Source organism: Rhinolophus ferrumequinum, chromosome 6 (assembly GCF_004115265.2).
Source record: "Rhinolophus ferrumequinum isolate MPI-CBG mRhiFer1 chromosome 6, mRhiFer1_v1.p, whole genome shotgun sequence".
In the NCBI taxonomy this organism is placed as follows: Eukaryota; Metazoa; Chordata; class Mammalia; order Chiroptera; family Rhinolophidae; genus Rhinolophus; species Rhinolophus ferrumequinum.
In genome coordinates, this window is record NC_046289.1 from 24,045,650 (window position 1) to 24,117,098 (window position 71,449).

Below are 71,449 nucleotides of genomic sequence, written 5' to 3' on the forward strand. Positions count from 1 at the left end.
GGGGGTGGGGAAGGCAGTCGATGGGGTCTGGGCGGAGGAAATAAATGTGTTTCTTATCTTTTTCCTCCAGGCGCTTCTCCTCTGACATTATTAAAAGCCTGGCAGGTACTTTGAATGTTTGCTTCCATCCAGTTTCCTAATCCGCAAATACTTCTGCACGGTTTCCTTTCCTGAGTGTTCTGTTTTGCCTGGCCACTGCATTTCCCAGCCTCACCTGCCCAGTGTGGGGCCATAAAAAAAAAAGAAAAAAATAACTTTCCTCCCGCCTTGTAAATTCTCCTAGCCAGGCTAATAACCAAATCAACAGAGAAAGATCAACCGGAGAAAATGTACACATTTTATGATGAATATACATGCCAAGGGTGTCATAAGTTATGAGATGCAAAACGCATGGGGCAGTTGAGGCTTATATGCCATTCTGGACAAAGGAGAAGGCGTCCTGGGGTCTGGGATTCCCGAGGGACAGTAGGTAATTCACAGGTAGGAGAAAAGAGCAAACATGGCAAACAAATTCTCGTTGGGGCATCCAGAAACAATGGGACATAGAGGAAAACAGACTTTGCTAACTTCCTGTCCGTCACATATGTGCTACCTCACTTGTGCTGAGGTGGTGCTAGGGTTCCCACCTTGAAGCAGGTTTTTCTATCTGAATTCCTTCGGCAGGAAGGGGGAGGGCTAAAATTTCTGAGTCTTGTTTCTTTTTTATCTTTTTTTCTTTTTTTAATTGGGGAATATTGAGGAACAGGGTGTTTTTTCAGGACCCATCTGCTTCAAGTCAAGTCATTGTCTTCAATCTAGTTGTGGAGGGCGCAGCTCACTGGCCCATGTGGGAATCGAACCCGCGACCTGGGTGTTATGAGCACTGCACCCTAACCAACTGAGGCAACCAGTCGCCGCAGAGTCTTTTGTTTCTTAACAACCCGTTTAAAATCAATATCCCAAAAGACACACGTTTGGTCTTGCAACTTGGTAACTAGGCAGAGACCTTGTCAGGAGCAGACAGGAGGTTTCCAATGGCCTCCTGCCAGCCCGTCACTCTAACGAAAGGGAGGTGAAGAAAGCCACAGGTTCCCACTATCGTTCATGCTGGGATTATCATTAGGTCCCTGAGGGGACAAAAGAGAGAGGGGAAGTGGTGAAGTGGTTTCCTTCACTGCTAAGTGAGGTCATATGCAGCCTCGATGAAAATAACTGGTGAACATAAAGTCACAGTATGTGATAGCTGCAAAGGATGTTAGAGTTTATACGCTGGAGGCAGTAGAAGCAGAACAGTTGCTTTTCTTTATTGAGCAGATCTCTATTAAGTGTCTACTTACGTCAGGCACAGGCTAGGTACCAGGGATGAAAAATACAGCCCCATCTTCCTCCCCGAAGTTCAGAGTCTGGTGGGAGAGAGAGGCAAGTAAGACTTGACAGTACAGAGTGCTGTTGGGAGGGGAATACAGGATGTTACAGAAAGCTCAGAGGAGGAGAATCCAGCCAAGGCTGAGGAGGAAACACCTGCGCTGGGATTTTAGGGACAGGTGGGGGGGTGTGGCAGGGGATTTCAAGGACGCCGAACAACACATGCAAAAGCAGGGCACTCTTAGAGAACGAAGACTTGTCTTCTCTTTGTGTGTATTAGGCTTTATTCCAAATCTAAAATAATCTTGTCTCTGATGACCATGAGCATGTCTTTTAGCTGTATTCTCAGCACCTACTCTGTTCCCTACATGACGTGCTTGATCAACAGTTATCAGTGATATGGGTTGAAGGCCTCACACATCAGAACCACAGCCATGCAGGTGATTTCACTGTAGAAACTTGGACATACTCACTCTCTGCCTCTAACACTTGATGGGCTGCCCCACACAGGAATTTTTTCCTGAGGGCTCCAGCAAACTGCAGAAAGTGAAGTTGCCCTGACTTCCCATGGCTGAAAGTTCCTCAGGAAAGTGTGTGGCCTCCCACTCATATTCTTGAGAAGATTTGGTGTGAGCCCAGCACTTTATTAATCAGGTCATTAATCCTGGGAGAATTCCATGATCTAAGCTGCTGCTTTTCTACCCACAGAAATAAAGCTTGTTCCTGGGTTACCTATCTCAGGGGCATATTGTGAGGATAAAAGCAGGGTAGTTAGATTCACAGCAACCCTTTGAAAACATGAAACATCACTCATATTATAAGCCATTGTTCTACTCAGTAAGGAATCAGAAAGCCCAGATTCCCCACCCACCAGCTGCTGGCCTTGGCCAACTAACTCCTCTCTCTCTCTGAGCCTCATTTCTTTCCCTGTGGCAGATTCTACAGATGACCCTTGCGGATCTCACATTGTTCCATGATTTCTTTTAGTGCCTCCGTTTATAAACTAGGAACCTTAGGCAGCCTTTGCAAACTGGGTTGTGGGACAGCTGGGTGTTCACCCAGGGTTTATGTCATGACTCGTAGCCCATTGGTCCCAAAGCTACCAGAATTGGTTGATGAATTGCAGCAGGAATAGGTCTAGCTGTCTGTTGTGCGGGGTGTCATGTGGGGTCTCAGCTCCTGCTCCCCACATAAGAATGCAGGATGTGGCTAGGCCAAAAAGGAACACCCACGGAGCCATAGATAGGGGAGTCACACCACTATAGTCTCACTGGCGGCTGGGTTGGAGACACAGGAAGCAGGAGCCACACGATCTGCAACCTGCCATCCACTTCTCTCTGCCAACCAACCTCACTTGCTAGCTGCAATCCACCGTGCTAACTGCAATCTGTGCTTGCTAGCTCAGCCACCATCTTCTTGCTAGCCCCCATTTTCTGCTAGCGTAGCCACGGCAGTTATATTAGTGGCCAGTGGCTCACTGGTTACAGCTGACGGCCAACTAGCCACAGCTGATGGCCATCCAATCACAGTTGATAGCCATTTACTACCTGAGCCAGCACCTTTCCTAGTGAGGCCGAGAGCCTGGAAACTGCACTCTGGGACTCTGTCCCCACACTGTCCCTGGCAAGTTGCAGTGGCTACAGTCCAGAGAGGTCCTTCCTAGCTGGAAGCCTTGAGGACTGGGGAGTGGCCAGGCAGCTGGGAGAGAGATTCAAGTGGCAAACCCAACGAAATGCAAGCCCCTAGATATAAGGGTCATTTTGACTGGGTTTCTGTAACACTGGGGTAGTCCACTGCAGCTTAGCAGGAAACTTGGTGGGTGAAAAGAATTAAATCTTTTACCAGGTTGCTGTGTTCATTCTCTCTCCTCTCTTCTCTCTTCTCTTTCTCCCTCTCTCCCTCTCTCTCTTCCCGACTCACTGATCCTTCCCTGTCGTTCCAGCTTTCCTACATTGCTTCCCCTTTCCTCCCCATGCTGTCTCCTCCACCTCCTCCTTCTCTCTTGCCATTATATCTCCTGCTCTCTGCATCTTCCCTGCTGCTTTCTTCCTTTTTCTATGAGGGTCACTAGGACCTCAGTCCTCCCAGCTGTAAGGAGAACACAGCCCTTTAAAAATGTGACCTCATTTACAATAATTCTCCCACTGGGGCAAGCCAGGGGTAGAGGTCACCCCCCAAACCCACCATTATTCCTGCTGGGAGTGATGAGATTGCGAGAGATGAGTCTCCAAAGTGCATCCAACATGCCAATTATCCATTCAGTAAACATTTATTTTTGTTTAAGTTTTAAACCAATTTTAAAGTAATGCATGTATATTTTCAATTTAGAAAATACAAAAAAGAAAAAAGAGGAACATTTAAATGAACCATGGCTGTCTCCATCCAGAGACAACATTTAATAACAGTTTGCTTTATTTTCTCCTAAGATTTTTTGCATACTTGTGGTTACAGCGTATGTACATATTGTAAACTGCTTTTTTTCCATTTCATGTTATAACATAAGCATTTCCCTCATGGTATTGTAAACTCTTTAAAAACATTTTTAAATTTGCTTACTCTTTGCCCCGTTTTTTGGACATCTATAATTAATTGGACATAAATAATTAACAGTGTGATGTGCTGTTTTATGTGCAAAACATATACGGTCAGTGTTGTGTAGGGTTGAAAAGTGAGCCCTTGGAGCCTGGATGCCTGGGTTGGAATCTGGGTCTGCCTTTACAAGCCATATGACCTTGGTGAATTATACGTCTCAGGTTTTACATCTGTACAGTAGGGATGATAAAAATACTTTCCTCACAGCATTGTCAAAATTAAATAAGATGATTTATCTAAAGAAGTTACAGTAATGCTTGGGACATAGTACTTACTCAATAAACATTACCTATTAGTGTTACCTTAGAATAGATTCCCAGTAGTGGATTTACTTTGGTCCTTGCTCTATATGCCAGATTGCTTTCCAAAAAAGAACAAACCTGTATTGACAAACCTACCATGACTTGCACTCGGGCCAGCCTGATACCAAAGCTCGTGTTCTTTCTCCTAGCCACTCCCCAGAGTACTTCCTCAGTCAAAGACTAGAATCTGCATTAATTGTTCTCTTCTGCACAAGAAATGGATGACTGTCAAGATTAAGTAAAAGCATCTAGCACAATGTGTGGCACCTGCTACATTATTTGAGAATAAATACTAATTATATTGTATAGTGAATGTCCACGTCATAAATGTAATAGATAATTCATTGAGCTAATGTATATAAAGCTCTTAGCCACTTCCTGGCACATGGAAGGCACTCAGATAGCCTATTATCTTTGTGTCCATCCATCTTTCTATGCACCTCTCTTTGTCATCTATTGCACTTCTCCCTCGCTAGCTCTCAGTACCCACCCTTACTACCCTCATCGTTAGCCTTCTCACTGACACAGCAGAGCCCTGCCATTATGGTATAGTCAGGGCCCAACGAATGTTCTGGAATAACAGGCTTAGGAGCCAGAAGGGAGAGAACTGAGTACCAGGATGGGGATGAGAGATGGGACACAGGCTGCAGTGGAACCAACTGTGTGCTCACTATAAGGCAGGGCCTTCTGGGAGTGTCCTGAATGCTACTGGGACGACAGGGAACCCAGGATCAAGAAATCGAGAAGCTGATAACTGCAAGTCGCTTGGCCTTAGAGAACTTATCCTTTGTCCCTTACACACACACACATACACACACACTCACACACACGTCCCTTCCAAGGCTAGAGAAGAGAGGAAGAGCTCTTGGGAGTGGGTGTTCTGGAAGACGCAAACAGCAGCCTGAGTGTTCCACCTTTCCCCTGGAATGTCATCTTTCTCTCTTCTGGCCCCCCTGCTAGTCCTCAGAGTTACATTACCACTCATTTCTGGATGCCCTTGGCCCAGCTGAGTCAGGCCAGGATCTTCAAAAGCAACATCAGGAAAATTAAGGAAAAACAAAAGGGAAATTAACATAGAAAGCACATGGAAACCCTCAGCCTTCGAGTTGGGCAAGTACATGTTCCTGACGCAGCAGAGAATGTGGGGCCTTGTGCCCTTCCAGTTCCTGCCGAGAGGGAATGTCCATCCAGAGAGGCTCTCTTTACATTTTTGAGGTTGTTTCCTCTTGCTTTTTCTTCTCCTTCATTATGTCCCAATCTTGGACAATGATGGAGGTGAGTAGGGTTGCTGCAGAAGAGCGTGCAAAAAAGACTTTGGTGTCTTTGCTTTGGCATCAGACAGACCTGGCTTGTTGATTGCCATTTGCTGAATGTATGAATCTGGCATATTAATTTAACCCCAAGGCAATTTTAAGCCTTCATTAAAAACAACCTAATTGGGCCGCCCGGTGGCTCAGGCGGTTAGAGCTCTATGCTCCTAACTCCTAAGGCTGCCGGTTCGATTCCCACATGGGCCAGTGGGCTCTCAACCACAAGGTTGCCAGTTCAACTCCTTGAGTCCCGCAAGGGATGGTGGGCTCCGCCCCCTGCAACTAGGATAGAACACGGCACCTTGAGCTGAGCTGCCTCCCCGATGGCTCAGTTGGTTGGAGTGCGGGCTCTCAACCACAAGGTTGCCAGTTCGATTCTCCGACTCCCGCAAGGGATGGTGGGCTGCGCCCCCTGCAACTAGCAACAGCAACTGGACCTGGAGCTGAGCTGCGCCCTCCGCAACTAAGACTGAAAGGACAACTTGACTTGGAAAAAAGTCCTGGAAGTACACACAGTTCCCCAATAAAGTCCTGTTCCCCTTCCTTAATAAAATCTTTAAAAAAACAAAACAAAAACACCTAATTGAATTGTTGTGAGGATTAAAAAAGTGTTTGACACAGAGTCAGCACCCAGAATGGTCCTCTCTTGATTATCCTGAGTTGAGGACCATAAAAAGTACTTCTGTAGGAACATTTCTTAGCCTCAATAGCCCTTTTGCCTTCCAGCTCCGTGCCTCCTCCCCAGGCCCTGATCTGGGGGAGTGAAGGGTCATCTCTCTCACATAGACACATGCAGCAGAGAAGCATAAAGGAAGTGTTTTCCTGCACACAGAGGGAGAAAAGTCTGTCCTCAGAAAGTTAACTCAGGTAAGCACGCGCTACCCTAACCACACACACACACACACACACACACACACACACACACACACACACACTCACACGGTGCAGTCTCAGGTCCTGGATCATAGCAGATCCCCCTGCAGCTCCCACCTGGCGGCTGTAGCTTCAAGGGCAGGAAAAGGCAGGATCATGCATTACTTTCATGACTTTTCCCTTTGACTTGGTATTGATCTCTGACTATTTTTTCCAAGTTGGAAGTTACTTACCTTCTCTGGGATGCATTTTCCTCACCTGTAAGCAGAGAATGATACATGTTTAGGAGAATCAAATGAGATAGTGGCTGAGCAGATACTTCAAAAACTGTAGAGTACAAAGCAGATAGAAAGCATTCTTATTCTTTCACTTATTTCCGTGTTCATTATTACATCCGGTGGAAGACCTGGTCAGTCTGTTTGCCACTGCTGATAATTCCCACCCCCACACCCCCCGACATATCCACTCACACAAACAACTCTGCTCAGAAAAGTGGGAAAATGCCAACAGTGCAGGTTCCCCTGCCAGTGAGCAAATGCTACCATGTCCCCAAGGCAGCCTATGGATGGCAGAGTTGATGCTGATGGAGTTCTGAGCCACGCAGTCTGAGGTGGCTGTGTTCCTCCCACTACGCTCTGGTTCTGCCTCTCAGAGGTGCAGTAACTCACCCATTCTCCTTCCCAGGCTTGCGAGAACCTGTGCATGGCAAGAGTGCAGGGAGTTGGGCAGGACTGGAGCTGAGAATTCTCCTCATTTTCTGTCCTGGTCTGAATTGGTGTGGTAATGTACTTCCAAAGCCCCCCAAAGAAGTTTAAGAGACAAACTACAGACCCATTCTTGGGTGGGGGTGTGGCGTAGGGGTGGGGGTCTGCCTCTAACCAAAGGACCTGACTCAGAAGCAATGAAAATCTCCAGGGTTCTCTCATGAGTCCAGAGTCAAGGATTGGTTCCCACTACCTTCTTATACTCAGAAATCCGTGTGGCCTCGACGACGAGCTTGACGTGGGGGTGCTGAGCTCACTGGGCTGGGGGTGGGGCCTGCCGTTCTCCTTGTGGGGAGCGTCTCTTCCAATGTGTGGCCTATTGATGTAGCTAGTGAAGCAGATCGCCCCACTGTTGGTGCTGATTGACATTCTGTAAGGAATGCTGTGGCAGATCAACCCCTTGTAGAAAGAGCTAAAAGTTTGTGCGTGAAAGAGCTTAAGAAGGGAAGTCCCAAGGGGGAAAGAAATTAGCAACCAGAGCTGACTCCAACAAAAATAGAGCCCACAACGTTGCATTCTGCTTGGGAAATATCAGAAAGGTGAGAGCACAAGAGGATATGGAGGCATCTCCTCCAAGTTCATCCAGTGCCTATTCTGTCCCTTCTTTTTCTGGTCCCAGATAAGACACCTGCTGTCTCCTCCAGGAAGCCTTTCAGGGTTACTCTGCCCCAACCGAACTCTCTTGGCCCAACCCTGGACCTTTCCTTTTCAACTAAGACCTTCGAAATAAGATGAGAGGGGTTTTTTGGCTCAAGAAAATTTCCTAGGAACTAAAGGTAGAATAAGATTGGAATAGACTGTGTGAAAGCCTAGAAACTGAGGGGTTTATGGCATTCAACAGCATTACCCAAGGTAAGCAGAGTTTGCTCCCCTCCCTATGTCATCTTATAGGTAGCACCAGCTTTGCAGAAGCAGAAGGCCCTAACATTACCCCCGATGCCTCGCCCCTTCCCCACAACCGGTCTCTCCTCTCTGTTCTCCCCCAGAAGTGTCTCAAGCCCATCTCCTGTTCCCCATCCTGCTGACTCTGCCTTGTTCACGGTGTCATCAGTCTGCTTCCTGGACACTACTGTAACTTCCTCACCAATCCTCCAGCCTTGTCTCTTCACTCCAGCCTTTCTACCCAGAATTTCCTCCTCTCCTGATCTTGGTGAAGAAGAAGGATGTCTCATCCTTTAGAAAAACTCAGCTCAAATGTCACCTCCTCCAGGAAGCCTCCTGAGACTTCTGAGGCAGAGATAATTGTTTCTCTTTCTGTGTAGTTTTCACTTACCCTATGATAGCATTTATCTCAATGTGTTGGAATTGTTGGTTAACATGTCTATCTACCCCACCACCCTTCGTGGCATCTCCATCAAGGACCTGGACTATAGGTTACACTGTGTATTTTCAGGACCTAGCAGCGGGTATGACCTTCCTTACATAGCAGTAAATGCTTGATGGAGAAAGGAAGGGAGTGGAAAACAAAATGGAAACTTTGCATAGTTAGAGATTCTTCTGTTCCTGAGTCCCCTATATCTTGTGAGGGATACAATGTAATTTTCCAGAAGGAAACTCTTACTGTGCATTAGCCCACCAATCTCTGTCACACATTTCACATGGTGCTGATTGCCCTACGGTTTCTTCAAAGCTGTAGAAGAGGCTTAGAATCCTAAGGAAGCAAAGACCCAGGGAGATTAAGCGACTGCCTCAGGTCACACAGCCAATTAATGACAAAGACCAGTCCAGAATTCGGGTCTTTGGTCCCCAGGCCTGGGCCCTTGACACAACACCAATGGCCTCTCTTCAAGTTTTCTCTCCAGGCAGCAGCATATAATTATCAACATTAGTATTTGAAATTTATATGCGGCTTTTGCTTCACTGGCTTTTTTATTATCCTTTTGATTAGTAATTCGGTATGCAGCCCAGACATGGAGCAAAGCCAGGACAGGGAGGGAAGAAGTAGAAGGAAGCCGAGGCCAAGTAGGGGGCCATAAACCCCTGTGAGAGGGAGGCTAGAGGGGACCAAAGGTGCAAGAGGGAGCATAGACTCAAGGGAATGTCTCATGTGTTGCTAGAAGAGGGACTGTCTGTACAGATGCTGTATGGGCCTCAGATGAGTGGTCCAAGAGCCTTCCTAGCCTAGGGCTTCTCTAATGGGGCAGAGGCAAGAAGAGCACGAATATATTTAACACCCAACAGGTTAAATACCAATACCAGCTCCAAGACCGACCACAAGGCTACCCAGCCCTGAAGAGGAGACCCAAGTTCCATGATGGGGTTTGGAGGGGTGGTGGGGTTCCTGGCTTCTACTGTGCATGCTGGGAGCTAAATGGAACCGGTCCAGATGCCCCATGTCATATAGGAATAAGGGGCCCTGGAGCCCACCGTTCAGTGTGTTATGGCCTCCTCGGATTGGGGGAGGGAGGACTCCTACTGCCAGAGCCCTGTCCCCAGAGCCTCCTTCCAGGCCCGGCCCCAGCTTCACTCTTCTAGGATTTACTTTGTAGTCCTCTATTTTCCTTCAGAAAATAAGAATACTCTCCCCTCCCAACCTCCTGGTATCAAGACCTCGTAGGGGGCTTGGAAAAAAAAAAGAGCAGCACAGTGAGGAAGACAAAGCAGCCTGGGCTCAGGGCTCAGGGCTCCTGAGGGGGAATGCTCACCTACTGAAGGGCCTATTTGGGGCCAGTGTCACAGATGTCCTCTCACTTTGTCCTCATATGACCCCTATGAGGTGGATACAGCTCCCCATTTTGCCAGTGAGAAATCGGAGGCTTTGAGAGATTAAGTAATTTGCTCAAGGTTCTGCAGTTAGTAACTGGGATATCAGGGCCAAAACAGGTCTTCAAAGCCTGTGCAGTTCCCAGCACAGCCAGCACTGTTAACTGCATATAAAGATTCAGTCTCTGTGAACCTAGGGTCTTCTTGAGTAAAATGGGGGGGAAAAATTGTATATATATATATATATATATATATATAGCCTCATAGAGTTGTTTTAAAAATTAAATGAGATTATATTGGTTAAAAACAAAAACCTGGCGTGGTGTCTGATAAATAGTAGGCGCTCAATAAATGTTTTTTGTTTGCTTGTTTTTCTCTTCAGTGCACACAGTATAATATTAAAACTCAGGGCTTGGGAGCCTCAGGAGCTCCAAAAATGCTTCAAGAAGCCCGAGGACCGCGCATCGCTTCTAGGGGAGAGCGGCAGCAGTGTGGGGAGAAGGGCTGGGAGAGGGGACTCAGCACCAGGAGCCAGAGAAGCCGGTTCCAGCCTCGCGCCCCTCGCGGCGCCGCCTCCTCTGGGCTCCCCAGGCTCCCCGCCCCGCCCCGCCCGGCCCGCCCCGCCCCGGAGCTGGGTCCGGAGCGCCTGGTGGGCTGATTTCGGAGCGTGGAAAGACGCACGGAGCACGGAGGCGAGAGGGAGGCGGCGGCGGCGGCGGCGGCGTCAGGAGGCGGGGAAGAGGGAGACCCTCCTCGCTGCTCTCCCAAGTCGGCGCGGTGCCGCCTCCGGCCGGGCTGAGGGCTGCGCGGCGGCGGCGGCGGGGCCGGGCCAGGATGCGGGGCTCCCCGGACAGAGCCGGGCGGAGCGGGCGGCTACCGGCTGAGGACGGGAGCTGTCCGCGGTGCTGAAGCAGTGGCGGGGGTGGCAGGGACCCGGGGCCCGGAGCTGAGGCGCCCTCCTGGGAGTTCCGCCGCGGCCACGAGGCGGAGGCGCCGTGGCTCGCCAGCCCATGCCGGGCCCCCAAGCCCCGCGGAGGAGGCGGGACCGTCCTCGGTGGGACAGGTAAGGGGCCGTCTGGGGACGCAGCGGGAGCGCAGAGCTAGGCGCAGAGTCTAGATTGACCTGGGGAGGGCAGTGGGATGCGGGCTCCACCAGAGATCGCTCCAAGTCCATCCCTAGCCCTCACCCTACAGGCTGTGGATGCTGGGAGGGGCCGGAGGGACTGGGGCGCATACAGGCACCGGGGCACCCTGACCCCACACCACCAGGCTTTGACCCAGACTTCAGGCTGTTCTGAGACACTGCCCACAAGCAACGCTGATGAGAGTCTCGTGGACTCCTGGTACCCCAGTCCCCCCCAGGGCTCTGTGATACTGGGGAAATCTGAACCAGCTCACAAAGCTTCCCTCTCCTCCCCCAAGCCTTCTCAGCAGGATGACTGGAGTAGCTATGGTGCCCCCCACCTGGAAATGGCCATTGGGCCAAAAGATGGGCCAGACCCCTTAGAACTTATTATTAACTCTTTTCTCCAGAGAAGGAAGGAGGTACCAGAAGATTCCTCAGTTTTTTTTTCCTGTGGCCCTCTTGACTCTCATGGAAGGAGGCTGGTTTTCCATCACTCTGCTTGGTTCCATGAGGGCAAAGAGTGGGGGAACCTGAGTCCTGTTTTCTATTATGTACCTGAATGCTGGTGACTCTAGACAGAGCCTCTATTTGGAGTCCTTCCTCTTTCTGGCAAGAGTGAACTGAATGAGCTCATTCAGCCCTGCAAAGTGCTTCCAGTTCTTCAGAGCAGAGTTCTCTGAGTGCCAGAATGTAGCAATCAAAATAAAACTGCGTAGACGAAGACTGGCGTATCACTGTGGCTGGCCACTGCTTTGTGACCATCCTCGCATCCCAACACAACTTCCCCACCCTCAGTGGTAGAAAGAGCACTAGACTAGGAGTTTCTGGCTAGGCCCTGGCATTTTTTGGCTTTAAGCCAGGTACCTGAGTTCTCCAAACCTCAGTTTCTTCATCCCTAAAGTAAGGATAACATAGCTGCTCACCTCAGAGAACTGCCTTGGGGGCTCAATGAAACACTGTACCTGATTGAAGGCTTGTCAACTATACATCACCATACTAGTGAAAGCTGCTGTCACGGCTGTCACTGTTCCCACCCGCCAGCCAGGCCGGCAGGCCGTGATCCCTGTCACTCCTACCCCCTTTTCTCCCAGCCCAGCCATGGCTCTCTTTGTCCTTCGCCTCCCTGGGGTCCTAGAATCAGTGAAGCCCAACTTATAAATCTAGAAGAGCCAAAAGGGTTCCCTCCCCTTTCTCCTCTTCCATCATCACCTATGGAAGACAATATAGGGTGAGACTCTGGCTCACAGATTTTATTTTTTTCCCAAGAATCACAGATCTAGGAAAACAGCTCATTGAAGGCAAGGATTATGTTGTTTTTATCTCTTTGCTTCCCTCCACACCTCCCTTCCCCCATAGCACCTGGAAGATAGTAAGGATTCAGTAATTGGGTGCAAAATAAAAGAACGGAGTGTTAAAATATCTCAGAATAAAAACATTTGACTGGAAGTCAGGAGCCCTGTGTCCTGGTCCCAGCTCTGCCAACTACTGTCTCAGGCAGTCCCTACCCCTCTATGAGCTTTAGTTTTCTCATCTGTGAAAGAGGGTCGTACTAGATGCGTTTTAGGATTACTTTGCTTGGCTGTTCTGTGGGGCGATCTGAGGGCTGTTCTGAGCCCACAAATCCCTCAGTTCTCCTTGAACACAGGATACCAGCTTCGTAAACCTGGTTTGAAAAGTAAGTTAATGTACTTTCAGTGACGAATTGGATTTTATGAATACAATGGAATGGAGCAATAAGAACCAGGAAAAGACATTTATAGTTCCAGTGTTTTCCTAAGATCCCCTACTCTTCCTTATTTTCCTGGGAAAGCCATGCCTGTCTACAGAGCTGCTGAGCTCGGAGGGCCCCTGCCTCCAAGCCAAGAGGCCAGGAAAGCACTCCCCCCTAATATTCCTTGTGAGTAGCCCTAGGTCAGGGACCCAGTCTTTGGCCATCTCCTCCCAGGCACCTTGCCTGACTGCGATTGTCCTCCTAAGATGACTGGAGGAGAGGACAGTCAGGAAAGATCCATCCCTGGGGAGAGCTTTTTTTATATATAAAAAGAAAATGAGCTTCTCTGACAATAATTTTCCTCAACGGTGGCAGAGCCGCCTGATGTTCAGACAAACCTTAGCTAATTGGACTTGGGTAGAGCTGAGTAAGCCTTACCAGTGACCTCCCTTACTTACCCACCACCACCCCTCCCCCCATGTCAGCACTTTCTGGCTCCCAGCTGTTGGTGCAGCACTGGCAAGAATCAGCTCTTCAGAGTTAATGGACAGTCACTAACCCTCATAACAAAGTGACAGCAGCAGCGGCGATAGCAAGAATAGAGAGGGGCTGTATTTTCTGCAAGACTAGTCTGTGGGAGCTGGCCTGCTGCTGGGGCTAGAACCATATACCGCCCCTCTTTCTGCAGCTATCTGAGTGGACACTCCAACCCCAGGGCTGTCAAGGTTCAGGGCGTCTCTGACCACGCAGATGCTCTCCCTCCCCAGGCAGACACACCTGGCTTCCCTCCCAACCAGAGAAAACTACCCACTGGCTATTTCTTATGTTCCCCTCTTGCCCCCTCCTTGCTGAGGCACCTATTCTGACCCCTTCTGCAAGCCCTCAAATAGAAAAAGGGAGCCAACCCGAACCCATGATGGGGTGATCTTGATTATCGGGGCCTGGGGGAAGGAGGATCTGAAGAAGAGGAAGAGATAAATGTCATTAAAAAATGATGTGTGTGGGGAAAATAAAAGGTGTGTGTGTGTGTGTGTGTTTAAGACAGAGATTGAAACATTGTAATATACATATGCAGGTCCCTTCCCCTTTGATGGCACACACAAAATGACAGAAGCAGAAATTAAGAAAATATAGGAGATACCTGCACATTATTAATTACCTTCAAGTTCAAAGGCCAATTCATCTGTGCATCCTAGAGGGACTTCCAGCCCCAAAGTGCACCACTCCAGGGAGAAAGAAACAGAAAGAACAGTCTTCACTTTGGGAAGAAGAAACATTCTAGTTCCTTAAACCTTTGGCATTTTTTCAACCCCCTTTCCTTCTCAGAGGCTTGGTGGGCATCCTGCCTTCTGCTATAAGCCAGGGGACAAAAAAGATCTCATCTCTGTGCTTTGTATCCAGGTCCTCTCTTCTCTTGCCTCCTCTCTTATTCTTTCTTCCTCCTCCCTGCAGCTGCCACCAACTCCACCCCCTCCCCAAGCAACCAAGCAAGGAGGGCCCGATTCTCTACCTCCCCATTAGGAGTGCTATCTTCTACCATCAGGTGTTCTGTTTGCTTCTAAATGGTTGGGAATGAGCTGCTTCCGAGGAGAAACAGGTTGTTTCGGAGAATGAAGATTTGATTTCTGCCTGAAAATGGACTAATTTGAATAGTGGTGCCATGATTCCAATCCTCCTAGCAATTTTCACTCTTGTCGGCCCCAATCCCATCCCCCAGGCAAGTGGATTACGCTCTGATTGGAGAGGCCAGTCCAGCCCATGGGAGCCCAGGGTGGCAGGGGATAGAAAACAGGGTCTTTTGTTCTCTGGAAGACAGTACCTTGGAAGCTTTCCATGGAAGCTGAGAAATGTTCCAGCTATTTTCTCTCTTTCCTGGGTTCCCTCCTCAGGCCTCTTCTCTCCTCTCCTTTGCTCTTCTCTTCTCTTCCTTTTCCATAGGTCCTTTAATAATTCTCAGATCTCTCTCCAGCTCTGACCATTACCCAGGATTTCAACTCTATACATTTAATTGCCAGATGGAGTTTCTACCCTAGGTATCCCAAAGACACTTGAAGACCAAATTCATCCACTTCTCTTTCCCATCCTCCTGTTCTGTGTGTGTACGCGTGTTTCATTTTTTCAGCTCTGTACTTGGTGGGCCTTTTCAGTCTAAATATTCTTTTTTTTTCTTTCATCTCAGGAAACACGTTCTGCTTTTGCTCCTTTCATTATTATTTTCCTCTAGTCTTTCTATTATGTCCTTCTGAAACTCCTATTAGATGAATGTTGGACCTCTGGGACTTTTTTTCGTATCTCTTAACTTTATTTTATATGCTCCATCTTTTTGTCTTTTTGCTCTATATCTTGGGGAAGTTTATTAACTTTTTTCTTTTACATTAAAATGTTAGTGTTTAACAGTGTCCATTCTATTATCCAGGCTCTCCATTAAATGTTTGAAAATTTAGACAATTATTTTCAATTTCCAAAATGCGTTCATGTTCTTTGCTCCTTTTTCATAGCAGCCTGTTCTTGTTTTATGGATGCAATGTCCTCTAATATGTCCTCAATCTCTGTAAGAATATGCATTCAAAATAATTTTAAAAATCTTTTCTATAACTTGGGTGATTTTGATCTTATTGGGCCAATTGTTCTATTTATTTAACCCTTCTCTTTTATTTTCATGTACTCATTTTTCTTCGTTGTACATTCAGACTTATGAATAAAGGGAGGTATTGACTGACATGGCAGCTTGTGTGGATTTCCTCGGAAATCGGGTATGTTAGTTTCCCTAACAGTCTTCTCCCTTGATATGGGATTGTTCTTACCTCTGGTGTTTGGAGCTGCAGATTTCTCAACACTGATTTCTTCACCAAAGAATTTCATCTGCTCTTTATCTCCCAGAAATTCCTCAATGTTTTTGGTCCACTGATATCACTCTTTTCTCTTTTCCAATTTTGTTATAATTTCATTCATTTAAAAATATATGCCCTGTCATTTTAATAGAGCCTTAAGAAGGAGAAGAGGTGGTCATTTGTGCTCAGACTGCCTTTTGAACCAGCAGCACCCCCCCACCCCCGCTAGATTTTCTGTCCCGACCTGGTGGCCTCACCTTCTATTTAACCGACAAATCCAGAAACCTGGGAGTCATTCTTGGCTCTTTCCCCTCCTTCACTTCTAATTAACCATCAAGTCCCATTTATTTAGTCCCCTAGCTACTCCTCAGGTAGGACTCTTCCTCTCCATCCATTTTGCCATAGACCAGGTTCCGGTCCTCATCCTTTCCTGCTTCCATTTTTACAACAGTCTCTTAACAGGACTTCTAGCCTCTATTCTCATTCACCTTAAATCCTTTCTATCCACTGCAGCCAACCAGAGTGCTCTAATACACAGGTATGACCATATCATTTTCTTGCTACAACTGTCATTGACTCCCTACTGCCCACAGCAAAAAGCTTCTCTGTATGTAGGAGAACTTCCTGCCATCTCCAGCCTCACTCTATCCATACCAAACCACCCTGGCCTTCCCTCCATACCACCACCCATGCTTCTGTGCTATTTCCTCTGCTGGAAATGCCCTTCCATGATTGTATCACCAAGATGACTTGTTTTCTTTCTTTAAGACTCAGTTCAGATGTTCCCTGCTCTGAAAGCCTTTTCTAGTTCCCACCATCGCCTCAACTCCCGTCCCAAGAGTCCCCACCTCGACTCCCATCCCAAGATAAGAGTCCCTTATCAGTGGCCATAGTGTAGCTGCTAACACAACTTACTCCATTGTATTGAAATTTTGTATTTGCTTGTCTGTATTCCCCACCCGTCCTCAAAGCAGGTACCATTTCTTGTTTACTTTTACATTCCAAGAACTGGTGTGCAGTAACTGCTCAAGAAATATTTGTTGTGCAGAGCTAAATGTGCCCCGGCCAGATGTGCTCCATCCATCCCAGACCCTGGAAAGTACTTTCTTATGGGGGAGCCTCAGCACACCGAGTTCACTCATTCATTCATTCATGAGACCAACTGTTATTGAGTGCCTACTATGTGCTGGGCAAGGGGCTGCAGGGATGAGGAAAACACAGTCCCCACCCTCTTGAGGCTCACAGTCTGGTGAGGGAAAAAGGCATGAATCAATAAATCACCCATATATAAGAAGAGACTGTGATAAGCTCTTTGAGAGGAAGAGCTGGAGCCCAGACAGCAGATAACCACGGAACTAAATCTAGACTGGGGAGGTAGGGGCGCCCTCCCTCAGAAAATGACTTTTGATCTGGGAGCTGAAGTATTCTGATATGAGTGGACACGATACTCCAAGAAACATGGCTATGAAGTGAAGGAGGGAGAGAGAGGACGGGAGCTGAAGGAGAGAAAGGGCACTGAGGAAAGATGTTCCAATTATCTGTTGCTGCCTAACTGCCCGGAACTTAGTGGCTAAAACAAAAGACACTTTATTATACTTCAGGACTTTGGGGTCAGAAATTCATGCAGGGTTGAGCTGTGTGATTATTCTACTCCGTGTGGCACAGACAGAGGTCACCCACTGGTATTCAGCTGACAGATGGGCTGGGTTAGAGTCCATGATAGCTTCATTCACATGTCTGGCATCTTAAATATAACTGGGCTCAGCCAGCTCCATCAACAGGAGCATATACACACATGGCCTCGGCAGCATGGTGGCCTCAGAGTAGTCCAACTACGTACAGGACAGCTCAAGGTACCAAGAGTGAGTGTTCCAGCAAACAAGGGAAAGGATGCATGGCCTTGTATCACCTGGGCTTTGAAGTCACATAGCGCCACGTTTGCTGTGCTCTGTGTTTGAAGCTGTCACAGACCCGCTCAGGTTAGAGAGGAGGGGTAGAGACCCCCACCTCTCAATGGGAGGAATGTCAAAGTATTTACAGCCAGGTTTTACAATCATCGCAATTGATTTATTTTCTAAGGAAGGAAGACTATAATACGTTTAAGTGCCATTAGGAAGGATCAGGAGTTAGGAGCTGTTGAAGACAGAGGAGAAAGAAAGGATAGTCAATTGTGTTAGCTTCCTGAGGAGGCAAATTGAAACAAAGAAAGCTAAGTTCCCCGTTTTTCCTTGACTCTGCCTCCGCCAGCCTTCCGGCCACCCAGCCATCTCTGCCCCTGACTTTCTCTCTTTACCGCCAGATGCAGCAAGTTATAGCTACGAGCCCGAGCTGACGTGGTTGGCTCTCTCGCTTACAGGCCAGAAAACAGCAAAGCCAGTCCCAAGCCATCTACACACAGCCACCTTAGTCACACTTCACGGTTGGCACAACAGTTTACATATTATCTGACTAGAGGTTAGTCTAGCGCCTATTGTTAAAGATTTTACCTTTTCCCTGGATTTTAATCATTTGTGTTTAATCTTCTGCTTTACTAGGAAGTTCTTGCTTTTATCTTTCAGTTTAGAGGCAATATCTCTTGTCACACTAAGAGATAGCAGTAAGGAGTTCAGCTTCTCACAGTGGCTCTGTATTTGTATGAATCCAGACCTTAAAGTTATCTAGGCAGCCACCCCTGGGCTGCTAAATCACTCCAAATCTCTTAATCTTTTCTTGAAGCTCCTTTTTCCCATTCCCTTTACTGAGGCCCCTGGTTTTAACTCATTCAAGACCAGATCCTCACCACTCTCACACGCCCACTATTTATCATGACCCTCTACACAAAGGTAGGCTCTGAAAGGCATAATAATGAGAACCCAGGCTTTGGACTCAATTAAATCCAGGTGCAAATCCAGTCTCTGTCACTATTTAATCTTGGGCAAGTTACTTAAGCATTCTGAGCATCAGTTTCTTCCTCTGAAATATGGGAAATGATAATATCCAGCTTCATGTAGCAATAGTAGGTGTTATAATTTTACAGGGTTCTGATAAGGGCTGGCCCCATCCCAAGGATATAACCCAACTCCTGGTCACACATCACGCTGTCCCTTTGGCCTCTTTTTTAGCAGTGTTCATGATGGCTCTTCCCAGGTACTTCAGAGCCTACCAGGTACTCTGTGCCAAACACGAACTCCAGGTCTCACCCCAGCAGCTAACCTGGAGGACTGGATGCTGTCCGGGCCAGCATGTGCTCTGGTCAGACAGACCTGGGTCAAATGGGCGCTGCCTCTCTCCAGCTGTGTGAGCTCAGAAATCCTGTGTAGCCTCTCTGAGCTGCAGTTCCCCCCGCCACCCCGTGTGAAAGAGGATGGATTAAATGAGATACTGCATTTGAAGCAGTTGACCTGGTTCAAACACGCAAAGCAAACACTCCATAAATGGTAGCTGACCCATAGTGGCGCTAGAGTGCAGGGACTCTGGAGTCATATTTCCAAGGGTCGTGTCCAGCCCAGCACTTCCCAGCAATGTGCATGTGGGCACTTTTAACTTTCTTATGTCCAGTGTCTTTATCTGTAAAATGAAGATAATGTAAGCATTAAATGAGATAATACATAGCACTTATGTGCCTGAGACACAGTAAGAACTTATTAAGTGTGAAGTGTTATTATTATTTCATTCTGTTCCTTTGAACTTCTTTGTATTTTTATATTTAAGGTGCATTGCTTACTCGTATAAGCAGCATATAGTGGGATTTTGTTATTTTAAAAATCTGGTCTTTGTCTTTATAAAAAATCGGTTTTAAAATAGCCATGGGGATGTAAAGTATAGGGAATACAGTCAACAATACTGTAATAACAATGTATGGTGCCAGATGGGTCCTAGAGCTACCAGGGGAAGTTATGTAAACGTCTAGTCATATGTCGTACACCTGAAACTAATGTAATATTGTATGTCAACTCTGAAAAATGAATTTTAAGAAATAAAAGGCAAAACAATCAGTTTTGACAGACAAGAAAAGTCATTAATTTTAAGTATAGAATTCAGTGAGTTCTGCGAAATACATAGTCATTTAACCACTACCACACTCAAGATGTAGAACAGTCCCATCATGCAAAAGGTCCTCAAGTGCCTTTGCAGTCAATCTCCTCCCCCGACTCCTGGCTCTTAGCAACCACTGATCTGCTTTCTGTCACTAGAGTTAAGCCTTTCTCGAATTTCGTGTAAACTGAATAATATACTATGTGACTAGCTTTGTCTTTTCATGGGCAATTTTATCATGTTCACATCCCGTGTAATTACTGATACTAACATCTTACTACTTGTTTTCTGTTTGTCTCACTTGTTCTATGTTCCTTTTTCTATCTTTTCTTGTCTCATTTTGGATTAGTCAGGTGTGTTTGTCATTTCATATTCCCCATCTCTTAGCTGCCTGGTTGTACTTTCTTTCCCGTTCTTTCAGTGATTATCAGAGCGGTGATTCTTAAAGCAGCATCCCGGCCCTGCGGCATCCACGTCACCAGGAACTTGTTAGCACTGGATATTCCCATCCTGGAACTGTAAGCTGTGCGGGTGGAAGCCAGCAGTCTGGCTTTAACGAGACCTTCAGGTGCACACTAGTGGATGCACACTAAAGTTTGAGAACCACTGCCCCGAGACAACTTTTGCTTCTGGCAGGCAGTCAGGCTGTGTGCAGATGACCTAATCCAATTAAGGAAGGAGCTGATTCAAAGCCTGGTTTCTGCCTGCTCCTACTCCTAGGGATAGCCTGAAAGAGTCTTCAGTTGAAAACTGGAGATGTTTCCTTGGGCCCCTCCTCCTTAACAGGCCCTGAACTCCAGTTTTTCTCCCCAGCCTCTGATGCTGCTGGAAGAAAGGGAAAGTGGCGCCAAGGGTCGGACTCACCTCTCCGTGTTTCTCCTTCCTGTGGGATCTTGGCACTTTGACCCCTCAAGGTTTTGCTCCCTTGGAGATTCTTTGATGTCTTCATATTTTTCCCTAGCTTTTCTAGATATTATTGGCAGGTGTGGTGTGACACAAGTTCGTCTGCACAGCTAAAAGAGGAAGCCCCCATCCTATTGTTATTCTCCCACTAGAATAATAGAGTCAAAATGAGCAGTAAGGACAGTTCAGTGTCTGGTATATAGCGAAAAGCTCATAAGTGTTAAGTTATTATTAGTATTCTCCCAATAGAATACCAGGGTCATATTGAGCTGAGCTGTTAAAAATCAACCCCTTCAACTCTTTCCATGCACTTTATAGATAAGCAAACTGATATCACACTGTATGATTGGACTGCAGTACAATTGAACTCCAGTGGGAGGCTGTAATTGGACTCCAGTGAATTTCTGGTCTGGGAGGTGGCAGTGTGCTCTCCGTCCTCAAATCAGGGACTGGAAAACCTTAGGGCCCAGCTCAGTTCTCAGCTCAAAAGAAAACAAGCCAAGGGCTGTAGTCTCACAGATCCACATTCTCTTGCTTTCCTTTTATGGGGCCCAGACCTCTAGCCCCAACTGCACACTTTGGAGCAATCTTTTTAGCTTCAGAATCCCAGATATTTCATGTCTGTCCTAAGGAGCAGAGTGCACACATACACATACTCTTTCTCACACAGTTATGCTCACCAGCAAGCACACAGTACTGAATGCAGAGTTGGCACACACAGTCCAGGGTAGACCAGGCAGCAGAGGAGGAGATGCAAATTGCTCTGCTTTGAAATTGGTGCCTAAGTCCAGGGAACAGAGAGAGGCAGCCCTACACAATAGGCCAAAACGTCAGGCCAGGCCAAGGGCAAAGAAGGCTGTCCCTGGGGACCTGCCACCCCCTTTTTCTGGCCAGAACTTAGTACTAGGTTCCCAGAATCAGCTCAGTGAACTCCTGTGTGACCCTAGCAGGTTATAGGGAGAACGTGACCTGTTAGAGAACTGTGATCTTTGGCTGCTACTATGAGCAGGTACTACAGTTCCTAGCTTGATTGCTTTATGGAAGTGGAGGTGTGTGTATAAGTGTGTGTGTGTGTGTGTGTGTGTGTGTGTGTGCGCCCACCCCTGTCAGGGTGTTTCAGGGCAAGCTCTGATGCTGTGCTCAGCCCCTAAAACCAGAAAGAAGCCCTCTAGCCTGGGGAAGTTTTAAACTGCTTTTTAGATAATTTGGCTCAGAAGAAATCTATGCACTTAATTTGTTCTGGTTTAAAAGTAGTATATGCTTATTATAAAAAATAAAGGTGGAAAGCTGAAAAAACATGGTATAAACAAGAAAATGAAAAAAGCACCTGTGTTCCCACTCCTGGAGATAATCGCTGTTGACATTTTGCCAGAGTTGAGATTATATGCACATACCTTTTTCTTTCCTGCCTTTTCACCAAATCTGCAATGAGCATTTTTTTTATGGCATTCCTCTTTGTAAACCTGTTCAAAGGCCTTGTACCATCTTGCATTGTTGTACCATAATTTATTTAACTTGTCCCTGATTGTTGGACATTCATTCAGGTGGTTTTCAGTTTGTCCCTATTGTGGAAAACCCAAGATCATACATCTTTGTAAGTTAAGTGCTGAGAAGCCCTACCCAAAGACATAGAGAGTGTGTGTGTGTGTGTGTGTGTGTGTGTGTGTGTGTGTGTTGGGGTGTGGGGTAATCCAAGAAAGGCTACGTGACTTTGGTTCCAGAAGCTTAGCTGGGTGTATTTTGACCAAGAGAGGGTGGTTGCCAAGAGCAGAGGGATGATCTGGGACCCAGCTGCCTCTGCCTGCCCTAGACAAGTGCACTGCAAATATCTCCACGGTCTCCAGGGCTCCGGGGCCTGATTCCTGGCCACAAGTATTCTTCCTTTCAAAACTTCGGGGAGATTGGACAGGTGACTTCCCAAGGCCTCCTGGTGAAGCAGAACAGAGGGCAGGGGTGAGTTTGATGCATTAATCTGCTCTGAGGCTAGTCCACCTCACCCCACCCCCACTGCAAGGCCTTCAAGGCTGTAAGTAGAGAGGACATAACGTAAAACGAGCTGGAGGAGAGGCTGGGGAACATTTGGGAACCATGTTCTAGAATCCTCAGCGTGGCTGAGATGGGGGGCTGGGGGCAGCCCAGGGGGAGTCAGGAAGCCGGGAGATGACGGCATGGCTCCATTGTCCCTCTGGCAAGTAGATATCTTGTCCTTCCTTTGCCTTCCTCAATCTGCTCGGAGGGGCCACGGTAGGGAAGGAGGTGACTCTGCACCTCACTGAGCTCTGAGCATGGTCCTCTATCCCTAACTCTTAAAAGGGGGCAAGGAATGGAGGGCTCCTTAGACTGTGGGGTCATGGGATGTTAGTGCCACCATCGACATGAGTGACCATCTAATGGTTACAGATGGGGTAACTGAGGTGCCAGGTCAAAAAGCTAATGGAGATGAATCAGGAATGGAACCCCAGTGTACCTGACTCCCAAACCCATGAGGCTTATAATCGCATGTACTTAGCTCCACATCTGTGGGCCACATCTGCTCATGCAGGGTGGCTACAAACCTGCCCAGAGGAGCCCATGTACAAGCCTGGCCCAGCAAAGCCTCTGTTGTGGGCACTCCCAGCTCCCCACCTGCTGGAAGGAGCCTTTCCACATCACTGTCGTCGGAAGGGCTCCCTGCATTATTTTGACCTCTGGAGAGGAAGGAGGAAAGAGAAGTAGTGAGGACGCTGCATTTGTGAGCATTGGAGAGCATTGACCTAAGCTCCACCTGCTCTCTAGCCTGCATGCCGTCTCTGCATACAGAGAAGCTTCTGCCACAGCTGGTGACAGCCCAAGTGGAACTTGCAGCTGGCTAATATGCCAACAGGATCCCCAGGCACATGGCAGTCCAGTGTTTCCAGCACCGTCTGTGTCCTCCTTGGAGGAAGAGTTGGACACTTGGGCCACATGCCCTTCTTTGCACCCCTCCAGGATTCTTTGTTAGACATTCTTGGAACCCAAGCTCCAGAGACCACACTTCTCAGGGGCTCAGAGCCTGAGGCATGGGCAGCCTCTTTCTGCTCCTTTGCCCCCAGGCAGGAAACAGCCCACCCTCCTCCCCACAGCAGGCCAGCCAGGGAGCCCAGCCCCCACGGACATACCCTTAACGCTAGTCCCTTTCCCTCCCCTAGCTCCATCCTGGAGCCATGCTCTGTCTTCAGATTTCCCAGGAATCAGCTTTCTAGAATCCTGCCATTTGTCTTAGAGCAGAAATAGAAATGGCCCTTTGGCAGGCTTTGGCTGTGAGTTCTTGATGGGGAGAAGGACTGGAGAGGGGGCCTAGATAGACCCAGCCCTGGGGGCAGAAATCTCTCCCAGTTTCCCTTTACCATTAGGCCAGTAATAGCCTGAGCAGGAGAAGACTTAAGGCCAGAAGTAAGCACAGCATCCCCTCCCACTTGTAACCCACTTTGCACTTGCATCTCAGCCATCTCTTTGGATCCTCAAAACAACCTTGTAGGCAGGGATTATCATCAGTACTTGGCAAATGAGGAAATCCAGAAGGGCATGAAAATTTGCGCAAAGTATCAAGGCCAAGACTGACTCTCCCATCTGTGGATTTTAAATCCAGTTCGAGACATGACCCTGTCACCCTCCAGCTTCATGATGTTCCTGGGAGGGGGAAGGCCAGGTCCTGGGGGCCACCTGGCCTGCCTCTCCTTTCTCTCCATGCTCTACTTCTACGTGACACACCCCACAGTGTGTGTGGTCTCTTGTAGACACACTCAAAGGCTGCTTTCCCCTCCTTCAGCCAGCCCTGAACACCTACAGTGCACCCTTCCCAGGTATACAGTCGGTGCTCAGGACTGGCTGAAGAGGAAGAAGCAGCCCTTGAATATGTCTACACTTCCAGGTGGGATTGCCAGTCCACCCTCAGTGCTCAGGGGCCCCTGCCTTAGATCCCACAGGAACTTCCCAAAGTCACAATTTGCTTTAGAGGGGAGATTAGCCTAAGGTGCATCCACCTAAGACACCTGGGGAGAAGCGTCCTTTCCCAGGAAGAGCTGACCGCTGTTAGTGTGTGGCATATGCAGAGATCTGAGCTGGGCGGTGCCACCCAACCCTAGAACAAACCTTCCCTCAGCTCAATATCTCACCGGCCACTAAGTCCTGTCAATATCTCCCAAGGCCCATCCTGTTTTCTCCACCTTCCCACCTTGAGCCCTGGTTGTCCTCAGCTGAACTGAAACCATGGCAAAGCCTCCTGGTTGTGCCAGCCCTGTCTAAGCCATGCCCCACACAGGGCGATGGACAGACCTCAGCACCCAAATCTCATCCTGTCACCCCTGCTGAGACCCTGAAACCCCCTTAGACCTAAAGGGGGCTGCGTGGTCTGGCCCCACACCCCATCTCACCCTCTGTACCCTGAGCCACACCAGCCTTCTCCTAGGCTCTCAGAACTACCATCCTTTATCTGGCTTCTGCATGAAATATGTTCCCCCTCCCCTCACCTTGTCACCTTGTCCTCTTCCTTCAGATCCCAGCTCCAAAGCTTTCCCTGCGCCTCTGTATGAGTGTTCTCCATCATGCGTTCTTACACCCCTGCTGGACTTCTCCTTCAGCGCAGCCATCTTCTCCACCAGACTGTAAGCTCGGTGGAGACAAAGTACATCCTTCTTGCTCTCCCTCTTCCTGCCTTTCTCGCCATCACATCCCCAGCATCTGTACAGTGCCTGGGATAGAGCTTATGCTCAATAAATACGCATGTGTGATAACTGGATAAACAAATTAACCAATTCTGTGAAGTATGTATTTCTGCTATCCCCAATTCACAAACAAAGAAACGGAGAAGTTTCTGAGAAGTTAAGCAGCTCGAGGTCCCACAGCTGACCAGTGGTAAAGGCAGGGTCTGAAGCAAAACAGACTGCAGAGCCTGCACTTCTAACCACTTCCAGGCCTGCATCCGGCTCCCTGGCTTCAGTGTCTGTCTGTCTTGCGCTCCCAGCAGGCTCTCTGAGGACTGCTCAGCTGGCCCAGTCTCCCCACCAGGGAGCTCTCCAGAACCATGGAGAGTCTAAGTGAACTACAAAACCCACTGCTGCCTCGGAGCCCTGCCCACCTCCATGGCCCCTACCCCTACCCCGAGGCCTCACCCAGCTGGTCGTGCCAGGAGAAGCTCTACTCCTACCTCCTGGGAGGCACTGGCCCTGCTCAAGCCCACCAGCTCCTGGATCCAGAGTCCCTGCAGCTAGCCGTGGAGGCCTGGTACAGGCCCAGCTGCCTATTAGGGAGGGACAAAGTCAAGGAGCCCAGGGCAGGCAGCTGTGAGACCAGCTTCACAGAGAGCAGGGAACCCCGGGCTGGGCCCACGGAGCAGTCCACAGAATCTGGCCAAGTGGAAGAAGATGTCACCATCCAAACTGTGTCCTATGGAGTTCAAGAGGAGCTGCAGGACCAGGAGGACGATCAAGAGGAAGAAGAGGTGAGTACATGTGTTTAAAGTACATATTCCCGGGCCCACCTGCAGGTATTGAGATTAATTAGGTCTGGCTTGGGGCCTAGGAATCTGTATGTTGCCAAGAAAGGTACTTCTGACACAAGTGTTTTGACACATCCGCACTTTAAGAAACACTAGCTTGGGTTGACTATTTATTTTATTTATTTATTTATTTATTAAAGAGAACAAATCCACTTTATTTACTTTTCAAGATTCTGAGTCCAATGGCCTTACCGGGAAGGTTGCTTTGGAATTTGGCATGAACTATGCCACTGTTTCCAGGAGCACAAGTTACCTTTCCCCAGATTACTCTGGTTTTGTACGGTTTGCCCCCAGGAGTCACTGTGTTGTTCCTTGCCTTGTACACGTAAGCGCAGCTCTTGCCTACATAGAATTCAGTTTCATCTCAAGCATAAACACCTTCAATTTTAAGGAGAACTATGGCTCCCTCTGTTCTGGAGACCTTGTTTATAACCAGCAAAAATGGCCGTGGACCACAGCCCGCCAGACATATTTGTCGCTTTAGAAGTCCTGTTCCCAACAGGCCTCCACAGGCTCCAAGATGGCAGAACAAGCGACTATTTAATTTTTAAATAGCATTTATTGTTCTTGATTCCTTAATTATGTCAGTAATTTACACTTAATGCAGAAAACCACTGAAAGATAACATTATTATGTTAGTAGATGATCTTCTAGTCTTTTTTTATTCATGGTTTTTCCCACCCTACTCCCCGAGAGGCATCTTGCTGTACCTAGTTTTATAATCTGATTTTTCCCTCTCAACAACACATTTCAATATTGCTCCACGTAATTTAATCTTCACTCCAAAGTGATTTTTAAGGGTTACCTGGTATTCCATTGTAAGTTCTTCCATCTTATTTACTGTCTCCTGGTCATCGGACATTGCGATTGTTCCTAATCTTTCACAATTACTATCTGATGATGAACATGCCTGTACATATATACTTGTATTCTTTCTCTGTGATACATGCCTAAAGATGGAAGGCTTTTGGTAACGTGCCGAGCCCAACCCACACTCCCACGGACAGAAGAAGAGACTGCCTATTGCCCCACATCATTGCCGCTGGGTGATCCGGGGCCTGGTCAAAAGCCCCACTTGTGTTTTGCAGAGTGATGCAACCTCGACAGAGAGTGAGAGTGAAGACAACTTCTTCACACTGCCCCCCAGGGACCACTTGGGGCTCACCATCTTCTCCATGCTCTGCTGCTTCTGGCCACTGGGCATCGCTGCCTTCTACTTCTCCCAGGGGGTAAGAGCACGTGGGGCCCAAGCCTTCCGCTCTGGCCACCTCCTCCACTGGAGGGCTTGGCAGAAGCATATGCAGGATGGGGGCAGGGGCCCGGTGGGCTGGGGCTGTTTTTCTGGGCGTGGGGGTCATCCCTTTCATGAGCACATCTCTCTCCCTAGACCAGCAAGGCCATCTCCAAGGGGGACTTCCGCCTGGCCAGCACCACCTCCCGCCGGGCACTCTTCCTGGCCACGCTCTCCATCGCCGTGGGGGCCGGTCTCTATGTGGCAGTGGTGGTGGCTCTGGCAGCTTACATGTCCCAGAATGGCCATGGCTAGTGGCCAGTAGAGCCTGGCATCCTGACTCCCCTGATCTACCTGAGAAGGCAGCAGGGCTTAGGGCTGCAGACTCTCTGGAGAGCCCTGGCCCCTGAAGACGACGCTTGAGGGTGACTTGTTGAGGGGAGGCCTCAACCTTCACTTCCTCGTGCCCGCTGTCTCCAGCCTCAGAGCAGGGCCAGAGGCACCACTCTCCCACCCCGGCTGTGTTGGGAAGCAGGAGACGGTAGTGCTGCCCACCATCCCAGCCAGGCAGTCCTCACTTCTGGCTTGATGCCAGCTTGGAGCTCAGCCCATTCAGCCCACTGGCTCGAGGGTCTCTGCCCTGCAGGCAGCCCACAACACAACTCTGCCAACCTCTCCACAGAGAAAGAACAGGCGGTCATAGGGAGGAAAAGGGATCCCTGGGGGCCAGGGGACCTCACCCAGTCCTTTCAGCCCATAGGAGTCTCCACCCTGGGGACAGCCTAAGTGTCCCCAGCTCTACCCTCTGGCCGCATGGTGCCCAGGCCCCACCAGCCAGGAGGGAAATACACAGAGACACGTGGGCCCCCTGCTCTTTTAACTCTGGAAGGTGCTTAGCTTTCTGGTGGGCTTATAAGTCACTGTCGATTCTATATAGAGAAGAGGAGTCTCAGGCATGTAAACGCTGCACCCGGGGAAGGTTCTTGGAGCTTCTCTGCAGGAACAAAAGGCAGATGCGATGACAGAGGTCCTGAAATATTGCCGATTACACGGGGCTCCCCACTCTGTCCCTGGTCCCTGCTCCCATCATCCCTTTCTGGCCTCCTCCTGGGAGGCCCTGAGCTGGCGCCATCCCAGAAAGATAGAGAGAGACAGAGACAGAGTGCTACCAGCCCAGCAGCCCCTGAGCACAGCCCTTAGATCCAGCCCTGTGGAGACCCTCCCTGAGTGTAGGGAGTGTAGATGAGGGGCGGGCACAGGGCTGGCATGGCTGCTGAGCAGGAAGGCTTCCTGGAGAAGTGTCCCTTTGACAAAGTTTAGAAGGAAGAGGAGAATGTATTGAAGAGATTTGTTTTCCCATAGCCCTTAGTATTGTTCGTGGGCAGGGGTGTGCCCGGAGCCTCCCAACAGGAATTTATATTTGGATTATGCCTAGAACATCTGGGCTGGAGCCGAACTGCAGCCATTTTTGAGGGCTTCACCAACTCAGAGACGGGTGGGCCTGTTACTCAAAGACCAGTGATGGTTTCCTACCTCTGAATGCCGGGGGGGTCAACGGTGGGCCCCTGGTCAGCCTTGGGGATTCTTCATTGATGCCACCACTCAGAGCTGTTCTCAACACCCCAACAACGAGGGAACATCGAGAATTTTAGAGACATCTGGGCAGGCAGGAGGGCAGCACATTGGGAGGCAGACTTGTTGGGGCTCGAGCTCCAGGACCTCATTGTGCATGATTTGGGGACCTGGTCATTCCTGGGCCCCATCCAGAGACTGGGGCTGTGGACCCACCACTGACCCCCTTGTTCCGCCATCCTCCTCACCCCAGGCGTCGCCCAGCCCTCTGCGCGCTGCATCCCCTGAAGTCCCAGCCCAGGCTCAGCAGTTTTAATGCCCCATATTGTATATATTGATCCTTGTAATAAACGTTTCTGTAACACCTGGTGCCCTCTGGGCCTTACTGTCCTCGCCTGCCTTCACCTTTGCCTGTGTCCCATTCTTCTCCACGACCGACCAACACCCCCACGTCTGTCTGCTGCTCCTGGCCCCAGAGGCCTTCCTGACAGGACAGGCCCGCATCTGGGACTCAGATTCCCTGCCTTCTGGATAGGAGACCTAGTCGTGGTCTACACTGGCTCCCGGGGTTCCCTAGCCACATTGAACTTCAGTTGCCCACAGCAGCAATTTGCTTGAGAGCACTGAGGCTGCCTTCCTCTCCCGTCTTCTTCCTCACTCCCCTACTGTGCTCCCTGGGAATCATCTCTCAGTAAACTACCTGCAATTAAACCTTTGTCTCTGGGTCGGCTTCTGGGGAGCTCAAACCAAGAAACGCACATGCATGTACACATATATCAGCATATATGTGTGCATACGCCTACACCGACACACATGCATACACACACATGGGCTCAGCCTGTACATGCATGAACAGCGTATGCACACACATGCATGTGCGTCCACATTCAAAGTGAAGGAGACATGGCTGAGGAGCCTCCCCTGGCCCTGTCCACTCTGCAGTCGCCCCATCACCATCCTGGCCGGGCTCTGGGAAGGGCCACGGGCAGCACACACTCCAATCCAGGCCCTGCTGGGCTGAGCAGGCTGCCTCCCAGCCCAGACAATTCCCACCGCTTCCCCGGCCCTCAGAATACCACTCCAGTCCATGAGAAGGGGGAGAAGCCAGTGATTTCCTGTATTCAACCCTGGTCCTGCTCCCTCCTCCTTCCCCCCCCCCCACGTCCCCTACCCTCAGCTGCAGGAGAAAATGGAATCAGAAACGGAAGTCCTAAGGGCTTCTCTCCTGCAGCCCCCAGGAATCTCCCATCCTGTTCAGCGCCTGCCACACAGCAGGGCCCGCTCCCCTGTCCTGCTGAGGCCTGCCTCTGGGCATGCCTGGGGGCATTAAGGCCTCCTGCTTCCCAGCTCTGCCTGCACCTCGCTGCAGAAGGCTCCTGGGAGGCATGGGGGCTTGCATTTACCCCCCTTCAGCCTGGCTCCTTGGACTGGCAGAGAGAGGCTGGGGGCAGGGAGGGTCCCCTGGGTAAAGGTGCCCTTGATAAGCTGCAGTGCCAGCACATCTGTGCAAATATTACCAATTATTTTCCTCACTATAAACACCCAGCAGGAAGGCAGGGAAGCAACGAACCTAAACTGTTTAAAATAGAAATGGAAACTGCTGCACAGGGATGTTGGGGCAACTGGCAGAGCAGGGGCCCTGCACCAGGAATCTGGGATCTCCCCCCCCCCACCAGCTGCCCTTAAATTGCCCCTGCTTCCGCTATGCCCACTCTGCACCTCCACCCCGACCTTCTCCTCCACTGACCGGTCACAATGAGACGGGAAAGTTCCTCTCTTGGGGATAGACAGTCTCAGTACATTTCCTGGGGCTCGCCAGGCCTGAGCCGCACAGAGGATAGGGAAGGGGGTGTCATGAGGCAGGGGTGAGTGGCCAAGTGGTCAACGAAGTGAATCCCGCATGTTGCAACAGGAAGGAAACAGGAAGATGATCTAGTCACAGTCCTTCACGCTGCAGATGAGACAGCTGAGGCCCAGAGAGGGAGGTGTGTTTCCCAATGACACCCAGCGATTTATGAGCCAAGCCCAGGCCTTGCCTCCCAGGCACTGGAGTTGCTGAGCTAGGCTGGTGATGTCTCTGCCTGGTGGAAACAGAAAACCCAGTGACAACTGCTGCTGCTGGATGAATATTAACAAACTGGCTTCCCCTCAGCCTTCCCTCCCAGGCTGTTTCCTGCTTCAAAGCCTTCACCACCAGCCCCTCTCAGGGGCTGATGCCTCAGCCCTTCTATTTTTATTACAAGGCGGGAGGGTGACAGCCTTGACTGCCCTGAGCTCACAGTAGCCCCTACCACCATCACCAGTGCTCTTACATCCTCTCTGTCATGGGGAGGCTCTACTCTGGAGGGTGGGCGGCCCACAGAGAGCCTCAGATGTTCTAAACAAAAATATAAAAAATGCACGTGTGGCCCAGCTGCATTTCCAAATTCTTCCAATCTATATCCCTTGAACTGTTTTTACCTTTCTCCCTCTAAAGAGCAGGGCAGCTTCAAAGCCACTTCTGGCTCCATGAGGAAATAACAGAGAAAGAAATCCCCAGAAGGCAGTGTGACCCCGAGGCAGTCAGGAAGGAGACAAAGGGGACCACAGGCATGTGTGTAACAGTAGGCAGGGCTGGGGGTGAGGTGGCAGAGGCAGGCTATGCTGACAGAACAACTTCAGTGCACAAAGCACATTCATACCAGCCCTCTCTACCATTGAGGCAGGTGTTCCCGAACCCATTTTACAGATAGAGAGAACGAGGCCAGAAAGTCCTTCCTTCCTCCTTGTTACACAGTCTCTGGGCACCTGCCATGGCTCCATCCTCACCCCAGCACCCCAGCCCATCTGAGGCCATGTCCTGGCCATTTTCCCTCCTTAATCCTCTCCAGCCCTATCTTACTTCTGCTCAAAGCGAGCTGGGAGACACAGCCAAGCACAGTGGCTAAAAGCACAGAGCCTGGAGCCAGACTGCCTGGTTCAAATCCTCTCCCCTGTGTTTTCCCATCTCGCATGTGACAGAGTTGCTGTGGTAATTACATCAGTTAATACTTGTATGGCTCCTACAATAGCATTGGGCGTCTAGTAAGTTCCACGTGAAAAAGTTTCTAATTACTTTCAGTTGACCACCACCCTAAATGGCTTTCCTGCCAGAAGTTCATCACCCCACCCCCACCACCACGCCTTCCACAGCAAGAGATTAAAGCCCAAGTCCTGGTGTATGAGGACCCTGCTGACGGCTCAGCAGGTCTCTGGTAGGAAGCTGAAGGCATGGGCCTGTTTCATATGTTCCCCACACCTCCTGGAATTCCCTTATCTGCCTCCACTCCCTGACCTTTTCCTCCAAAATGATAAAAACTTTCCAAGATTCAGTTCAAGAAAAGCTCACCTTCTCTAGCCCTGACAAGGCTCTGCCACCCCCATGCCACCCTCCACCCCAAAAGCATTTCATGAGCCACCACCACACCCATTCAAGTTGATATCGCAGCCACAACTATAACCCTTTGCTCCTCTGAGGATGGGGCTTTCACTAGACATTCAGCAAATACTCACTGAGCGTATCACTGGGGAAGAAGTGACTTGCCACACAGCTGGAGAGGGCCAGGGTCAGGATTCTTCCCACTGCGGGAAGAATCTCTCTCAGAGGTGAGAATCACCCACTTCTTGGGAGGGAGGGGGTGTCTAGGTGGGAGGGCCTTTATGATTCCAAGGAGGATGAAATAGACCAGAGACAGCAGGGTGGACCCCTGCAGGGCCCAGCCTGGTGGTATCTGAATAGGGACAGAACACAGAACTCTTAGATGCTTCCTCCCGGCTTTCATCTGGGACGCCATAAAGACCCATCTTCATGGTGGAATGAGGTCTGCACTCTGTAGCAAAATATAAACAAGGAGACAAAAAAGCCGGAGAGGCTGCCTGCTCTTTGTGTCCCTTCTGGGTTCCACAAGGTTCTGGGGTGAGGACAGAGAAGAGGTTCTTTCTCACTTCCCTCTGCTCGCAATTCAGCCCCTGGATCACCCCTTCCCCCCTCCTCCAAAGGAGTCCACAAGTCTGAGTGCCACTAGCTTGTCTACGGCCCTCTTTGAAGGCCAAAGCCAGAGGCAGGAGCACTGCCTCACCCAACCTTGCCACCTTCTAATCCTTCACCAAATCCTGACTCTACCTCCCCCAAATCTCCCTGATCCCATGCACTTCTCCCCTTCTCTGTTGCCAAGACCTAGTCTAAGCCCCCATCAGCTCTCACTCAGGCTCCTGCAAAAGCCTCCTAGTTGTCCTGACACAGGCTACAGCATAGATGAAACTTGAGGACATTATGCTAAGTGAAGTAAGCCAGTCACAAAAAGGTAAAGACTGCGTGATTCCATTTCTGGGAAGTGCCTGGAGTGGTCAAGTTCATAGAAACAGAAAGTAGAATGGTGGTTGCCGGAGGCTGCGGCAAAGGGGAAATGGGGCGCTAGTGTTTACAATGGGACCGAGTTCGGGTTTTGCAAGATGAAGAAGTTCTGGAGATGATTTGCTCAAATCAAATCATTGTGGATATATTTTACTTTACAGAACCGTACACTTAAAAATGGGTAAAATGGTAAATTTTATGTCATGTGTTTTTTACCATATATTTGTTAAAGACTGGGGCAAATAATAATAGTTATTATTGTAAAGAAATACACTATCATAAATCTGTTTAGTCTCTTTTCAAAGATGATTTTATTTTAATGGGGGGGAAGCCTCCTACTAAATGGCCCACCTGTACCAAGCCTTGTTCTTAGCACTTTACAAATATTAATCAATGAATCCTTGCAACATCCCTAGGAGGCTGGTTCTATTAGTACCCCTATTTTAGAGATAAAGAAACGAAAGTCCAGAGAGGTAAAGTAATCTGCCTGTGGTGACACAGCTAACAGGTGAAAAGCTGGAATTTGAACCCAGGTTGTCTGGTTCCACTGTCCACATGTCGGACCATGCCGCTAGAGTCACAGACATATATCTCTGCCCCCTTCATTTCCCCATTGCTTCTTTCCTCTTCCCTTCCCTGAATGATACTGGGCAGGGATAAGGGTCATGGAGAGAGGACTACATGTTTTACCCCCACTATATGTTAAGGAATATGTGCTTGTTGTAATCCAAGAAGCCCAGTAAACCTGCCCAGCGCCTGTCAAGCCACCTGGTGGAGAGTGAAGACAGAATAGCCACTGGTCCCCGTCTGAATGGCCAATGAGAGGGGAGGAAGGAGCCATAGGAAGACACAGCCCATTTAGATGGAATCCAGAAGAGACACCAAAAGAAGGGGCAGGAATCTTGGGAAACAAGACCACCAGGACCTGGGAGGGAGGTCAGGCACAGGGGTGGCGGTGGCAGATGTTACCCAGCCAGAGACGCAGGGAGCGTGCCTCAGTGGTGTGAGGGCAGGGCTTGTTGCCATACCCGTCCCCATCATGCTGCCTCATGTCCAAGTAATCGGTTAGCTGCCACCCTGCCTCTGCAGGGGACCTGTGTGTTGCTAAGGGGAGCTAGGAGGGATGGTGCTGGAGTCAGAGGTCCCCTTTGAGAGCTTCCAGCTCAGGTGGGATGCAGTGGGGATCTCAGCCAGGCAGGAAACGAAAGGCAACGTTGGGATTTTAGATTTGGATTATTGAGTGCCACCATATGCCAGCTACTGGGCTTATTCTTTTTTGTATTCACCCACATTTTATAGACACAAAAACTAAGGCTCAGAGAGGTAAAGTAACCCCCCCCCAACTATAGCTGGGAAGTTGGGGAGCCTTAAAATTCATTGCTGGGACTTCAATCCTCAAATTAACCCTCCATACTCATATCCCATTGGTGAGTCGGAAAGTGAAATAAAAATGTAGGAGCAAGCACCAGCTTCCACTCTTGCCTGAAACACTTCATTTTCTTCTTTACCCAAATCTGGGCAGGAGCTCTGCCTGGTTATTTGAGCAGGAAACCGCCTCAGAACTCACCAGCACCCTGCCCAGCTCAGCCACCCCACCTTAACTCAAAGCCGCCTCTGGGCCCCTACCAGCTTTAGTCCCCCTCTTTTCATGCCATCCCACACACACACACATACACAAAGCCTGCAGGTGGAGAGGTGAGGAGTGGCTTTCTCCAGCTGCACTTTCTCCCTGGGGAGGTGCATGGAGGATTCCACACTCAGAGAAGCCAATTAAGGACCGTCATCCTGGCAGAGCTGCTGGGTCGGTGCTGCTTGAACACCCCCCGAGCCCCCAGGAGTCCACCCAGGAAGCCTCAGGGAGCCACCTGCCAGGAGCACCCCACACAGGGGCCAGAGGTCAGGCCAGCCCTGACCACCCCATAGCCAGGAAAACTGTGCAGCTCCCCATACATCACCCCCAGACTCAGCCTCCCAATTTCCTTTCATTGTTGAGCATCAGTTAAATATTGACTGAGTACCTATTAAGCATGGAACAGTCCACTAAGTTATCCAGGGCAGAACGAGTCTCTTTTCTTCAGAAGTGTGGCAAACAGAGACAGCCTCCTTGCTGGTCCTTGAACACACCAAACGTGCTCCTGCCTCACTTGGAATTTGCATCTGCTGGTCTGGGTCCTCCCACCAGAAACGTCCTTCTCTCCATATCTGCTCCGCCATTGCTTGCTCAAATGTCACCCATCTTAGAGGTCTTCCCTAGTGGCCTCAGCCATATCATTCACCTGCTTTGTTTTTCTTCATAGATCTATCCCTGCTATTACCCAAGTGTCTGTCAGCCTTCCCCCATTGGAATGCAGACTCTATGAGAAGGGGTTCCTGGGTCTTATTCATGGCTGGCTGAATCCTGCTTAGAACAGGGACAATTCTCAATAAAGATCTGTTCTGTCAGTGGGCCCTGGGTTCTGGCTCTACTCCACCTGGAACCAGCTCTGTGACCACTACCACCCTCCCTTCCCCCACCTCCCAGAGCCTTGGCCTCCCCTTTATAATGTGAAAGGATTGGTGGTTTCTAACTGGGGCCTTAATTGGAATCCGTAAGGGAGAATGGAGCTATTTTCTTTATTGAGGTGAAATAACATAAAATTAACCATTTTAAAGTGAACAATTCAGACATTTAGTCCATTTACAATATTGTGAAACCATCACCTCTGTCTGGTTCCAAAACATTGTCATCGCCCCTCAAAAGAAACCCCACACCCATTAAACAGCGGCTTCCCATTCCCCTCCCCCAAGCCCCTGGCAACCACCAACCTGACTTCTGACCTACAGACTTACCTGTTATGAATATTTCATATAAATGGGATCATACAATGCATGACCTTTTGTGTCTAGCTTTTTTCACTTAGCATAATGTTTGCAAGGTTCATCCACACTGTAGCACATTTCAGTATTTATTTGTTTTTATGGCTGAATAATGTTTCATTGTATGGATAGCCCATAATTTGTTTATCCATTCGTTCATTGATACCATGAGCTATTTTTCAAAGCTTTTTCAAATCTGTGCTAAGACTATACCATCTGGCTAACATGTATTGATAGAAAAGAGCTTATAAAATCTGGACAATATAACCAAAGAGATGCTTACAGGCTCCAGGGCCTGATTCCACGACTCTATATAAAGTAACGTGGCCAGCCCCACGAACACAGCCTCTGTCTCTGGACACTTACAGTGGGCCAGGCATCAGTCTAAGCATTGTATGCTATGTCTTTTCACTCCTCAAGCTTTCTGAGGTAGGGATTATCATTATGACTCATTCAGACGACACAGCTGAGATGAAATACTCTGCTCGAGGTCGACAGGTAACAGTGGTAGAGCTGGCATCTGAGCCTGGATTCTGGATCCAGAGGATGAACCCTTAACCACCCAGTATGCTGTCTGCCCAGGGCACTTGGGCTGGCTTCCTGGTCACACCTCACCAAGCAGCATGGCTGGCTAGGTGCCAGAGGAGTGGAGCAAATGTGGGCTCCCAGGGGAGGCTGTTTGCGCTCACTGGTTGAGGTGGGGTTGTGGGGAATGCTGATGTCAGGTGGCAACAATTTACTTCAAGGGTTGTTAGGATATTTAAATGAGATCAGGTATGAAATTGCGTACTTCGGTGCCTGTTATTTCATGACTACTACATATGGACTGCAGAAGGAGGGGAGCTCAAGCAGATAAGCTGGATTCTGACTCTCAAAAAGCTTACACTCTAAAGGGAGAAAGAGATCCACACAAGTGACCACTGTAAAGTCACTTCGGCGTGTGGACTTCAGTTTCATCATCTATAAAATGCTCCTATTGCGTTTCACATGCACCCTCATTAAGGTACCTAACTGACTTTAATCATTTGTTGGCACACTTGTCTCCTTATTCTCCTATGAGCTTCCTCCAGGGAAGAGACCCCATCTGCCCACCTGTGAACCCACCACAGACCCATGGGAGTTCAGAAAATGTTTGTGAAATAAACAAATAAGCAGTGAACTCTAAGGTCCTTTTCAGCTCAGAACTTCTCCACATCTGAGATTTCTAGTCAACAAACAATCCACAACGTATTGGCCTAGGCACTGCAGGACACAAAGAAATAAGCCACAACAATACCCCAAGAACACCCACTTCTAGTGAATCCACTTTTAGGAAGTCGTGCTACAGATATCCTTACCCACATGCCCAAAGGCGCAGGTTCAAGGACACTCACTGACTCATTGTGTTTCAGTAGCATTGAAAGATTAGAAACAACTTAAACGCCCATCAGTAGAGGGCTGGCTACGTAAATGCTGGTACAAACATCTAATGGAATGTTATGCAGACATTACAAAGAATGAGGCAGGCTTAGATAAACTAATATAATATAATCACTGAGAAAGATGGTTGAGTACAAAAGGAAATTTACAGAAGTCAACGTACTATGCTATTTGTGTGTTTTTAAAAGAATACATATCTGCTCATAAACAAAGTCTAGCTCTAGAATAGTGCTATCCAATAAATTATAATGTTAGCCACAAATGCAAGCCATCTAAATAGTTTAAATTTCTTCAGTAGCCCCATAAAAGATCAAAAGAAACAGGTGAAATTTTAATATATTTTATTTAACCCAATCCACCCAAAATAGTCTCATTTTAACATTTAATTAATATTTTAAAATTATGTTTTCCAGCTTTATTGAGTTATAATTGTATATTTAAAAATTATTAATGAAGGGTGGCCGGTGAGCTCAGTTGGATAGACCGTGGTGCTAGTGGCACCAAGGTTGCTGGTTTGATCCCCACATGGGCCACTGTGAGCTGCACCCTTCTTAAAAAATAAAATAAATAAAATAAAATAAAAATATGATTTAAAAAATTTGTTAATGAGATACTTTATATTATTTTTATTGTCCTGAGTCTTCTTAAACTTTTATTGGGGAATATTGGGGGACAGTGTGTTTCTCCAGGGCCCATCAGCTCCAAGTCGTTGTCCTTCAATCTAGTTGTGGAGGGCACAGCTCATCTTTAAGTCCAGGCCATTTTAAATCTTTAGTTGCAGGGGGCGCAGCCCACCATCCCATGGGAAACTGAACCGGCAACCTTGTCGTTGAGAGCTCGCGCTCTAACCAACTGAGCCATCCAGCCGCCCCATCCTGAGTCTTTGAAATCTGGCGTGTATCTTACAGTGAACACACATCTCAAATCAAACTAGCCATACTAAGTGCTCAATAGTCTTGCGTAGCAGCAGCTAGTGGCTACTGTATGGAAGGACACAGTTCCAGAAGGACTTCAAAAGGAGGTAATAACGGTTGGCCCTGGGGAGAGATTTTGGGGACATGAAAATTAGGGGAGGAAGAAGTAACTTTCACTATATGTTCTTTTGTTCCTTTTGACTTTTTTCCCCCATGTGCATGCATTATCTAGTTTTTTTAACTCACAATTTTAAAGGTAAGGACAAACCCAGAAAAGCCAGGAAGAGAAACAGAAAAACAGTCATCGTAGCAGCAGGCGGAGATTCCAGACACGCAGGTGTAATGTCAAGGAGGTCGAGAGAGAAAAGCTTTTCAGAAGATGAGGAGGAGGTGAAAGAAGAGACAGTACCCTGAGGTGACTTCAGATTGAGCACCTGGGACATTGCTCATCACTCGATCACTCAGCCGTGACATTTGAGAGCTGCGTCAGGAGCATAAAGGGGAGGAACAAGACTGGAGCAGGTTAGGAGTGGGCGGCAATAGGTGTGGCCCTCGATGGAGAGAAGGCCCACAGACTCAAACATGGGTGCCAAACACCAGGAACTGACTCAGAGGTGGCCCAGGTGGTCAGGGCCGCTGGGGAAGGTTCCTGGAAGCTGTGAGTGGGGAGGGTGTGATAGGAGGAGAGCAGATGGTTCAGGCAGTAAATACAAGCCTGGAACCAGCACTGTGCGTGGAGTGGAGAGGCATCGGGCCTGGCTGGAACTGAAGCCCCTCGGGGAGAGGCACACAGACCCCTTTGACAATGTGATGGCAGCTGAGGACCCTCCCAAGAAAAATGCACACAATTCTATATGCAACTTCAAGGCACGCCCAGAGGCCCTGAAGACCTCCCCAGATAAGAAAACCTGCTGTAATGGTCCACTCTGGCCTACAAGACGTGCCCCAAATTCCTCACTTGCCCTTCACTGTCTGGCCCCTTCACCTGCTCTGGGCTCATCCTCTGCCCACCTCACCATTTCCCAAGAACCACATGCAGTGGCCTTTTGTTCCAGGACTTTGTAGTCCTAGAATACCATTCCCCTCTCAGGAACTCTTCCTGCCCGCGTCCTTCCCACCCTCCCCACCATTCAGAAGCTGCCTTTCTCCCCCCAGGCATGCTTAATTCCATCTTCCACTTAGTATAGGCCTCCAGGGTAAATGGTGCATGTCATTATATAATTGTTTGTGTATCTGATCTGTTCCCATCTCCTCACCCAGGCAGGTTTTGTGGAGCCTGAGATCTAGGACCTAGTCTGATCCACACTAGGCACCTAATAAATGAATGAACTCAAATATCACTGAATTAAGAAAGAGATCCCTGTTTCCCAGCAGCCCCTGAGGGCCCAGAGAAGGATTTTCGGGGGGCTGTTGTTGGATGTGGGGTCATGTCCCCACCTGGTAGGACTGTTATCTTTTGCTTAGGAAGTGAGAATTGGCTCTTACTCCTTAGTTCCTGGATAGAACCGTCAGGCTGTGGACAGGGGAGGACGAGGCCCAGGACGGGGAGGGGCCGTGTGGGTAGGGCTGCCAGAATTTTTTTCAGTTGAAGTATAATCGACATTATATTAGTTTCAGGTGTACAAAGTAGTGCTGCAATATTTGTATACTTGGTGTAATGATCACCACAATAATTCCAGTCAACAACCATTACCACACATCGTAACCATTTTTCTTGTGATAACTTTCAAGATCTGCTGTCCTAGCTACTTTCACATATGCAATACAGCGTTAACTACAGTCATCATACTGTGGATTACATCCCCATGACTTATTTATCTTATAACTGGAATTTGCACTTGACCCCCTTCACCCATTTTGCCCACTCCCCACTCCCTGCCTCAGGCAACCACCAATCTGTTCTCTATATCCAAGAGCTCAGGTATTTTTTGTTTTTTAGATTCCACATGTAAGTGAGATCATACCGCATTTATCTTTTTCTCTGACTTATGTCACTTAGCATAATGCCCTCAAGGTCCATCCATGTTGTCAGAATTGGCAGGATTTCTTTCTTGTTTATGGCTGAATAGTATTCTATTGTGTATATATACATATGTACATTTTCTTTAACCAGTCATGTGTGGATGGACATTTAGGTTGTTTCCATGTCTTGGCTATTGTAAATATGTCGCAATGAACAAGGGGGTGCAGATTATCTTTTCAAATTAGCATTTTCGTTTTCTCTGGGTAAGTACCCAGAAGTGGAATTGCTGGATTAGGTTTTGTTTTTAATTGAGGTCAAACATATAATTGGCCACTTTAAAGTGTGGCATGGTGTGCATGTGCAATGTGCAAACACCACCTCTCTCTAATTTCGAAACTTTTTAGTCATTCCAGAAGAACACCCAGTACCCATTAAGCAACCACTCTCCCCTTGTCCCTCCCCATGTCCCATGGCAACCACCAATCTGCTTTCTGTCTCTGTGGATTTGCCTGTTCTGGATATTTCATAAGAATCACACAGTATGACCTTTTGTGTATGGCTTCTGTCACTTAGCATAATGTTTTTGGGATTTATCCAAGTTGTAGTGTCAACAAAAGAAATTCCAAACCTAAAGAAAGGTTTAAAGAGTTTCTTATGAGCCAAGGGTTTGGGGGCTAGCTCCAGAAGCAATATCTGAAGGAACTGAGATAATGCTCCGGGAATGGTTTTGCAGTTTATTTTACCCTTTAGAATCAATGCAGAAGACGTAAGAAAAGTTACATGAAATCCCTTGGTGGCAGATTAAGGAGGCAGGAGAAAGCAGACAGAGAAATCTCTAGGGATGAAAAGTAAAATGAAGAGATACATGCTTCTTTCATATTGGTGGATGCAGGACAGTTAACACTTAACATAAATAGTTCACACATCTATGAAGGTAAAAGATAGCAATAAGGAATGTCGGGGTGGTCTTGTCACATTCCAGGTGTTTATCTTTAGAGATCTAGGGAAGGGATCATTCTGACATTTTAAGTATGTTATTATAGATGCACAAGAACCTCAGCAGAGCTTGCTTAAGGTAAAAATTAATCTGTCGAATAAGGCTTAGCTCGTGACTTCCCAGCATAACTTGCTCAGTTAGGAATCTTTTTTCTTCTAATCAAAATATCCCATGTGGTTATTCGCAGTTACTGAGCTTGTCATGCTTGCCAAGTTAACCCCTTTTTGTTCACAATCCCATGTATCAGTATTTAATTCCTTTGTTTGTGGTAAAATATAAATAATGTAAAATTTGCCATCTTAAGAGTACAGTTCACTGGCATTATTACTCACAATATTTTGCAACCATCACCACTGTTTCCAAAACTTTTTCATCACCCCAAACAGAAACTCTGTAACCATCAGGCAATAGCTCTCTATTATCCCCCTAACCAGCCCTTGGTAATTTCTAATCTACTTTCTGTCTCTATAAATTTGCCTACTCTATATACCTCATATAAGTGGAGTCAGACAATATTTGTCCTTTTGTGACTGCCTTACTGCACTTAGCAGAATGTTTTCAAGGTTCATCCATGTTGTAGCATGTGTCAGCACTTCATTCCTTTTTACAAATGAATAATATCCCACTGTGTGGATAGACCAAATTTTGTTTATCCATTCATCTGTTGTTGGTAGATACCTGGGTTGTTTCCATCTTTTAGCTATTATAAACAATGTTGCTATAAATATTGCATACAAGTCTCTGTTTATGTTTTCAGTGTCGTTTGTTTGTTTGTTTTGTTTTTTTTTTTTTTTTTGCTATATGTACCTGGGAGTGGATTTTCTGGGTCATATGTGCTACGAACTGAATTGTGTCCAGGATGGAAGGGAGTGAGACTTTGACTCCCCATCCAAGCCTCATGGCCAGAGTGCTGCAGGAAGACCAACCCTCCAACTTGCTCTGGACCGTATCAGACCCCTTCATCATCACAGGGCTGCTGGAGCTCCCATGGCACATCACCCACTCCTTCACCCCCAGCTCCAGGGTTCTTAGGGAAGCAGAGCAAGGTCCACTTGCATCTAACCGAAAAATGAGCCTCATTACCTCTTGTGCCCACATCTTTAATCCAGTTTATCCACCTTTCACCTCCAGGACCTTTCTTTTTGCCTCCCTTGCCTTCCTAAAACTTAACACCAGTGATGCCTATTTTATGGTTTTTGTTTTTTTATATCATTATTATTAATGGCCAAAATCCACACATTGCATATAGCTCATCTATATCTATTTTCTCATTGAATCATTCAACCATTCATTCAACTAATATTTGTTGTATTTCTTGAGCACCAGCTATGTGCCAGGACCATGTTGGGGCTTGTGACTAAGCCAAAACATCGGCGTTCGAGCAGTGGTTCTCAACCCTGGCGCTACATTATGACCACCTAGAGAAGTTTCAAAAATCCTCACTCCCAGACACAGCCCAGATGAATGATCAGGATTTTGGGGGTAGGACCCAGACATTAATTCTGTATTTTCTGTTAATAGATTGATTTGTTGTCTCATTTATCACTGATTTCCTATTTATTCAGTATAGAATATGCCATCTTTAGCTAGCAGGGTGAAATAAAATAGATCAACAATCTTCTTTGACATTAAATGTTTAAAACTGGTAGGTTTCAAATAAGATCCAATACGTCTCTGAAGAGATTTCATTAGGACGTTTTGTTTCTCCCAACATTTTATTATAAAAAATTTTTCATACATACAGAAGAACAGAAAGATTTTTACATTGAACACCCACCTAAGTTCTTCCATCAACATTACTCTGTCCATCTATCACCAATCTATCCTGATTTTTTAATGTAGTTCAAAATAAATTGTGGACATCTATTCACTTCTCCCTGAATGCTCCCGCATGCATATTATCAGCTAGAATTCAGTATTTGGTCTTTTTTTTTCTTTCTATATAAAATTACGTTATACCGAACTGCAAAAATCTTAACTGTACATTTGTTGAGTTTTGACAATTGCACACACTTGTGTAATCCAAGCCTCTATTAAGATATAGAATATTACAAAAAAAAAGATATATAACATTACCATTGCTCCAGAAAGTTCCCTCATGCTTCTTCTTTGCCAGTCCTCACCCTATGTCTTCCCAGAGGCAATCTCTTTGCTGGGATTTTTTCCCCCACCATAGATGAGACTTGTCTAATCTAAAACTTCATAGAAAATTAATCATGCCTATAAACTGATTTATGTTAGGCTTCTTGCACTCAGCATAATGTTATTGATATTTATCCATGGTGTATGGTCAGTAATCTGTTCCTTTTTATTGCTGAATAGTGTCCTTCATAAAAACTACAGTTTGTTTATCCATTTTCTTTTTAGACATTTGGGTTGTTTCCAGTTTGGGGATATTATGAATAAAGCTTCTATTAACAGTCCTGTACAAATCTTTGTGTGGACATGTTTTCATTTCTTTTGGGGAAATACCTAGAAGTGAAAATGTTGGGTCATAGGGTAGGCATATATTTAGTTGTTTAAGAAACGGCCATGAACTATATATGAAATTTCCACATCCTCATCAATATGTAGGATTACCAGTCTGTTTAAATTGTTGCCACCCTAGTGGGTGTGTCATAGTATCTCATTGTGGTTTTAATTCACATTTCCCTTACATCTAATGATTCTGAGCATGTTTTCATGTGCTTGTTGGCTATTTGTATATCTTCTTTCATGAAGTGTCTGTTCAAATCGGTTGCCCATTTTGTTTTAAATGGGTTGTCTTTATTATCAAGTTATAGAAATTCTTGTATATCTTGGATATCAGTCCTTTGTCAGATATGGTTTACAAATATTTTCTCCCAATTTTTATTACCTATTGATTTCCTTAATGTTATTTGTCAACCCAAGCATCAGTATTTTATTACGTTCTTTTTGAAATATACATGCAAAAAGGCACACAAACATAAGAGTACAGCTTGACTAATCTTCACAAACTGAATACCCAGAATTCAATTTACAAAACAGCATTTCCAACACCCCAGAAACTCTCTTGTGCCTCCTTTTAATCACTGTTTCCCCGCAAAGGTAGCCATTACCCTGACTTCTAAAAGTGTAGATTAATTTTGCTTGTTTTTGTACTTGATGTAAGTGGATCACACAGTAGATCCTCTTTTGTATCTGGCTTCTTTAGCTCAACATTGTTTTTGAGATTGATCCGTGTTGTTGGATTAGGTTGTAAGTCATTCATTCTCATTGTTGCAAAGCATTCCGTTACGTGATTACACCACAATTTATTTATTCATTCTACTGATGAGGGGCACTCAGGTTATGTCCAGGTGTTTGGTGATTAAGAAAAGTGCTGTGATAAACATTCATAAACATGTCTTACGTTTTTCTGGACATGTTTCCATTCTCTAAGGTATCTACTTAGGAATAGAAGTCCCAGATCATAGAAGATGCGTTATGTTCACATACTAAATCTCTTTAACAGATATTGTTAAACAGTTTTCCACCGTGGGTATATGTAGACCTTTATGCTTCCATCGTGGGCACCAGAAGTTCTGAACATTCCAGGTGAGTCTAAGGATACGCACCACTGCCTTATTGTGCTCATGATAAACTTCAGTGAGGGCGCTGGCACAGAACCTGAGAACCTGTCATGGCAGAGCTTGACTCAGACTGGAGGAAGAAACCAGAAAGAGGGGTTTGGCTGCACTCAGAGCTGAGCAGGGGGTGTGGGGGGGGAAAGCATTTCAGGTAGAGAAAGGGTTTCCTCTGGGAGGCCAGAGCATGTAAAGGCTTCTCTGATAGGGAGAATGGTCAGGGAGTGTGGAAGAGGCAGAGAGAGGCTCGACAATACAGGGCCCCCGAGGCGATGTTAACGATTTTCTTTTTAACTTTTTATTTTGAAATACGGTAATGTTACTCCTACAGAAAAGATACAAAAATAGTACAGAGAATTCCTGTATACCCTTCACCCAACTTCCCCTAAGATTAACAACTCACATGAGTATGTACAATGATCATAATCAGGAAGTTACGTTGATACAATGCTATAATATTAACTAACTACAGTGCTTATTCAAATTTCTCTCATTTTCCCCCTAATACCGTTTTCTGCTCCAGGATCCAATCCAGCGTCCTCATTGCATTGGTTTCTTATGTCTCCTTAGTCTTCTCCAAACTGCAACAGTTCCTGTTTTATTCTTCATGAGCTTCAGACTTTGGAAGAGTACTGGTCATTTATTATGTAGAACGTCTCTCACTTTTAGCTTGTCTGATGTTTTCTCCAGATTAGATCAAGGTTATAAATTTCTGACAAGAATTCCATAGAAGTTATGTCTTATTATGGGCATTGTTAACCTTGATCACTTGATTTCATTGATGTCTGTCAGGTTTCTCCACTGTAAAGTTACTATTTTGATCTTTTTCCTAAGAAAAAAAGGGATGGCATTAAAGGATTTTAAGGAAGGGAAGTGATTCATTTAGAGTTGTTTCAAAAATGCCCTCCTGGTTAGAGCATGAAGAACAAATTAGAAAGGACTAGAATGTACACAGGGAAGATTGGTTCGGAGTATACTGCAGTCCAATGTGACGTTGGAAATGGGGAGAAGTAGAGAGATGTTAGCAACATTTAAAAGGTACAAACCTAGGGCAGGTTAACGAAACCATGCAGAGATTCTGATTTGACTGGTCTGTGACTGGTCTTGGGCAAAGCTAATTTAAAAGCACCCAGGGGGTCGCAACGTTCAGCCACAGTGAGGTCCAGGCCAGCTCAGGTGAAAGCCACTCAAGAGTGGTCAAGCTCAAGCTGCTCAGTGTCTGTTTGGATACACGGGGAGGAAGAGGGAGCTGGTGGTCCCCTGCCATCCTCCCACGGCCCAGAGATTGCTGACAACAGCTCCTGGCTGGGAGGGGAGAGGACAATAATGAGACCAGAGGGCTCAGGGAACACTCACCAGCACACCTCGTAGGATCGCCAGATAAAACACAGGCTATCCAGTTCAATTTCATTTCAGATAAATAATGAATCATTTTTTAGTTATGTCTCAAATACATGAAACATACTTATACTAAAATATTATTTATCTGAAATTCAAATTTAATTGGATATCCCTTATTTTTATTTGCTAAATCTGATCAAGACAAGGATCTGATGGGTTTGGCCCATTGCCATCCAGTGCAGCAGCTTCCGGACCAATAGAAACTTTTCTTCCTCCTCTTCCTTCTCGCTCACCTGGCTTGGCCAAGAGCAGACCAGTACCCAGCCCCAGCCTTTCCACGACAACCCACACAGGGCCCAGGAGGAAACATTCAGCCTCCCACTCCAAACCCACTTATGTCTTAATTCAATAAATATTTCTGTGCACCCACTATGTGCCAGGCCCTGTTCTAGTCAGAGGGATAAAGTCAGATAAGTTCCTGTTCTCTGGGGGCTTACATTCCAGGGTGTGTGTGGGGAGAGTGGGGGGAAGGTTACGAACAAAATAATCCAGCAAATAAGTGTTTCATATGATGATGGCAGCTACAAAGGGATGTGGTCATGTGACTGGGGCCCACTTGGGGGGGGTGAGGTCAGGGAAGGGCTCTCTGAACGAGTGACATGGCTTTTACTTAAGGACTGACAAGAGCCAGTTCTGTAAAGATCTAGGGACGAGTGTCTGAAAGGAGTGACCACAAGGGATGTCACAGTCACGTCTGGGGCACAAAGCACATCGGACTGATTTGTAGGATTTGCTGATTTCTATGGTGTGAATACTCCATGATGGCCGATTTCAAGCTACTCACGTGACATGGTAATTTTTAGAAAGCTGATATCTTAAATGGTTTTGGGCCTCATCGAAATACCAGGGTCAAATGGCTATATCAACATTCTGCTCTGTTGGGTCTTTCCCAGGTCCGGCTTTCATGATCCTCAGCTTTTATTAGCCTCAGTTCCTCTCCCACTCACCCACCCCAAGGTGCTCCTATGTCTTTCAAGAAGCTCTTCCAGATGTCCTGCCCCGGTCCTCAAGCAGAGGCAGGCTTGCTCCTCTGTACCCCATAGCACCATTGCCTCCCTGTCACAGCTCATTAACATGGAACACGGCGCTGGTCCCAGAGACCGGCCTTAAAAACCAAAGTCTTATTGTATAGGAATACCTTTCAATGGCAAATGATCATCGTAAAAGGGTTCTGTCTTTATCTTTCTAATGAAATGAATTAAAATTATCATCTAAAATTCTGAATGAAGACATAAAATTGCAAATTACACTTACTGGACCCTGAGAATCCTTGAACGTGGGAACCGGTCATATAGTGAATGTTTATAAAGAACTCCAGAGGGCACTAGGTCTTCCTGAGCTTTGTAACTATGCTCTCTGTCACCTCCAGGCCTCAACAAAAGTGGACTGAATGAATGAAGTATCAAATACCCCAAAGATACCAGCCTCCCTCCTGGGCTCGTGAAGGTGAGGTCTGAGGATTGGTGGACCCCACAGCCATCAGCCCCTGTCCTGGGTGCTGCAATGCAGCCTAGCTAGGCCCGCCTCATTGTCCCCCAATTCTGTCTTAAATGACAACAGGTAACTCTGCCCAAAGTCAGGGGGTCTAGAAAGAGCTTGGCTGGGTGTCAACAGGCACAAGCCACAAAACTGCATTGGCACCCCTTATGAGCCAGGCTGGGCAGGGGGCAAGTGGAACACAAAGCCACTCAGGTGCTTTCTGAATATATCCAACTCCCAACAGGCTGTGGTTCCCCTCCTGCAGGACCTTGGCCTCCCACCGGCCTGCAGGCTGAGGGCTGAATCTGGAACAGGTGAGGCACGGGGAAGGATCCCCTGCAGACCTCCTGTCCTGCCGTCTCATGGTCTCCTCAGGTGGAGGGTGACACGTGAGCAGCTGCCTGCCCAGTCTCCTGCCTGCCCTCCTATCTAGGTCCCCTGCAGCTCTCTCCGCCTGACAGGGAGGAGCCTCTAGAGTTAAGCAGATTTCGTGCTATTTTCAAAGTCATTTTCCATGGAAAAAAATTTTTTATACTGTTAAACCTATTTTCTGCTGTTTCTCATCTCCCTGAAAGCTTCCTCCTCCTCTTCCATGAGATAAACCCATAATGAGAACATTTAGGAACCTGCAAGTGACACCTGACAAGGATCCTGAGGTGTCATTAGCCAGGGATGGGGAGGGGAATTCACACTAGAAACTTCCCATTTGAACTCAGGCCGGTGAGATGAGCAGAAGCACCCAAGGTGAGGCGCCCTGGGACGGGCCACCTGAGCTGGCTTCTCCTGGCCTTCCAGCCCATCCTAACAACTGCTTTGTGTCAGAGCATCTATATCCCTCAGCTTCCCATCCTCCATGCCACCAAACGAGTGTTTTACAATCCGCGACCAGGGTCATCTGAGGAGCAATGGAAGCATTTTGCAGAGACCACAGGCAGCCTACATTTCTCAGAGAAGAGTTGGCCCTAGGAAGCTATTACGTTGGTGCAAAAGTAATTGCAGGTTTTGCGATTATTTTTAGCCTTTTAAACTGTAATTACTTTTGCACCAACCTAATGTAAGTTGGGAGGCGTGTCAGGATGAACTATCTATGAGATGCCAAAGCCAGCATGTGCATCTTTGTAACCCCACTGTGCTTTCTGTGCATTCCATATAGAAGCCTCTGAGTCAGACCATAGCTCCCAATAAACTGAGGCCTTTGCAAGGACAAGAGTTGAGGCCAAATGACTTTGTATCCTCAGCTGACAGCACAGGACTCAGCCTACCATGGGTTGCTGGATAGGGGCCTATTACATCTGCCAGACCTCCTTGTGAGCAAAGCCGATCCAGCACAGATGACTGGAACTGACTTGGGCAGGCGAGTGGCCTCAAATATGACCTGGCTTGAGAGCTGTGCTCAGGGGAAAAGATGGGGATGGCCTGGACCAGTCCAATTCTCTTCCTGTGATAACTCAACTGTGTGGAACCCTGTGAAACCTGCCATGATCCTAGGGTCCTGGGGATATGGAGAGAAAATTCTAGGATGATGCCCAGATTTGGGGCCAGTTCAGATGATAACTTGATCTGGCAACAACCAGGATGAAAACTAGAGAAAAGCAGGTGGTGGGGAATGGGGGAATGAGCCCAGATGGGCAGATGGTGAGACTGAGGTGCTGGTGGAACATCCAGAACGGTAGCTGAGATGAGGTGGATGCTCAGGGCCCAAGAGCCACAGGGGCAAGAGTACTGGGTCCAGGGAAATATTTGAGGAGCGACCTCATGCATATGGTAGACAAGAGGATCGCCACCAAATATGGAACCCTGCCCCCAGGGGATAAATGTATAATACAAAATATTTTAAAACGATTCACATTTCACCTGATTGCTTTTTAGGGTGAACTTTTTACATTTAAAATGTTTAGAAGCAGTTAACTTTACAATGGCACAGAATGTTGAAAGACATAAAGCTAACCTCACATATTCTGTTTTCTCCCTCTATTCACACATTGTTCATTTCACTGGAATTTCTACATCTGCATCTGAGATAGAAGGTAGTGCAAAAAAAAATACAAATAATTCCAAGAAATGTCAGCTTTAAAATCAGCATGAAATATTCTTAGCAAATATGGTAACTGCTTAGGTATTTCTGTCTCCCTAAGCAGATTATAAAAGAAACAGCTTTTCTACACAAGAATAACTTAACCATACTTACAAAACCTTTTCCAAATCAATAAATATTGACATATCACTTTTAATCTTAACTTTTTCCAACAGATGCTTAAGTATCTCCCTATGGATTTGGGGCTAGTTCTGGCCTCTGACAAAAGAACCTTTCAGTCTTCGGACAGGAGTATCTTTAATACAGAGGATAATCTTGAGCAAGAATCTCTTTGGACAATAGCTTCCTCCTAGAAAATAGGAATTAGATTCCCAGGGGTTTTCAAACTGGTCACATTGTTACCACTAGCAAATGCTCATCTAGCACTTATATGTACAAGGCACTATATGTATAATACTACAGGCATTATTTTAATCCCCATTTTACAGATGGAGAAAGTGAGGCGCAGCAAGGCTAATAAGTAACTCACCCACGCACATAGACTGCCTTTCCAGTCTAAGGTGAAAATCAGTAGGTCTGGTTGTGGCCCTGGAATCTACACTTCTGACAAACTGTCCCTTGGCCTGTGATCCAGGTAGTAATTGGACCTCCTTGTGAGACACTGCTCCAGGCATCAGACCTGCTTTGGTTCTAAGAGGGCAGGGAATAGGACAAATAGGAGAATCCACAGGCCCAACCAGGGCAGTTCTCAGGAGCAAAGTTGGTGCCACTCTCTAACAGTCAAGGCAGTGAAGAGGGTAGACTGGGAGTTGGAAACAGCTAGATAGGGCTATGCCTACTGGGAACCCAGAGACTTTGTCTCTTGCTGCACCAGATTGCCACCTGCTGGCTATCGGTGGCCACTGCAGGCCAGGTAGGAGTATCACTCCAATCCCTTCACCAAACGTTAAGGGACTACCAGGTGACACTGCTTAGGGGTTCAGTGGACACCCCACAGAGTGTGAGAAAGACAAGCAATGACTATGCCACATGATTAGCATTATGGAATGGAGAAGTGCGCAGGGGGGAAGGTCAGTCTGGATGAGTATGAGGGTTCAGTGGGGAGACTGGTAGGCCTAATTAGTTTGGATTTTGTGCTAAGGGCAGTGGAAAATCCAGTGATGAGTCAGTTATGTTTTAGTAAGATCATTCTAGCCTTTGTTGGGAAGATGGGTTGTTTGAGTGGCGGCAGAGTCAATTTGAAAACTGTTCAAGTATCAGAAATGAGAGCAGCTGCTGGTCTAGATTAGGGGGTGGCTGCGGGGATGGAGAAAAATGGTCAATGAGAAATATTTAGCAAGCAGGACTCGCTGGGTTTAATAAAACCAAATCCCAAAAGGTAACAACAGGAAATCACAGTAGCCCCATTTCATTCATTCCTTCTTTCAACAAACTGTAGTACCTACTATGTACCAGCAACTAACCTACCTGCCGGGAATACAGTGGTACAAGCAAGTCAAGAGAAAGCCCTGCTTTTCATGGAGCTTATGTTCTAATTTAATGCCTCAGGAGATCATCACATATAATGATATGTGTGATACATCAGATGGGAATAAGTAAAAGGCTGATGCAATAGTGACTCTCAAAGATCTGAATGGTAAGTAGCCTGCCATGTGCAGATGACAGGACTAAGCATTCTAGACCAAAGGAACACATGCGAAGACCCTTAAAGTAAGTGTAGCTTGCTCAAAGTCAGAGGCAGACAGTGTGGCTGGACTGTGGTGGTTAAGGGCAAGAGTGGGACAAGAGGAAGCTGAAGACAGAGTCAGGGGCCAGATTACGAAGGCCTTTGTAAGAGACTGCAAAGGATTCTAAGAGTGAAGGGAAGCTACCATGTTTCCCCGAAAATAAGACCTAGCCGGACAGTCAGCTCTAATGTGTCTTTTGGAGCAAAAATTAATATAAGACCCAGTCTTATTTTACTATAAGACTGGGTCTTTAATCTAATCTAATATAATAATATAAATATAATACCCGATCTTATTTTACTATAAGACCGGGTCTTACATTAATTTTTGCTCCAAAGGACACATTAAAGCTGACTGTTCGGCTAGGTCTTATTTTCGGGAAAACATGGTACTCACACATTTTGGACAGGAAAGTGATGGAATCAAATTTTGCTTAAATATCTCTAGGGCTGCTCTATGGAGGTGAAAAAAATAGCAGAACCAAGTACTCCTCAAAACCACAACGATGACAACCGCTGCCGAAAACCTAAACAGAAGGAGAAAGGTCCTAAGGGTACTTCTTGCCCAATGATGCCCCATGCCAAAGAGGAAAGGCCTAGCCTTAAAGCTCAGCCTCACTGTAGGGAGGGGCATGCAAACTAACCACTCTGAGGCTCTGTTTCCTTATCTGAGACTGGGCCCAGCCTGCCTGGGCATACGGCAGACAACCCTCATGCAGGCCTGGCCTCCCAGCACACTTAGCCAGTTTTCTCCTATCAGTAGGAGGCATCTTTCCAGGCAGCCATAGCCTCACCCCAGGTGGAAGAACACCCAAGATCACTTTTAAATCCAATTCTAAGTAGAATCCCCAGAATAAGCCCCTTCATCACCCAAGCCCTGGACTTAGGAGCATCCCAGCAAGAAAGAGAAATGGTCACGCTCAGTTCCCTTAAACCAAAGGGGAATGTGGAAATGGACATTTCTATCCTGGCAAAACAAATACCAGAGACCAAGGGCTGTGGGCACCACATCATTTTATTTCTTTCGTTTTCCAACGTCATTCTTGGACAATGCAAATTCAGTCTCTCATCTGTGTGGCCACTGTGTGGTCCCTCACTGAAGACGGGGCACAGGCTGAAAAGAGGTTCAGCAGAAAGACAGGGGTCCACAAGAGTGAGCCTGGCTGGCAGAGGACTGCAGGGTCCACAGCAGATGGACCAAGCACCAGCAGGCAGGGATTCGAGGTCCCCTCCCCCCACCCCTTACCATACTCCTTGCAAGGTACAGGCCAGCCCTCAGTGATACAGCTCAGGACCTTCCCTTAGAGTCCCTTGGTTCTTCCTACATAAGCTTCTGCTCACACTGATCCTGGCTTCCCTCTCCCTTCGGGGTGCCAGACAGAAGCCACTGACCTCCACATTTTATTTCTAATGCTCCTTTGGGAAATACTAGGAGTGTGACAAGCCCCCCCCAAAACTGAAGACATTATATTCTGCCCAATGGGCCAGATGGCCATGCTACAATACCCCTTTTGTCCCCAGCAAAAAGCTGAAAGCTGCTTTAGCTAACCAACCCCTCTTCAGACCCCCACACACATACAACTTCTAAGACCAGCCAGGGGGCCCAGCCAACCCACTTAAGTCAAAATAAAAAACTAAAACCAAGATACAACAATAAAAATAAGAATGGCAAACAACTGAAGAGACCATCTCTGGTCTTGCAGCTCTCTGCAGGAGACCAGATGGCTGATTTCTGGCTCTCTATGCCCTGAACAGAGAGCCAGGACACAAATCTGTCCTTGGACTCAGGATAGACACTGTGGGAACCAGAGCAAAAGGCATCCTGGCCAAGCCAGGGGGCCACCCAGGTCACTGACCCTCTCCAAACTAGTCTCCCTTCCTCCCAGCGCCTTTGCACCTCCCTGTCAGCCATCGACCAGGGTGAGGCCATCATACAGAGCCCGCTTCCACATGTAGTAGGTGGAGCGGGCGGTGAGGGGGAAGAGGGCACTGAATTCCTTGTACGAGGGGAAGCTCTTGGACTGGAACCGCTTCTGCAAGAACAGCTTGGCCTGAGCCTTGAACTTTGCGGTGGTGAGCATGTCCATCACCAGCACCTGGCTGTCCCTGCCACCTGCCGCTGCCTCCAGAGGGTGGCTGTATCGGGACCCACTGTAGGGCAGGTCCGGGGCCATGGCCCCCTCTTGCAGGGCCCTCTCTCTGGAAGGCCCTCCCTGGACCTTCCCTGGATCTCCTGGAGAAGCTGCCACCTCTGGGGTCCCGGCAGATTGGGCCATGGCAGCTGTCACATTCCTACCATCTTCCTTCTCTCGCTTCTCCTCAGCCTCCTGCACAACCCCTTTGCCCAAGTTGGGGGCCTGCATCTGGAGTTTGGACAGGCTTCTGGACCAACCCCGCGCAAGACTCTTCCAGACCCAAAAGGTGGAGGGGGACAGACTGGGGTAGCGGAGGCGAAAGCGACAAAAGGGGAGATGCCCACTCAGCACTTGCTTGCGGGCAGCTCTGCGCAGACGCCTCTGCCAACGGTACAGGGGCATCCTCAGGGGCAGGAACACCCGGGGGGCGGGTGGTCCCCCACCCTTTGCTTTCCCTGCCCCCTCTCCCGCCTCACCCTTCCAAGGGAGTAGGGCCTCTTCCCCAGTAGATGCTGGCTGGGGAGCCGGGGCCGTGGAGAGGACTGGTGCCGTTTTGAAGCTGGGGTTCCTTCGGAGGGCCTTTCGGCGCCAGTTGTAGTAGGTGGACCTGGAGATGCCGGGGAATCTGCGTTTGAAGCAGCGATAGGGCACCAGTGTGTTCAGGGAGATGCAGTGCTCCAGGTACAACTTAGCCCGCTGCATGAAGACCATTCCAGGGCTTGCCACGGCCAGCAAGGGGCATCCCAGCCCTTCAGCAACCTGCTCTTCTGGCAGCTTCTCCAGCTCCTCGCTCGCCAGCGCCTGCGTGGGGGCCAGAGGCTGGTGGGCGCCAGTGCCCAGCAGCTCGTTCTTCCAGGTGTAATAAGTGGAACGGGAGATCTCGGGAAACCTCTGGAGGAACTGCTGCAGCGACATTACACCCCCACGGTGGACGCTGTCCTGCAGGAAGTGCTTGGCCGACAAGAGGGTGGCCACCTTCTGCCGGTGCTCCTGGGACTGCCGCCGCCAGCGGTAGAAGGTGCTCTTGGCAACACTGTAGCGCTCACAGAGGTGGGAGTAGCTGAGGCCAGGGTCCCGGTTGAACAGCTCCGGGGTCTTGGCCGGCGGTGGCGGAGGAGCCGGGCCCAGGCCCGTGGCATCTTCAGCCTCTACCTCCTCCAGTCCCACCACAGGGGCAAAGTACTGGTGGCGGAAGAGGTGGCTGGTGAGGGGCTGGCCAGCCCACATGATGTGCAGCGTGGCCGGCGTGTGGTCACAGCGGCGGGGACGTATGATGCGGTTAAAGTAAGGCCGGATCTTGAGGTTGCGCATGGGGTAGATGGAGTAGATGTTGCGCTGAAGGACAGACGCGAGGGCGTACAAGTGCCACACATTGGAGAAGCTACTAGGGAAACAGGTGGCCTTGACGTCTGCATCGAAGATGGCCTCCAGCGTGGCGGACGGCAGGCTGGTCATCTCAGGAGACTCCTCAGAGCACAGGGAGTAGCGCACGGCCTGCAGCATCACCTTGGAGTCGATCATGCCCTGCAGGTAGTAGTGCCTGTGCAGCAGCATCTCCACCACCGTGCGGGCCCGCAGCTCCAGGCTGAGGCCTGCATCACCCCACAGTAGCATGCTGGCAGCCTCAAACAGCAGGCTGCCCTCGCCCTTGCACACTAGCGGCAACATGTTCCGGGGAGCATCCTCTGGGTACAGGCTCAGGGCCACTGAGTCCACCTCCAGCACCTGGGGTCTGCGGTCCCCCTCCCTGCAGGTGGGGAGGGTAAAGGAGGACAGGACCTGCTTGGCCTCCAGAGCGGCACCGACAAGACCCTCCAGGCCATCGGACTCCACTGCCTCCTGCAGCTCTTGGAGCACCTGCTGTACCAGCTGCTCCCGAGAGGTCATCCTGCCAGGGCAAAGGATAGAGGGTAGAGGTCAGGACAAGGTATCCAGATGATCCCCAGCAATGGTGCCTTGTCCACTCCTGCACCTTCTCCCTGGAGATAATGTCCATCCACTTCCATCCAGAGCAGATAATGGCTAAGTGCCTCCTGGGGTTTATTTAATGCCTCAGTGGTACTAAGAGCTTGGTCTTTTTGGTTCTGATATGAGCTTGAGCAAGTCACTTAACCTCTCTAGGCTTCTGGTTCCTTTTCTGTTAAAATGGGGACAATAATAAAAGTATCTCCCTTACAGGGTTATTGTGGGTATAAATGAGACAATGAAAGGATGGAGATGTATAGGTACACACACACGTACACACACACACACACACACACACTTATATATCTACCCTTAGAATAGTGCCTGGCACATAGTGAAGTATTATAGAAGTGTTATCTATTATTATGATTAGAGTATTATCTAATACTGTGTATATTACCAGAGGTGCCAAAAAAATATATACAAGTGGACACTTTTGTCAGCGTTGCTCAAGCAGTAGTTTGCCATAATCAGAAGTGTCTGGATGCTGACGGTAACCACTTTGAGCACCTCTTGTACTTGCAGAAGTCAAACGTGACTTGTATTTATCTTTTGTTATCGGTATATATTATTACAATTTTAATTTTTTTCCTTTTTTCAAATGTGTATATATATATTTTTGGCACCTCTGTATATATTTCACCTATAAAAGTTGTATCTCCGTACGTGGTGAACACTTACAATCACATATAGCCAAAATTGGCCTGCATTTCCCTAGAATAGTGATTCTCAAAGTATGATCCACAGACCCTTGGGGTTCCCTGGGACTTTTTCAGGGGGTCTGAAAGTTAAAATATCTTCAAAACAATACTGATATCCTAAGATAACTTAACATTAAGATATTATTTGCCTTTTTCATTGTACTAATATTTGAGTGGTACCTTAGCATGGATCAAACTACAAGAAGTCATTATGTTCTTCACCACTAGGTAGTTAGGAAAAAAAAAAAAAAAGCTAGTTTCATTCAAGAATGTCCTTGATGAAGCACTAAGATTACTAATCACAACCCTTAAAAACACGACTTTTCAATACTGGGAGTAACAAAATGGGGAGTATACATAAAGCATGAGGAAAGTCTCACATGACAATTGTTTGGGTTGTATGATGAACTAGCCACTTTTATCATGGAATACCATTTTGTTTCAAAGAAAGATTGAAGTGAAATACTTCTAATTTCTCAAAAATGAATAACGTGAGCCTGTCACTTCAAGGAAAACTACTATTTGCTGACAGTGAAATTTTGAGCTTTCATTTGAAAATTCGAATTTTGGAAAACCTGTATCCACTACAGTGAGCCTGACAGCTGCCCAATACTTAAAGATTTTTCTGATGGGATCAGTGGTGACACTGCAAATGTAACTTGTTATACTATATAATGGAACTGTCAACATTTGAAGATCTGCTTCACTCAGTGAATCGTATTTCCCAAATAACCAATGGATGGGCCAGGGAGCTGTGTCATACTCAACTAGACTGAGAAACAATGGCTTGAAGTGGAGTTGGGGTGGGGGAGGGAGGTGGAAGAGGGTGGAAAAAATTCACTTATCTCACTAATTTTTTTTGTTCTGGAAATGTTATTTTTTATGTAAACTATTGCCTGTTACTGTGTAACAGGTTTGTTATTTTTAAATAAATGTTTTCTAAATGTCTCAGTTTTAATTTTGAATACAATATACATTGACAGATGTAACCTATATAAACAAAAACTCTTCAGAGTCCTCAATTCCTAAGAGCTCACAGGGGTCCTGAGACCAAAAAGTTTAAGAACTGCTGCCCTGGAATGAAGCCTTTTCAATGGGGTGGGAGCAGCCTACTCACTGTGCTGACATAGATCTAACTAAGGTTTACTGAGCATTTACTGTTTGCCATGCACTATTCTAATCCTGACAGCCATACTTCAAGGTAAGTCTTACCAGGGTACCCAACTTACAGGTGAGGAAACAGAGACAATCGAAGTTAGTCTCATTTGCCCAATTTGCCAAAAGTCACACAAATGGTACAGCCTGTGATTCATCTAGCTTCAACTGCAAGCCAACTTTTTTAACACAGACTAATCATCCTAATTACTGGGAGGTTTTCAGTGTTGTATTGCAAAGCGAAGTAATATTCCTTTATGGATACTGTTTTTAAATTTAAAAGACCATTATCCTTTCGCAGATCTTTGATCTCATAGAATAAAAAAGAGTTCAATAAATTGCTTTAGAGTAGCTTTAGGTTTAAAAATTGTGTTTGGGTGTATCCATTTGTCAACTAATTGAACTTCGCATTTAAAAGGGATGTGTGTGAGTGTAAATTATGGTTCAGTCAAGTTGAAAAAAAAGTTTTTAAAGCACTGAAAGAGTATCACCAGAATTTTAACTGATAATCATAAAAAAGAAAGCTTCTAACAACTGATAATCAGAAACTCCTTTGGATAAAATTTCTCAGCTGTAGATTTAAAAAAAAATGTGTATATTGTGACAAATCTGGCCTCACCTCTCACCAAATTTCTACTTGGACCATATTATTTGACCCTGGAATTGGGCTTTTAAGCTGTTCATCTTTTTTGTACGGTAAAGCTGCTTTTTAAAAAAACAAATAGTTTTCTTTGGAAAACTAGGAGATAAACTTCGTATCAGCCCTCAGTGAAGAGAGTACTTCGATATGTGATTAAAAAAAAAAAATCGAGCCATGATGAACAAACTGTCACACAGAAGAGCTTTTTCACTCTGGTAGACAACAGCGATGCCAGGGTTTTGTTTTTTCTTCAATGGCACTTGTTGAAGGATGCCACCCAGCAGCATGTCACCGAGAGCTCTGCTATCTACTTTGCAAACAAAATTATGCAACTAAACTTTGTGCACTAAACTTTGGAAATTCAACCAAAATCTCAAAACAAAAATAAGAGGGGACAGTTAATTTAAATTATGTGGGTGATTCTTTCTACCCTTCACTCAATGGGCCTGTTTCCTGAGCAGAGCACAATGCTCCCTTCTGTGACTACAAGTTTCTGGGGACTTTCCACGGGGTGAACATTTGGATTTCAGGCTTCTCAGAGGTAATTTTGCTTATGCAGCATGTGGTTCTCACCTGTCCTCCATGTAAACTACAACTTCATCACACCTGCACCATTGCTAGGATGGCTACTCAGACCCGGAGAAACAGAGGCTTTGGGCTTAAATGAAATAACTTTCCCGAGACCACACAGCTAGTAAAGCTGTGAAACCCTAAGCAGCTTGACTCCAGAGCTCCCTTCCCAACCACTGTAACCACCACTGGGGGATATATCACCCAAAATACTCATCCAAAGAATTCGGAAACACATAGATTCTTGGAGCTTTGAGACAAAACTTTGCAGATAAGGAAATGGAGGTCCAGAGAGGTAAAGGTGACTTGCCTGAAATCATGAAGCAGTATCCAGATAGCTTCAACACAATGTCCAGATATGCCACACTTCCTCCTGCACAAACCCCACCCCTCCCTATCCTATCCTGTCCCACCCTCCCTACTAGGCCCTGTCCAGGTCCCAGTCCCACCCTGCTCGGCCCTGCCCCATTTCTTCCTTGTCCCCAAAGAGGGTGTGAGTAGGTAATACCCTGCTTCTATTTCCTCGAAAGCTTGTTGAGAAAAAGCAGCTCACTGGAGAGGCTCTGCATCCCACATCCACGCAAGCGGATCTGAACCACCAGAGAACAGGGCAGTGAGGAAAGGCCAGAGGCTGGCCGGGCCGCCAATCATCCTTAAGTAGACAATTGGTTTATGGGGTTCAGGTGAAAGTCTTTTTGTCAGCTATGGTTTTCTAGAAGTGCAATGCAAAGCAGATCTGGCGATTACCAGGTGCATTCACGAATTAGGTACAGAAAGCGAACCAATGGGTTTTGCGCAGCTGGCCTCCCTTGGCAACTCTGGGAAGGGATCTGAAAAGGTATGAAACCAAGGAGGCAAAGCCCCCTCAGATTACACAGGCTCCCCTTGTTTGAGGTTGGAAGGGACTAAAACATGGCATCCTGAAAGAATCCAGCCAGCATCTTAGTGCCTAGGAATCGCTCTGGAGCCAAGGAATGAATGAAGACGTGGAAAACTGCAGCAGACTCAAAGCCTCACCTTCACCAAGGCCAGTTTTCCTCCTCTCACACCTGTCTCCTTATTTCAAGGAGATGTTTCAGAGCCCAGGTCTGGCCTCCATTCCTTCTATTTTAGAAGGGGTGAGCCAGGGCTCTAAACAGGGCAAGGGAAGGAAGAGCCAAGGGATCTGCTGACACAATGCTGGTAAGTCTCCCCTGGCCTCTAAAACAGGCTCCTTCCCTGCCGGCCTCATCCTGTGCTCTGCATTTGCTCATCCATGACTCTAACCCCCTTTTCTCCCGTGCAGGCCCTGCAATCTCTATAGTCAACCAGGCCCAACAAGCATTGAGGGAAGGCCAGAGGCCTCAGCCCTTGGTGACATGCGGGCAGGGAGTGGGGTAAACCAGCAGGCCACTCACCCGGCCAGGCTCCGTGACTCTCTGGCCTGTCCTCCACTTCTTCAATCATGCTGGCCCAGCTGCCCAGGCTGCCCCACTGGCTCAAGTGAGTACCAACCCTCTTGGCTCCCTCACCTGCCCAGTGGCCAAAAGGGCCAGCAAGTCATGGGGGTGGGGGGGGCACAGAGACTAGCTGGTGGCAGGCCAATCTGTCTGCTATGACTTCCCAAGGAGCTTCCCACCACCGAGGGCAGCGGGAGCGCCTGAGAGCACCACAGTAGGCCTGAGGCAACCAAGTCAGCCTCCGGAGTTCCCAATGTCAGTTGCTCTAGTGGACTACATGTCTGGAAGGGTCGGGGAAGATGGAGTGTGGTCTGCGAGAGGAAGCAGGCAGGCCACCAGTCACCCCTGGAGGTGCCAGGAGGCAATGGGTAGCTGGGGAGAAAACTGGCTGGCCTCGGCATCTGGGTCAAGGGACCCAACCCTGGAAGCTCGGGGAGGGGCCGAGGCCAGACCATTGTGTAGGGTGGGGAGGGGAGATAGGCAGGCGGGTGGGGGTGGGGATGGAGCTGGTGGTGCGGGTGGGGAGAAAAGAACTTGAAACAATGCCTCACCACCCCTGTCCACACACATACCCACGCTTACAGCATCTTCACAATCACTCGTCGATCCTTGGGTCCTTTAGTGTCCCAAGGCCAGCCCTCATTCCCCTGGGGCCTCCTAGCTGTACAGGCACCCCACCTTCCTAATTTTGAGGAAACTTGCTAGTTTACTGACCTCGAGGGTGGCCCAGAGCCCTGGGGGCGTCCACTTCTCTCTCCACCTTCCAGCTTGGGACATTTAAGTCACCCTGCGGGCAGCAATCCCAAATGAGAGCCAGTCTCACTCCAGAACCGGTTTCATATTTGCCCATTGAGCATGGACCGTCTACAGCCAACTGGCCGGGGGAGAATCGGCTTAAGCCACTCCCCCCAGGAAATCGCCTACCCTCAAGTGCTCTGGTCCCAAGATGAAAGAAGTGCAAATTCGGGGGTCACTTCCAATGGTAAAGTGATAGCAGCTATTGTCTCGTCCACTCTACCCAGCTGGGGGTGTTAAAGCGCCCTGACCTGGCTCAGAAACCCACCCTAAACTGCCTGTCCAGGGAAAACTTGGAAGTTGAAAGATTTCCAAAGATGGGGGGGAGGGGAGGAAAGATTTAGATAGGACTTAAGGAAAGAAAGTCTGTGGGCAGCCTAAGGGGGGTGGGAGGGGGGAGGAGAGGAAAGCTGGAGCCTAGAAACTGGCCTGGGATGATTGATTAGAGACATTGGGGCTCTCTGAACCTCCAAGGTGCCTCTCTTTTTTTTCCTTTAACTTTTATTGAGATATAATTGATATACATCACTGTATACGTTTAAGGTGTACAGCATAATGACTTACAGGTACTGTGAAATGATTACCACAAGTAGTTTAGTTAATATCCAACACCAAGATGTATCTCTTCATGAGGCAGCTCCCCCATCCCTGGCCCTGCAAGACCGGGAGGCTGGAGAACTCACTGCCCCTACCTTGGTGCAAGCCCCCTTCCCTTCCAGAAAAGCTCCACTTTCTCCAAGGCCTCCATCTCCACCTTTTTCTGAGCATCCCACAGGCTGGGGGCTCAACACCTACACCTCTCACTCCCAAAGTGTGCCTTAGCCAGAGCTGCTTCTGTCAGGGGCCAAGGCGCCTATCCCAGGACACATAGTTTTCTGAGCCCCAGATGGAGGTGGGGGTGTGTGGTACCTGGGGCTTCTGTCCCAGAAGCTCATCTCAGCCCAGGGGTCTCAGATAATCCGGGAGGAATCAGTCCTCTCCGCCCGTCTAGTCCTTGCTAGTGGGGGAGGTAAAGGTGGTGGCCGGATTGCAGCCTTCGGTTGTATCTTCCCCAGGGGCTTTCCTGCCCGACTTTAACCCTTTGGAATGTTGGGGCTAGCTGCTTCCCTCCTGGGCTTCCAGTTCAACCCACTGCTCCCCTTATCGCCTTTCTGGCAACCCACTGTAAAATGTCCCCCAGTGTTGGTTATTCCCAGCTCCACAATTATCTTTCCTCCTCTGCCAATCATGAATGATCTCTACACTTACCACCTAAATCAAAAATCCTTTTCAGTCGGCCAGGAGTACTGGACGGGAGTGAAGCCAAGCGAACTCCAGTCCAGCCCCTGCATCATAATCACTCCAGCCCCACCCCCATGGTGGTAGTCCCCTGAGGCAATGGCTTGGACATTTTCTGGAGTAGGATTTGAATGCCAACCCTGCCCCTTACTAAGTACGGCCTTGGGCAAACTGTTGAAACCTTCAGGGCCCTGACGTGGAGGTTACTGGGCATAACATTTATCCCACAGAGTTGTTGGGTAGAGTCAGTGAAATGACACGTTTAAAATATTTAGGACTGCTTGGCACAAAGCAGTTCCCAGTTCTCAGCCTCTTCAGTTAATTTGAAATGATTTTTAAATACTTAATATAAATGCAGTATTTAAAAAGCTTCAGAGAGTAGCGGTTATCTTGTAGAAGGAGATGGAATTACGAGATACTTTTCCCCCCCACATTATATCTTTCTGCATCATTTGACACTTTATAAGGAGTCTGCATTACTTGCTATCATTTAAAAAAGCAATGAAGATAATTTAAAATTCTTTAACCGGCTAATAGAATCTTTAAAAGTAATTTTTTTTTTTTTAAATTACAGTGATAAAAAGGTTTGTTGGTGATTTCCATTACCAAAGTAAGAGTCTTATTTATAGACTGAGAAACTTTAGAATTGGGGAAAGTTTAAAGTAAAAGGAAGAAAAGATGACCTATAATCTTATTATCTAAAGACAGCTATTGTGAACATTTTGGTATATTTCTTTCTAATCTAGTTTTTTTCCGTAGACTGACTTATACAAGTTAAACATTCTCTTTACAAAAATTTAAATGGTACAGAGTAAAAAATAGAGTAGATTTTTTTCTCTTTCTAACACATTCTTCTCACTGCTTATCTGCCAGTTCTTTTTCTGTATTTTCTTTTTTTTCTGTGCATATACACATACATTTTTCTAGTCTCAATGCACATTTTTGTTCAATGTTAAGCATTTTAAAACTATTTTTAGCTAAATAATATACATTACATATGTACATTATATAGAGTATATACATAAATGATGTAGAAATGATAATGTATTACTTAAAATGCTTGTAAATTTTGGTTCAGGAGTTTACAAAAGGATTCAGGATTCAAATCTCAGCCGTTCACTGTACACTTTCTCCAGAAGTAGCCAATATCGTTTCTAGGGTACTATTCCAGAAATATATCATGTACAAATAAGCAACTATCTCAGAGAGTGCTTTTTTCCTTTCTTTAAATCACAAATCATAGTACACTGAACACTTTTGTGCACCTTGCTTTTTTCACTGTATTTTTGTATCCAGAGCCACCACTGTCCGATGAAGTGTAATGAGAGCTACACATGTCTTTACATTTTCTAGTAGCCACATCAAAAAAGTTTAAAGGAACAGGTGAAATTAATGTCAACAATATATTTTAGTTAAACCAATATATCTGAAACATTATCATTTTGACAGGAAATTATTATAAAACATTATTCATATGATGCGGTACATTCTTTTTTTGTACCAAGTTTTCAAATTCCCATGTGCATTTTCCACTTCAAACATGTCTCGATTAGAACTAGCAACATTTCAAACAGACACATGTGGCTGGTGGCAAATGTATTAGCACATATCTAGACGTACCACGAAATCCATTTTATGAATGAAAATAATGTACTCTCTAGTCCCCTGGGGATGAACATTAAGGTCATTCCCATCTTTTCTTACTCTTCTTAAACCATGCCACAATGGGTAACCTTGCACATACATAATTTTGTACATACATAGGTATAACTATACTTTCAAAGTATCTATGTGGTAGTAATTTGTATAGAGTTTACCAAGTGTCCCCCTGTAGAAGTTGTTGCACCAGTTTATTTCCCCAAAAACAAAGTATGAGAGTGCAGTCGCCCTAACATTTGGCCAATAAAGTGTGTTATCACTTTTTTCTTTTTTTTATCTTAGCCAATCTAATAGGTCAAAAATTAGTCCTTTAGCATGGTTTTAACTTACTTTTTTTTTTTTTTTATGAGTAAGGGAGAGCATGTTTCACATATTTCATATATTTAAGGACCATTTATGTTGCCTTTCCTGTGAATATATTTTGCCCATTTTGCTATTGGGTTATAGACCTTTTCCTTATTAACGAGAGTTTTGTATAAAAACAAGCCTTGGTCTATGATAGGAATTAGATCTGAGTTTGCGGTTTATAATTGGACTTTGCTTATGGTGTTTATTATCCTGAAGAAATCTTTTTATTTTTACATACATTGAACATATCTGTCTTTTCTTTAATGGATTCTGGACTTGATAAGCTTTAAATTTACTTTTATTAAAACTATTAAGATGAGGTATCACAAAATTAAGGGCTTGGTCATAAGGGGTCCAAACACCAAAAATCCCAGATTCCCAACAATAATTAAACCCACTTTTACAAGTAGACATCTTTAGTTAATATGTACCTTGCTTTGAACAAAATTTAGATTTAGGAAGCAGATGAGTGGGGAGTAATCCTTCACCTATAAAGAGACATACAATAGAAAAGCTTCCTTGAACTAATGAGCTGAGATAAGTAATTAACTATGCTTAAATGTACAGCTTTCCAGGGGTTGTGTAAGTGGAAGTTCTGTATTTGCATCAGCTACAAAAAACAAGTCTTGTACTGAGTGAAGAAGTATTCATCCAGCACTGAGCGGTGGAGTCTGAGCCGGGGAGTATAATGGCAGGGTTGAAATTCCCACTCTGTTCTGTGTGCCCTTGAACAAGTTTCCTCACATCTCCAGACCTAATTCCTCACTTAAAAAATGAAGATAATAATACTCCAGAGATTGCTGTGAGGATTACATGATAAACTGCTTCTGAATTTCTTAGCACAGGTCTAATGCTAAAATGCTCAGTAAATGACACTGCTATTAGATTTAGCTCTCTTTCCTACTCATTCTCTTTCTACAGAGACTTAAAGAATTCATCCATCTGCCCATTCAATTAATTCGTCCTCTTAATGCCGTATTAAATAATTATATATATTTGCCCATCATTCATTCAATCATTTACTTATTCAGTTACTCATTCACTCATACATTCATTCATGCATTATCATTCATTCAACACATATTTGAGCTCCTAACATGTACCAGGTCCTGGGCTAGCCCTGAGGACACCATGTTGTCTACAGACCTGACTCTTGACTCCAGAGTCTGAGGGTTGAAGCTCAAAAGACTTCTATACAACAGACACCTATTGTGTTTACAGTACACAAAGGCCCTACATCCAATGGCTGCTAGTTTTACTTTCATGACTTCATAATCTCCTGGTGTCCTTTCATTTTCTTTGTTCTCTTTTCTCTTCTTTTCTCCACTCCCCGATACTCTTGCCTCTACTCAGGACTCAGGGATTTACTACCCCTACCAAGTACCTAGGTGATGAGCAAGAGGCAGATGACCACTCAGACTCTGAAGTCAGACCAACCTGAGTTGAATCTTAGCTCCTCTACTTTCTAGTTAAGAGAACTTAGACAAATCTGAGCCCCTCAGTTTCCACATCTGTAAAATGGGGATAAGGTTGTCCACTAAATGATTGAATTAAACAGGGATGACACTCCTAGGCTGTGAAGAAACATTTAATACCAAGAAGATATTATCAATTCAAGTCACAATTAGTTGAACATCTACTCTATGTAGGCATCATGTTCAGTGCTGTGAAAGACACAAGAGCTAACACAGTCTCTTTCAGTTATAGCCCAGTGGGTATATAGTAAGTTCTCAGTAAGAGATATCATTACTTGCTATTACTGAGGAAAGGAATAAATATTTCTTGAGCCCCTCGCTCCTGTACACTGGCATTTCTTAGAGACTTGTGGTGAGCGGGCTATCAGGCTGATGCTGTTTTCCTTTGCAACTCCAATCAGGCATTACTTATGGTTTTAAAGTCATTTAATTTTGTGGTGTATTTGAATATAGGCTGGGCATTAGCATTTACTAAGGAATTAATGTTAAATTTGTTAAAAGTGATAAAAATAAGATGATATCCTAAATTTTCAGATATACATGTAAAAATTTAGGGATGAAATGATAGAACCTCAGGTATTTGCTTTTTAAGAACAGGAAAAGAAGAAAGGGTAAATATATATGGCAAAATGTCAATAATTATTGAATCTCAGAGGTTCATTTTACCATTCATTCAGAGTGGTTCATTATGCCATTCTCTCACTGTTGGTGTAGTTAGTAAGTTCCGTGTTTCCCTGAAAATAAGACAGCTGGACCATCCGCTCTAATGCGTCTTTTGGAGCAAAAAGTAATATAAGACCCGGTCTTATTTTACTATAAGTAAAATAAAGTATAGTAAAATAAGACCGGGTCTTATATAATATTACATAACATAACATAATATAAGACTGGATCTTATATTAATTTTTGCTCCAAAAGATGCATTAGAGCTGATTGTCTGGCTAGGTCTTGTTTTCAGGTAAACAGGGTTTTATAATAGATTAAATATTTATTTTTGAGGAGTGGGAGTAGCACTTTATGGAAGCAAGCAGGAAGGAAACTTACCTGCAAGCAGCATTCTCCCTTAGGCAGAGCAAGCAGCCCCTGTCCTTAGCCAGGAGGAGAGTGAGCAAAGGTGCTTGGGTGGGCAAAGTCATTGGCCACATGGATTGATGCCTACTTTGTTTGCAAGGGTTTTGCTCGATGCTTCACACAAGGGCTTAGGGAAGTACCAGGAGAGGGAAGAAGGCTTGTGAATAACTAACACCCCACCCCCACACCCCTACCTCCGGCCCCACCCCCACCTCCTCACCTTCCCCACCCCCCGACGCCTGACCCAAGGAAACAGGCACAGGTACCCCACTAGGGGAACAGCTAGGCCTCAAACACTCAAACAAGGTTTCAAGGGCTTGTGGTCCCCTCCCCCCAAGTTCATTGCATTTCTTCTGTCACCTTTACTTCATCCATAAAAGAGGCAAGACCACAGGCCAAACCCGAGGTCTCCCAATCACTCCGTTCTTAATCTTGGGCCTGGCGCTCTTGATCTTGGTTAGTTTATTCCCAATTCCCTCTACTTCCCACCACCACACACAGGTAACCACTTTTATTGGTTTCCTTCCGGAGTTTCTTTTTGTAAGCACAAGCGAATACAAATGTACATTCACCAAGTATGTTGAATAGGCTTAAAATTAACCACAAAGCACACTGAAAATACAGAAAATTGCAGTGTTCCAGGTAGAGTGAAGTAAGTCTAGGAGTTGTTAGTGGGTAGATAAGCTCTAAAGCCAAGGGAATGGAAGAGATAAAGAAGGAGGGAGGAGGAAAAAGAGGGGAGAAAGAAAAGGGACCACCCTTTAAAGTCAGGAAAAAAACAAAGAAAGAAGCAGAAGGAAAAATCAAGAGAGAATATTTTAATAAAGGAATAAGTAAGCGATTGTGTTACCTGTTCTTAATATGTGAATAGATCTGCATGAACCAACCTGGAAAGACAGCCCAACAGTTAAAGAGGGAATTCAGAGTAAAATATAGCTAGGATCCCACTTTTGCAAAAATCTATCTAATTGGTATGTATAAACACATGTTCAGTGAGTAGAAAGAAGTCTGGAAGACTTTAAATAGAGCCAACTAACAGGGGAAACCCTGGTGAGTAGATTTGAGGAAAGAGGTAGCTTTTTTATAATACTTTGGACACTTCAGTTTTGTTTGCATTTGTTACCACAAGAATGCATTTTTTTTGTACATAAAAAAGATTTATAAAAGGAGGGAAACTATGGTTTAAGACCAACTATATTCAAAATTTCTGAGGCTGTAGAGAATGATGGTTAAGAGAGCTAGCTTCAGTATCTAAACTTTTATTTATTTAAGTGTGTTTTTCCAGGACCCATCAGCTGCAGGTCAAGTAGTTATTTCAATCTAGTTGTGGAGGGAGCAGCTCACAGTGGCCCATGTGGGGATTGAACCGGCGACCTTGTTGCTAAGAACATGGTGCTCTAACCAACTGAGCTAATCGGCTGCCCCTAGCTTCAGAATCTAATAAACATGAGTTTAAACCCCAGTTCTACCCCGTGAACTACAAATTAACCTTTCTGAGCCTCAGTTTCCCCTCTGTAAAATGCTGATTATGATCATTACGTCATAGGATTATGATAAGTAATTAACTACGTTTATGAGGAAATGCAAGTAAAGCATTTAGTACAGTGACGATCATACAGAAAAGGCTCAATTAATATTAGTTGGCCTTTAAAATAGTTATTACTAGCTCAAACCAGTCAATTGGAGACGTACAAATTTGGACCACATGATTTTTGTCCCTTGAGAACTGCTGTCACTTCAATGCTTATTCTGTGCCACGCTGTGGACCTCCACTGAGGGTTGTTATGAGAAATGGTGGTGTGAAGTCTGCCTATCTATTGCCAGGATCCATCTCATAGAACCACCCGCTGTCCCAGGGAACTCAGGAGGGGACCTGCATCAACTGGAGAGAAGATGCAAGATGATCCTCAGCAGAACTTCCACGTGCACTTGTATTTTTATTTTTTTCAATTTATATTTTTGTGTTTTGCAGTGCCCATAGTATAGTATAGTTTATATGTATAGTTTATAAACAAATATACCTATATTGGGGAGTTGAACAATTTTTACCCGTTGAATGTTAACCATGGAAATTTGGAAAACAGTATCTTCTTTTATGAGTTCTTTCAGATTTAAGGTCACAAAAAGCTGCATTTCTCTCCAGCAATTGGTTGATTGTTGCTAATGAGTACAATCCCTCCTGCACTGAATGCCTTTCCTTCTTGGCTTTGGTTGCTAGGAACTTCTGAGCCAAATTCATAACCCAGCTCTATGTACAGAATGCCTGTGGTTGGCCTGCCGAGGGCTGTGGTTACGAGCACAGCTTCTAGAATCACACTGCCTGTGTTCAAATCCCACTTACTACCTGTGTGAACTTGGCAAGTTACTTAACCTCTCTGTGCCTCAGTTTCCTCAAATGTAAAATGATAATTATCACAGTAATTACCTCATAGGATGATTATAAAGATTAAGTGAGATGATATATGTAAAACAGAAAAGTGCTCAGAATATAGTGAGCACTCAAATATTATTTATGTTGTTATTATTGTTATTGACTCTCATTCTATGATTTCCTTACTTTTGCTTTTCTTCAGCCCCATTACTGCTCTGTGTATTTTATTATAGTAAGGTGCTTCAAATCATTTTTTGGAAAGAGTATGAGCAAACAACCATATAAATATTTCTTTAATACTCCTGGCACTGCGTTAGGTGCTTGAAAAATACAAAAATAAAGATTGTTTCTGCCTTCAAGGAAATGCTCACACAAATAGCCATAACACAAGTACAGAATAGGAAGCCATGCTGTAGAGGTGTCCAAGTGCTATGAGAACACGAAGCAGCTGAGATCCGTGAAGCTTCCTGGAGAATGTCGCATGGAAGCCGTGCTGCCCAGGATACGAGGATGATGGAACAGGGCTTCCAGGTGGAGAGAGCAATGAATGATCCAAGACAGCCTCTCCAGGACTGATGTGTTACCTACACTGCTGGATACAGTGAGTGCGCAATAAAGCCCTGTTTTTGATTATTTGATTCAAAGGATGTGAAGATGGGTAAGAAGAGACAACAGAACAATATCTTTTTTAAGGGAAGTGAAAAAGACCAAAGCAGAATCAAATCCTCTGAGATTGGAAGATAAATTTGCCTTCCAGGGCAGAAAACAAAGATGTGAAAAACAGGTAAGCAGCAGTTGCTTTGAGTGGGGAAGGGATGGGAGGTTTAGGGGTGGAAAATGGGAGGGGAGGGGTCTTCTGCCCAGGCCTATCTGCACTGCAGAACAAAGACCCGAAGCACCTAACATTTCCCCCTGGGCTCAAAGATAGAACTTTCCTTTTCTTTCGTGGTGTGGCACATTTGGGCACAATCTTTTAAGATGTCCTATCATCTCTAAGCAGTGAGTGAGACCCCACATAACTTCAGCCACACACTCTCTTCGTTTAGAGGTATCTAAAGAGGGAGTCTGAAAACAAACGAGGGGCCTCACATCACAGTTAACTCCCTGCTCCAAATGTCCCTAAGAAGTGACAGTGTGGTAAGCAAAGTACAAAATACGGAGTTGGACAGACTGGCTTTTAATTCCAGCTTCTGACAAGATGCTAACCCAGGTAAGCCCCAAACTCCTCATCTATAAAGTGAAGACGTCAATGTTTGCCTGGAAGTCTTGGTTAGGAGGATGACGCGACACCGTGCATATGTGCCCAGTACTCAGCAGGCCCTACCATCATCTCTGAGCTCCATCTGCTCCTGAAAATGAATAACTTGCTTATTGAGCAGACGCTGTGCAAAGTGCTTTTTTTGTGTTACTGGTTTACTGACGAGTTAGTGGTCCACGTCTTTCAGAATACAGAAGCAACATGGGCTCTTCTCTTTTTTCTGCCCTTGAAGACTTGATCTCCTGACATCCAGTGGTCGATTTCTAGAACATCTCAGGTGTCCTCAGAAAGTTTGGTATCATTAAGGGCTCTATTTCAACTGCCTCAGTGCTTACAAAGTCTAGTGATAATTTGAGGCAACCTCAGGATCTCTCTTTTCACAAAAGAGCAGGGCAGGTACTAATCTGTTTGATTTCATGTACAGTCAATAGGTTACAACTTCATTTTCCTTTCTGAATCAATCTTTCCTTCCTTCTATTTCTTTAAGATAGTAGTTCCCAAGTTGGCTGCTCACTGAAATCACCAGGGGAGGTTAAAAAAATGCTTCCTTCCCACCCCAAGCGACTGTGACATAATTGGTCTGGACTACAGCCTGGTCCTCTGGATTTTAAAAAAATTCCCAGGCATGCTAATGTGCAGTTAAGGTGAGAACTATTGCCCTAAGTTCTCAGGTTAAAAAAATTATCTATCTCCCTTCTGCCTTAAGATATACATTTTTAAACAAAAATGGAATGACATTTATATATTCTGCTATTTGCTTCTTTTCACCCAACAATATGTCATGGATCTCGTTCCTTGTCAGTACACATAAAATTACCTCACACCTTTAGCAGATGGAGAATATTTTATTGTAGGGATGTATAATCATGTGTGTAAGCAATCCCTTGCAATTGGACATTTATGTTGTTTCCAGTTTTTCACTATTACAATGTGCAGGAGACACATTTGCACATGTGCAAATATTTCTATAAGATTCACAAAGTAGAATTGCTTAGTCAAAGAACATAACATGTAGATAAGTACTTATATACTTATGTATTTATTTTTGT

The 71,449-nt window shown here is 46.5% G+C and overlaps 2 protein-coding genes and 1 pseudogene across 5 annotated transcripts; 1 reads left to right on the top strand and 2 right to left on the bottom strand.

Moving 5' to 3' along the window:
- Nucleotides 1–10,592: 10,592 nt before the first annotated feature.
- SYNDIG1L (synapse differentiation inducing 1 like) lies at nt 10,593–29,261 on the top strand. 4 transcript variants are annotated; one of them, XM_033109686.1, is made up of 4 exons: nt 10,593–10,951; nt 25,455–25,931; nt 27,077–27,217; nt 27,376–29,261. In XM_033109686.1, exons 2-4 carry the CDS (start codon nt 25,515–25,517, stop codon nt 27,532–27,534), a joined length of 717 nt encoding a protein of 238 aa, XP_032965577.1. In that variant the 5' UTR covers nt 10,593–10,951; nt 25,455–25,514; the 3' UTR covers nt 27,535–29,261. The 4 variants fall into 4 exon arrangements, with proteins under 4 accessions (XP_032965577.1, XP_032965578.1, XP_032965574.1 ...); XM_033109687.1 differs by having other exon boundaries at nt 25,458–25,931; XM_033109683.1 differs by having other exon boundaries at nt 24,987–25,931; nt 27,376–29,260.
- On the bottom strand, nt 26,143–26,458 carry LOC117024027 (60S ribosomal protein L35a-like; annotated as a pseudogene).
- A 24,183-nt stretch (nt 29,262–53,444) lies between the features above and the next one.
- Nucleotides 53,445–55,562, bottom strand: VRTN (vertebrae development associated). The gene has a single exon (XM_033109099.1). It carries the CDS (start codon nt 55,560–55,562, stop codon nt 53,445–53,447), a length of 2,118 nt encoding a protein of 705 aa, XP_032964990.1.
- Nucleotides 55,563–71,449: the final 15,887 nt, after the last annotated feature.

Bases quoted from the DNA above. Each gene is read 5' to 3' on its own strand.
- SYNDIG1L (XM_033109686.1), top strand. From the start codon at position 25,515: ATGGAGAGTCTAAGTGAACTACAAAACCCACTGCTGCCTCGGAGCCCT. The intron at 25,932-27,076 runs GTGAGTACATGT...TGTGTTTTGCAG, and splicing joins ACGATCAAGAGGAAGAAGAG to AGTGATGCAACCTCGACAGA. The intron at 27,218-27,375 runs GTAAGAGCACGT...CTCTCTCCCTAG, and splicing joins CCTTCTACTTCTCCCAGGGG to ACCAGCAAGGCCATCTCCAA.
- VRTN (XM_033109099.1), bottom strand. From the start codon at position 55,562: ATGACCTCTCGGGAGCAGCTGGTACAGCAGGTGCTCCAAGAGCTGCAG.